The sequence below is a fragment of the Aegilops tauschii genome, chromosome 7 (genome assembly GCF_002575655.3).
Source record: "Aegilops tauschii subsp. strangulata cultivar AL8/78 chromosome 7, Aet v6.0, whole genome shotgun sequence".
In the NCBI taxonomy this organism is placed as follows: domain Eukaryota; kingdom Viridiplantae; phylum Streptophyta; class Magnoliopsida; order Poales; family Poaceae; genus Aegilops; species Aegilops tauschii.
In genome coordinates, this window is record NC_053041.3 from 491,842,322 (window position 1) to 491,914,410 (window position 72,089).

Sequence of the window (72,089 nt, forward strand, 5' to 3'; positions counted from 1 at the left end):
ACATTGAGCTCATTATGATGATGCATTACCGAGTGGGCCCAGAGATACCTCTCCGTAATACGGAGTGACAAATCCCAGTCTCGATTCGTGCCAACCCAACAGACACTTTCGGAGATACCTGTAGTGCACCTTTATAGCCACCCAGTTACGTTGTGACGTTTGGTACACCCAAAGCACTCCTACGGTATCCGGGAGTTGCACAATCTCATGGTCTAAGGAAACGATACTTGACATTAGAAAAGCTCTTAGCAAACGAACTACACGATCTTGTGCTATGCTTAGGATTGGGTCTTGTCCATCACATCATTCTCCTAATGATGTGATCCCGTTATCAATGACATCCAATGTCCATGGTCAGGAAACCATAACCATCTATTGATCAACGAGCTAGTCAACTAGAGGCTTACTAAAGACATGTTGTGGTCTATGTATTCACACATGTATTACGGTTTCCAGTTAATACAATTATAGCATGAACAATAGACAATTATCATGAACAAGGAAATATAATAATAACCATTTTATTATTGCCTCTAGGGCATATTTCCAACAGTCTCCCACTTGCACTAGAGTCAATAATCTAGTTCACATCACTATGTGATTGTAATGAATCCAACACCCATGGGGTTTGTTCATATCTCGCTTGTGAGAGAGGTTATTAGTCTACGGGTCTGAACCTTTCAGATCCGTGTGTGCTTTACAAATCTCTATGTCATCTTGTAGATGCAGCTACCACGCGCTACTTGGAGCTATTTCAAATAACTGCTCTACTATACGAATCCGGTTTACTACTCAGAGTCATCCGGATTAGTGTCAAAGTCTGCATCGACGTAACCCTTTACAACGAACTCTTTTACCACCTCCATAATCGAGAAAATTCCTTAGTCCACTAGATACTAAGGATAAGTTCGACCGCTGTCATGTGATCCATTCCCGGATCACTATTGTACCCCTTGACTAACTCATGGCAAGGCACACTTCAGGTGTGGTACACAGCATAGCATACTGTAGAGCCTACGTCTAAAGCATAGGGGACGACCTTCGTCCTTTCTCTTTGTTCTGCCGTGGTCAGGTCTTGAGTCTTACTGAATACTCACACCTTGTAACACAGCCAAGAACTCCTTCTTTGCTGATCTATTTTGAACTCCTTCAAAATCTTGTCACGGTATGTATTCATTTGAAAGTACTATTAAGCATTTTTGATCTATCCTTATAGATCTTGATGCTCAATGTTCAAGTAGCTTAATCCAGGTTTTCCATTGAAAAACACTTTTCAAATAACCGTGTATGATTTCCAGAAATTCTACATCATTTCTGATCAATAATATGTCAACAACATATACTCATCAGAAATTCTATAGTGCTCCCACTCACTTCTTTGGAAATACAAGTTTCTCATAAACTTTGTAAAAACCCAAAATCTTTGATCATCTCATCAAAGCGTACATTCCAACTCCGAGATGCTTACTCCAATACTTAGAAGGATTGCTGGAGCTTTGCATACTTGTTAGCATCATTCAGGATTGACAAAACCTTCTGGTTGTATCACATACAACCTTTCCTCAAGAAAATCGTCGAGGAAACAATGTTTTTTGACATCCTATCTGCAAGATTTCATAAATAATGCAGTAACTGCTAATATAATTCCAACAGACTCTTAGCATCGCTATGAGTGAGAAAATCTCATCGTAGTCAACTCCTTGAACTTGTCGGAAAACATCTTAACGACAAGTCGAGCTTTCTTAATGGTGACACTTACCATCATTGTCTGTCTTCCTTTTAAAAATCCATCTGCACCCAAGAGCCTTACGACCATCAAGTAGTTCTTCCAAAGTCTACACTTTGTTTTTATACATGGATCCTCTCTCGGATTTTATGGCCTCGAGCCATTCGTCGGAATCCGGGCCCACCATCGCTTCTCCATAGCTCGTAGGTTCATTGTTGTCTAGCAACATGACTTCCAAGACAGGATTACGTACCACTCTGAAGTAGTACGCATCCTTGTCGTCCTACGAGGTTTGGTAGTGACTTGATCCGAAGTTTCATGATCACTATCATAAGCTTCCACTTCAATTGGTGTAGGTGCCACAGGAACAACTTCCTGTGCCCTGCTACACACTAGTTGAAGTCATGGTTCAATAACCTCATCAAGTCTCCACCATCCTCCCACTCAATTCTTTCGAGAGAAACTTTTCCTCGAGAAAGGACCTGTTTCTAGAAACAATCACTTTTGCTTCCAGATCTGAAATAGGAGGTATACCCAACTGTTTTGGGTATTCTATGAAGATGCATTTATCCGCTTTGGGTTCGAGCTTATCAGCTCGAAAACTTTTTCACATAAGCGTCGCAGCCCCAAACTTTTAAGACACGACAGCTTAGGTTTCTCTAAACCATAGTTCATATGGTGTCGTCTCAACGGAATTGCGTGGTGCCCTATTTAAAGTGAATGCGGTTGTCTCTAATGCCTAACCCATAAACGATAGTGTAATTCGATAAGAGACATCATGGTATGCACTATATCCAATAGGGTGCAGTTATGATGTTCGGACACACCATCACACTATAGTGTTCCAGGCGGTATTAGTCGTGAAACAATTTCCACAATTTCTTAATTGTGTGCCAAACTCGTAACTCAGATATTCATCTCTATGATCATATCATAGACATTTTTTATCCTCTTGTCACGACGATCTTCAACTTCACTCTGAAATTACTTGAACCTTTCAATAATTCAGACTTGTGTTTCATCAAGTAAATATACTCAGCATCTACTCAAATCATTTGTGAAGTAAGAGCATAATGATATTCACTGCGTGCCTCAGCACTCATTGGATTGCACACATCAAATGTATTACTTCCAACAAGTTGCTCTCTTGTTCCATCTCACTGAAAACGAGGCCTTTCAGTCATCTTGCCCATGTGGCATGATTTGCATGTCTCAAGTGATTCAAAATCAAGTGAGTTCAAACGATCCATCTGTATGGAGTTTCTTCATGCATATCTACCAATAGACATGGTTCGCATGTCTCAATCTTTTCAAAAACGAGTGAGTCCAAAGATCCATCAACATGGAGCTTCTTCATGCGTTTTATACCAATATGACTCAAATGGCAGTGCCACAAGTATGTGGTACTATCATTACTATCTTACATCTTTTGGCATGAACATGTGTATCACTACGATCGAGATTCAATAAACCATTCATTTTAGGTGCAAGACCATTGAAGGTATTACTCAAATAGACAGAGTAACCATTATTCTCTTCAAATGAATAATCGTATTGCGATAAACATAATCCAATCATGTCTATGCTCAACGCAAACACCAAATAACAATTATTTAGGTTTAACACCAATCTCGATGGTAGAGGGAGCGTGCGATGTTTGATCACATCAACCTTGGAAACACTTCCAACACATATCGTCATCTCACCTTTAGTTAGTCTCCATTTATTCCGTAGCTTTTATTTCAAGTTACCAACACTTAGCAACCAAACCGGTATCTAATACCCTGGTGCTACTAGGAGTACTAGTAAAGTACACATTAATATAATGTATATCCAATATACTTTTGTCGACCTTGCCTGACTTCTCATCTACTAAGTATCTAGGGTAGTTCTGCTTCAGTGACCGTTCCCCTTATTACAGAAGCACTTAGTCTCGGGTTTGGGTTCTACCTTGGGTTTCTTCACTAGAGCAGCAACTGATTTGCCGTTTCATGAAGTATCCCTTCTTTCCCTTGCCCTTCTTGAAACTAGTGGTTTTACTAACCATCAACAATTGATGCTCCTACTTGATTTCTACTTTCGCGGTGTCAAACATCGCGAGTTGCTCAAGGATCATCATGTCTATACCTGATATGTTATAGTTCATCACGAAGCTCTAATAGTTTGGTGGCAGTGACTATGGAGAACCATCACTATCTCATCTGCAAGATTAACTCCCACTCGATTCAAGCGATTGTAGTACTTAGACAATCTGAGCACATGCTCAACGATTGAGCTTTTCTCCCTTAGTTTGCAGGCTTAAGAAACTTGTTAGAGGTCTCATACCTCTTGACATGGGCACTAGTCTGAAATCCCAATTTCAGTCTTTGGAACATCTCATATGTTCTGCGACGTTTCAAAAACGTCTTCGGTGCCTCAATTCTATACCGTTTTAACATTACGCACTGAACTATCACGTAGTCATCAAAACGTGTATGTCAGATGTTCGCAACATCCACAAACGACGCTCGAGGTTCAGCACACCGAGCGGTGCATTAAGGACATAAGCCTTCTGTGCAGCAATGAGGACAATCCTCAGTTTACGGACCCAGTCCGCATAATTGCTACTATCAACTTTCAACTAAATTTTCTCTAGGAACATATCTTAGTAGAACTAAAGCGTAAGCTACGACATAATTTGCAAATACCTTTTGACTATGTTCATGATAATTAAGTTCATCTAATCAAATTATTTAATGAACTCCCACTCAGATAGACATCCCTCTAGTCATCTAAGTGATACATGATCCGAGTCAACTAGGCCGTGTCCGATCATCACGTGAGACGGACTAGTCATCATCGGTGAACATCTCCATGTTGATCGCATCTACTATACGACTCATGTTCGACCTTTCGGTCTCTTGTGTTCCGAGGCCATGTCTGTACATGCTAGGCTCGTCAAGTCAACCTAAGTGTTTTTCTTGTGTTCCGAGGCCATGTCTGTACATGCTAGGCTCGTCAACACCCGTTGTATGCGAACGTTAGAATCTATCACACCCGATCATCACGTGGTGCTTCGAAACAACGAACCTTCGCAACGGTGCACAGTTAGGGGGAACACATCTCTTGAAATTTTAGTGAGAGATCATCTTATTTATGATACTGTCGTTCTAAGCAAATAAGATGTAAACATGACAAACATCACATGCAAATCATAAAGTGACATGATATGGCCAATATCATCTTGCGCCTTTGATCTCCATCTTTGAGGCGCGGCATGATCACCTTTGTCACCGGCATGACACCATGATCTCCATCATCGTGTCTTCATGAAGTTGTCTCGCCAACTATTAATTCTACTACTATGGCTAACGGTTAGCAATAAAGTAAAGTAATTACATGGCGTTTTCATTGACACGCAGGTCATACAATAAATTAAGACAACTCCTATGGCTCCTGCCGGTTGTCATACTCATCGACATGCAAGTCGTGATTCCTATTACAAGAACATGATCAATCTCATACATCACATATATAATTCATCACATCCTTTTGGCCATATCACATCACATAGCATACCCTGCAAAAACAAGTTAGACGTCCTCTAATTGTTGTTGCATGTTTTACGTGGCTGCTATGGGTTTCTAGCAAGAACGTTTCTTACCTACACAAAAGCCACAACGGTGATATGCCAATTGCTATTTACCCTTCATAAGGACCCTCTTCATCGAATCCGATCCGACTAAAGTGGGAGAGACAGACACCCGCTAGCCACCTTATGCATCAAGTGCATGTCAGTCGGTGGAACCTGTCTCACGTAAGTGTACGTGTAAGGTCGGTCCGGGCCGCTTCATCCCACAATGCCGCCGAATCAAGATAAGACTAGTAACGGTAAGCAAATTGAACAAATCATCGCCCACAACTACTTTGTGTTCTACTCGTGCATAGAATCTACGCATAGACCTAGCTCATGATGCCACTGTTGGGGAACGTAGAAATAATTCAAAATTTTCCTACGTGTCACCAAGATCAATCTAGGAGATGCTAGCAACGAGAGAGAGGGAGTGCATCTTCATACCCTTGAAGATCGCTAAGCGGAAGCGTTCAAGAGAACGGGGTTGATGGAGTCGTACTCGTCGTGATCCAAATCACCGATGATCCTAGCGCCGAACGGACGGCACCTCCGCGTTCAACACACGTACGGAGCAGCGACGTCTCCTCCTTCTTGATCCAGCAAGGGGGGGGAGAGGTTGATGGAGATCCAGCAGCACGACGGCGTGGTGGTGGAAGTAGCGGGATTCCAACAGGGCTTCGCCAAGCGCTGCGGGAGGAGGGAGATGTGTCACGGGAGGGAGATGGAGGCGCCAGGGCTTGGGTGCGGCTGCCCTCCCTCCACCCACTATATATAGGGCCAAGGGAGGGGGGGCGCAGCCTTGGCCCTTCCTCCAAGGAAGGGTGCGGCCAGGGGGAGTCCATCCTCCCCAAGGCACCTAGGAGGTGCCTTCCCCCTTTAGGACTCTCCCTTTCCCTTATCTCTTGGCGCATGGGCCTCTTGGGGCTGGTTCCCTTGGCCCATATAGGCCGAGGCGCACACCCCTACAGCCCATGTGGCCCCCCGGGGCAGGTGGACCCCTCTGGTGGACCCCCGGACCCCTTTCGGCACTCCCGGTACAATACCGATAATGCGCGAAACTTTTCCGGCGACCAAAACAAGACTTCCCATATATAAATCTTTACCTCCGGACCATTCCGGAACTCCTCGTGACGTCCGGGATCTCATCCGGGACTCCGAACAGCTTTTGGGTTACCGCATACTAATATCTCTACAACCCTAGCGTCACCGAACCTTAAGTGTGTAGACCCTACGGGTTCAGGAGACACGTAGACATGACCGAGACAACTCTCCGGTCAATAACCAACAGCGGGATCTGGATACCCATGTTGGCTCCCACATGCTCCTCGATGATCTCATCGGATGAACCACGATGTCGAAGATTCAATCAATCCCGTATACAATTTCCTTTGTCTATCGGTATGTTACTTGCCCGAGATTCGATCGTTGGTATCCCCATACCTCGTTCAATCTTGTTACCGGCAAGTCTCTTTACTCGTTCCGTAACGCATGATCCCGTGGCTAACTCCTTAGTCACATTGAGCTCATTATGATGATGCATTACCGAGTGGGCCCAGAGATACCTCTCCGTCATACGGAGTGACAAATCCCAGTCTCGATTCGTGCCAACCCAACAGACACTTTCGGAGATACCTGTAGTGCACCTTTATAGCCACCCAGTTACGTTGTGACGTTTGGTACATCCAAAGCACTCCTACGGTATCCGGGAGTTGCACAATCTCATGGTCTAAGGAAACGATACTTGACATTAGAAAAGCTCTTAGCAAACGAACTACACGATCTTGTGCTATGCTTAGGATTGGGTCTTGTCTATCACATCATTCTCCTAATGATGTGATCCCGTTATCAATGACATCCAATGTCCATGGTCAGGAAACCATAACCATCTATTGATCAACGAGCTAGTCAACTAGAGGCTTACTAAAGACATGTTGTGGTCTATGTATTCACACATGTATTACGGTTTCCAGTTAATACAATTATAGCATGAACAATAGACAATTATCATGAACAAGGAAATATAATAATAACCATTTTATTATTGCCTCTAGGGCATATTTCCAACACCGGGCACCCGGGGCATAGGAGGCCGGGCACCCGGGGTGGTCCGAGGTCTCCAGTGCTTCGCGTCTTGGGGTCCCTCTTCCTCCTCCTTCTCCCTTCTTGGATGGTGTAGATGTTTTCTTGCGCTTGAACTCCTCTTCGTCGTCGATGAAGCTTCGGTAATACCTATGCATGCACACGAGAGGAATGTCAAGTAGTATACCATCCTCGAAGGGTCAAGTGAACACGTGTAAAAGAGATGATTAACCTTTATGTATGTGAAGTAGATGTCACACGTGTCACTTGCCAAACGGACTCTTGACATGGTGATGTCCGTAGGATGCTCCGCATCAGAAGCACTAGGACCGGAACTTGGTTTTCAATACTACACTTTTTACCAGCCATGATGGAACACTTCAAAGGGTAACCAATGCTTGATCGAGGATTGGAATTGTTATCCAATAGCCGGTTCATAATTTTCTATAGCCTTCTTGGTAACCAACGCTTGATCCAAAGTTGCTTTAAAGAACGACATTGTCGTATATCTGAAGTTATGCAATACTATGAGATCGACTCAATTTCCCAACTCAAAGCTTGCTACTCTTTCTATCCGAGTTTGCAAAGCATGGATGGGTTCTTGGCGACACATAATACACATTTCGTTAGTCATATTGAGAATCTACTCGTGCACGCCTTATGGATCCGGATAGAGGGAGTACATGTCTTAACCAACACGCTCGATATATGTACTAATAGTCTCAATACCTTTCATTTATCTAACTTTTGTTGGCATGTCCTAAGTTCAACACACCCAACCCCTAAATCTTAAACCCTCGACACACTCGATCTATGCACTAATAGCCTCAACCAGGTTGAGGCCCTAGTGTGTCTCACTATGTTGATTTTGAGTGATAATGTTGCTTTGTGCACTCGCCTAGTGGGTGTCTCAAGATCACTACACACAAAATGCACATACTATTGAAGACGTAATAACATGTTTCCCATTTCTCTTACAAATGTGGTTAACTGTGGTTTTGGTTGTTGCAATAATAAACCTTTAAGATTGTTCAAATTTTGTTAAAGGGTTTCCAAAACTGAAATATCATAAGATGGTGATGACCAGTGGAGGGGAGAGAGAGAGAGAGAGTATGATGTGTCTATTGTTCAAGAAACATAGTGTTTTTTCATTCAAAGGGCTTTCTTAAAAAATAATATAGGAATTTTCCTAAGGATTTCTTCGTACTATAAGTTTTTTTTCCATGTATTACATCTGTTTGAAAAGTTCTTTGTTTTCTTATATTACAAACTTTTACACAAGTACAATATTAATCCCTCGGTAAGAAAATATAAGAGTGTTTAGTTATCTAAACGCTCTTTTTTATGGAGGGAGTATAATATTCAAGGGCATCTCTAGTGGAGAAGCCTGTTTCCCCCAATGTGTTGGCGCGAACGTTCGAATGCAAAAACACATGCCAAACTATCTCCCCTAAAGCTGGGCTAAAAGATCAGACTATCTCAAACCTAGCCATACGTGGGTGAAAAATAAGGTTGTTCGTGCATGTCCGCCGCGTTGGCCTGACACATCGACCCTATCGCAAACCCAACAAAAAGATTCGTTTGGTTCCCACTCTCTCACCTATATTCTATCCTCTCCTCCCCCGAACCCTAGCCCAATGCACCCCAAACCCGCTTCGTCTCTGCTCGGTTGATTGGAGCAGAGGGGAGATGATAGAATAGAAAGAGAGCATGGACCAAACTAAGGTTTGGGATGGGCCCGGTGTCGGGCTGATATGGCAGACATGTTCAAACAACTCCACTTCTCTCATCCACGCGTGACCATTGAAAAATGTTCAGACATTTTGCTTAATTTTAGGAAACCCGTTGGGTGCACGTTTTTTTTTATTGGGACTGTCCGCGCGGACATAACGGGAGATGGGCTTCGCCCTCGGAAACATTACATTACATTGCGGTCCTGCATTTTGTTGCCCATTGAAAAACGTTATTTTTCATAATAAGAAGGAAAAAAATCACAATTCCTTTTTTCTGGAACGGAAAACCTACCATCTTTGAGACCCCTCCATACTCGATCGGAAAAGCCCTAGCACGACCTTTCTAGTATTTCAGTTCCATTCCATCCCGAGAAAACAAAACAAAAAGAAATACTTTCTCGGAGAGCAACAAGAGTCCACTAGTCCTGCTCCGGTCCGGCCCTCCCCGCAGCCGCCGCGCGCACAGGCACAGCCCCACAGCCCCAAACCAGAGCGAGCGGTCGGCGGCGCGGCGGAAGGGGGAATGATGGATGCGCGGCGGTGGCAGTCCCCGGCGGCGGCCGCCGCGGCGGCCGAGGCGGCGGCGGAGGACGCGTCCGGCGGCGGGGGCGGGCCCTCGAGGCGGCCGCCGCGCCGCGGCCTGCACCGCGCGTCGCCCTACGGGCTGGGCCCCCGGCGCTGGCTCCCGAAGCCCCCGGTGGCCTCCAGCGTCTTCCCCGCCGCGTCCCGTGACCACGCCGCCGCAGGCATATCCTCTCCCCCACCATTGTTATGTTCCGCGATTGACACCAATCTAGGGTTGTATAAGCACCGCAATAGCCTGCCGATCCGGTCCATTTTAGCTGATTTATTCATGCCTGAGAACTTCATTTTGTTTTATCTATTTGATTGATGTGGTTTGGTACCGTTACCATTGTCCTCCTTGGAACGTGCATAATATGGTTGGTTTGCCGAGTCAGCATGAGGTCAAGCTTGTGAGCTGAATCCTTGCCGTAGGTACAAGTTTGTGCAAGCGTCCAGCCAGCATTGTAGATTTGTAGTAGAATTTCTGCAGTAAGCGGAGTAGTTTCCACGAGTTCAGTTCACTATTGGATACTAATTCATCCTGTGTTCACTGATGAAGCGATTCCTTACTTGATCTGGGTATTGGATAATATGCTCCTCTCTGCACCATTTATTATTGTTTTAATTTAATCTATGATGTGATCTAAAATTTGGATTGTCTCATATGGTTGCTGCCTCGTTGGTTAATCTAGAGTTATTGTTCGAATAAATTAATGCAAAAGTAGCTCCTTCTTTTTCTTGCAAAACATGTCTAAGGTGGATCCCTTGTTGCTGCTTGTAATGTTTGCAGACGATAATAGGATGGGTCAATATGAATCAATGGATGTTGCGCATGAAGCGAGCAGAGTAACACATGAAGTAAGCAGGGTACATTTTAATTATGCATTGAATGCATTAGCTTGCCTTCCTATGATTTGTATAACTTAATGAATCTGCTATATATAGAGCTTCTTTGCGTACTTCTTTACGTTGTCTCAAATGCCATGCTGCCACAGTTACAATGAACTGTAGGCCATGTCAAGTATTGTGCAGAGTGATCTATTCAATGAGTGGCACAAAGATGTTTCACGGCAAAGAAATTAATATAACAATGCATACCGTAGAAGTTCTGCTCTGTTCATAGTAAAAGAATCCGATGTTCAAATGGTTTTCCTTCATCTGTCCAGATCACTAGAAAATAGTCCATTTGACATTTCCCTCATCAGGTTAATGCCCGAATCGGTTAATCTTTTTAAGTGCATGTACTGGTGGAACTGAAAGATGATAACCATATATGTAATTCTGAGCTGATATATTGTTTGAGAGCTGCAAGGTCAATTGTTCACTTTGTGATTTTACTCTGTTAGCATGGTTGGGGACTAGTATTACATTCAACTTCCAGTTATGATGTATCTGCTGGTGATTTTTTGTAACTTCTGATCTGCCTGAAACTGCAGAATAAGTCTATGGAACCAAATACCAATGCTATAACCAATGTGGCCCTAACGTTTTCAAACGAAGCCAACCTGCTGCCTGAAGGTGATTACATAAATCGAAGCAGTGGACTTGCTGAAATCGAGAAGATCATCAAGCAGAAGCAATTTTCTAGGTAGGTTTTGTGGTGCGTACTTTTAGACTCTGTTTTAATTCAATCTTCAAATATATTTCGCTGGATCTTTTGTAAGTGTGGAAATGTGGGAAACCAAAACCATATTTCCTTTTTGTCCAGAACTAAAAATACCCCCTTACTTAACTGTAAGATGGGGAAAACAATAGAAACACTGTTATGTGAGGAACCACATATGGTCGGAGGACCCTAGCCCCGGTCGCATCACCCCCTGGTCCATCCCAAAGTGGTTAGGATTTCTGTACTGCTACAAGTTAATTATTAAGGTTCAGATTCGTATTAGGTGCAGAGTCCAGATTAGTTATTAGGTTCAGAGTAGAACCTGTTTCAGAGTCCAGATTGTATTTCCTTTGAGTTGGCTTGTCAGCCAAGCTATTCCTGTTATGTATGGGGCTTCTTCCACGTCAATAAAGCATCAGAATTCAAAGTATTACTATCTATTAGGCCTAGAGTAATTAGTGTTTGTTGCACACACAAGTTAGAAGTTCAGAGCCATTCTTTGCAATGGGTTGTTTGCATGTGTCAATAAAGTTGAGAAAAGCAAGAATACATTAATAACTCTATTTTTACAACTAATCTGATAGATGAAATGCTTGGGTAATTGATTCTGGGTAATAAAGATCTAATTTTACTACTGGTCTAATACTAGATTACATCTTTGGGTAATCTACGTAATATAGGTAATTTGATTGTGGCCTTTAAGATTGTACTCATAATTATTTTCCCAATTGTCAGATTAGTATACTGCTGTTCTTTCTTATATGGAGTCTTTTGCTCGCTGTAGTGGCGTAGTCTTCTGAATTCTGTTGTGCCTATAAGAGTGTTTAATGGAGTGTTCCCTCTCATTATTCTTTTCATCTTGCCAGGGGTTTCTTAACTGGAGTAAACACACATCATTCAAAATTTAAAAAATATGTCTCTTACCCTCTTTAGCTCTCCACTAGCTCCATAGCATATACCAATTGGTTATCTAGTCTCCGCCTTAATTCTTATTGACTGAAAGCACTCAAGTTTTACTTTTGACCAAAAGCACTCAGCTGTTGCGTTTTGTTCATTGAAATTTGAAATCTCAGCTGAATCGATTTATTTATTTTGCCTTACAGGGATGAAACAGAACGTTTGATAGAGATCATGCGTTCGAGGACTCCTGATCTCCATGACGATCATCAGAGAGCTACGCAGTCTTTTGCGAAAGAAACTGAAACTACACCATTTTCAAACAAACTGGTGATACCTGCAAAGCCAGATGAACGAAATTGGGGGACTGATATGTTTGCACAGTCAAATGTAAGATCATCATATCTCTACAATTTCATCTCCTAATTATTTCTGTACAAACGGCCCTTAAACAAATGCTGAGACTATTATCCCTGTTATTTCTTATCTGTATGGAATACAATTTCCAGGTTCCTTCTGTTTCGTTTGTGAAATTCAAATGTGTATGCCTGTATAATACTAGTTTCCTGACTACTCTGCCAATATGAAAATCTTTATAGTTTTCTTCATCTACAATATTTTGAATTGATTTTTTTTGTCTACTAGTAAATTTCTATGGTGTGCAGGAGCAAAATTTATGCAAATTATTTAAAAAATATCATAATATACCCGCTTTTCCTGCCTGATTTCTTGTTCATCTGATCTTATGATTTTCATTGGCTTTCTAGGTGCATGATGCTACTTCTCCCATTGAACTTGCTAGAGCTTATATGGAAGCACAGACCTCAGCAAGTGTACATGAATCTCAAAAGAGAAAATTCAGAGCTTTGAGTCATGGAGTTGAAATTGAGAATTCAGCATCAAAAATATTCCCTAAAGTGGCCATGGACTCTCCTGTGCGCTGGCCAGGTTCAGTTGTCCGAGACCATACAAACCACTACCTTACACCACAAAGTAATAAACGAAGAGCTCTTCCTCCTGCATCCTTTCGCTCACCATATACTGGCTCAGTTTTCCGAAGATCTGTCAAGGTCTGTCCGGTTATGATTTTTATGTGATTCCTGCCATGTGTCACATTTCTGGTGCTGTAATTGTGTGTTTATTGGTATGTGCTTACAGAGAACAGGACATCTTGATACCTATAGTAACTCATCTGGGCGGCCTCAACTTTCAACACCTTTTTCCGTTGGAAGTAAGGTATTGCTTAATTACTCATGGTTTTTTTTTCTCACCATGATGTATCACTTTTTTCTTTTGCTTCATTAGTTTGTTGATATTCAGTTTTGAGTAATAAGCTCATTTAGGATGGATATGTCCATCATGGGATCATCCATCATTTTGTGGCATGGCTTGACATTTTCTTTATCTTCTGTTGTCACTTTAGCCATGAAATAGCCATTGGCAGACCAACTGATACCTCATACCAAACAAGAAGGCTAGGTTGAGTTAGGATCATACACTCCTAGAACAATCCACTCTTCGAACCAATCACTCCAAATCGTATAGTTCCAGATTGCAATATTCATTGTTGGCAATACTGTGACCCAGTTGATCATTTAAGATTGGAACTATTGTGATAACTACTGAAGCTAAGATGACTGCATTGAGTACATTTGCATTCCTGTAGTTCATTCAGTATATCCTCATAAGTTTTGGACTACGATCCGCAACTGAAAGTGGGTTACAACATTGTCGCTATCTTTAAAACCTTCAGTGCTGACTGCTGACTTCCTACTTTAAAACTTCAGCGCTGACTGCTGAGGTCTGAAGGCATTAACTGTTTGGATTATCTTACAACTCATAATTTGCATACATAATTCATCTGTTCTGACCCCTTTTCTGAAAATATAGGCAATGCTAGAGGATAAAATGACATCAACTGATGATGTTCTTGGAGTGCAACCATCAACCTCTTCCGAAAGAGTACATGCAGATGCCGTTGGCACTGATACTCCACGTACATTCACCCTAGAAAGACCTCACGGCAAAGGCACCATAGAAAGTGGCTCGACTACTGGACGTATACCAGTGGCAGACAATATTTCCAAGCATGCTGCTGTATCTGTTCACCCCAAGTCAAGCCAGACAGCTCAGAAAATACTCCAGCATCTTGAGAGGACAATTCCATCCCCTACAGTAAAGCCAGAGCTAAGGCGAACTGCAAAGAGAACTATTCCCCCTGTTGTCATCAGCAGCCCGTATAAAATGCCTGACTCCGTCACTAATAATGCTCCCAGACAGAACAGCCTCAATGAGCATGCCAGTGCTTATCAGGCAATTTCAAATGTGAAGAAGGTATATATCTCAATGTATTTTTCCAGCGCAATAATCTCCTTACTATTTGTGAAATGCATCTAGTGAAGTTTACAATTCGGGATTCATATATCACCAGCCATTGGCTAATGTTTGTGTATAGCCAATGGCTATTTAAACTAGGCTGAAACACTTGAAGAATTATGTTAGTGCAATGCAGCTGAATAGTGTTTCCTTGCAACGTTTTCTTCAGACTACAGGCTACTCGTTTAAGTTTTATGTAGTATTGGTACTGTTTGTTACTCCCTCCGTCCCATAATATAAGAGCGTTTTTGACACTACACTAGTGTCAAAAACGCTCTTATATTATGGGACGGAGGGAGTAGTCATTTAGCATTGATTGATTCAGTTTATATAGGCGATGCCTGGCAGAACCATACTATGAACATTTATTTACTCAGATAGCTGTGTTTACATCTGTGCAGGTTCAGGAACCTCCAAGTAGCTCCAATTGTGAGGAGCCGGCTCTGAAGATTCAGAGCCCAGTGGCCACCCTAGAAGTTGCTGAAATGACCAGCTCGCAGCATCCTTCAAAGCCCGACGTGGCAACTGCACCAGCTGCAGCAGTCTCGGATAAAAGCGCGACCAATGGTTTCATGTTCTCATTCCCTGTCACCAAAACCTCAGTTTCGCTTCCAGAACCGCCACCCACGCCTACTTTCTTCTCACCGCCGAAAAGGAGCCTGCCAGCTGACATCCAAGATATCCCCAAGTTCAACTTTGGCTCATCAAGCTCTACGGATAATCTTGTTTTCTCCGTCGATTCGGCGAGCAGCTCTGCTGGTGCAGATGAAGTGGTTCCAACCTTCAAGTTTGGGTCGGACAAGCGAGAGCTTTCCTTCGATGTGGCTGGGAAAGACGCAGTTGTCTCTTAGAGATGGGCATCCTCTGCTATCTGAACCCGCTCGCACTTGTTATTTGCTGGGATGACGGCACCATTTATAACAAACAATACGTGACTTATACAAGAAAACATGGGCCTCGCATACCCCAGTATTTTCTACATATTATTTTTGTGGATGCTCCTGTCCTGAGTTGTGTGCCATTTGCAGGATCTCCCTCCTGTGGGTCTCTCAACCGGGCCTGGAGCTGGAGTCAGTTGGGCATCAGCCGATTTGGTGTCCACACGGCTTTCGTATGCCTGAATAAAACTTCATAAAGCAATACCTTTTTGGTCCAAGGTATGCCTCTGATTACGTGTGTCTAAATCTGTTGGAAAGGACCTCCTTTTCTCAGTGGAAGCGCGTCTGATCCCGCGCATTTCGACGTATCATCCGACTTGGAAAAACCAAAACCAACAAGGGGGACGATCTGGTTCCCAAAGACCCAAAGACAGGAGTCGAGTCCGAGTCATGAGAGTGACCGGCTGATGCAGAAAGGCATTGACTGATTGCGTTTTCGCGCTGGCCTGATGGTACCTTTGAACAAAGCATGGCCAAAATATAGGGTGTCACGCTCATTACAGGAGTATTATTAGTAGTGATAGTCTACCTCATGCATGCATGGTGCTAAATAAAAGTTAACCTTGACGCGCTGGGACGAGCTGATTGGGGGTAGGGCAGGGAGACGGCGTCGCCTTCGTGACAGCGTTCGTGGCCTGGAGAAAGGGGAATCTTGTCCGTGCCATTATTGTAGACTTGAAGTTATATATCTGCCCGGCACGGCGGGTGTGATTTGAGCGGTGGATCGTCCGATTATGGGGTCGATGATGTTCAAGTCTCAACGGCCAATCACAGTGTGTGCAGTAGTGTTCCCAAGAGAGCTGGTGTAGTGGGGCGTCCAACGCGGATGGAGGAGCTTGGAAGCTTCAAGAAGCTGAAAAGTAGGACTAGAAAAGGATTCTACAGAATGTGTATCTACGAAAAATACTTGACAATGAAATCCACACACCCGCATGAATCCCAAAAGAAATACAAGACACGACCATTTCTCCGTCACCACGGAGAGGATGGAAGCCCCGTCAGGCTAGATTTCTTGTTCGAGATCTGATCCTGCTTTGCAAAAAATTCGGGATCTGATCCTTTCTTACCGTCAAGGCCCCTGGTGGTAGGAAACACCTCTACCGCCAAACAGATTGATGGTAGCCTGTACACCCTTACCGCCGAGGTACCCGGCGGTAGGTGCGAGCATGCACTGCGTTTCATACTTAGAAAAAAATGCAACCCTACCGTCAGGGGCTTTGGAGGTAGGCTGTTATACCCTACCGCAAGGGGCCTTGGCGGTAAGAAAAGGGTCGGATCCTGAAATTTTTGCAAAGCAGGGTCAGTTCTCGAACAAGTTTCGTAAAAGGGTGAAAAACACAAATTTTGCCGCCCCCTCATCTTGACGATCACGCCGTGATGATTGATTCCCTACTGCTACTGTACCTTCCTCCATGACCGCGGAGGACGACCCAGAATCCCTTTCTCTGGCACAAAGGGCGCGCCCCATGCCACTGCTGATTCCAACGTGATCGTGTCGACGTCACGTCCGGGTCCTCCCTCCGTGACCGTGTGGGCGTGGCGAAAGCTTTATTTGCGTTGCGGTACGGTGCAAATGCAAAGGCAGAATATGGTCGCTGTCAAGGCATCAAACAAAACAGCCGGCCTGTGCCGGTCGACTAGCTAGCTAGCTAGGGTTTCTACGACTGCTTACGTACGCAGCCACACTACACTGGTCGGCCTGCAGCTGCAGCTGATACGCAGGATGAGCGGAGGACCAAACGCGTGGTGCTTCTCGTCTTTTCAGTTCCGCCCCCGAGCTCTCCTGATATTCTGTTTTATGTTTTCGCACAAAAAGGTACTCGTAGGAGAGGTTGTTTTGTTTCGAAACATGATAAAAGAAAAAACCTGTCATTTTTATTACCGAAGAGAAGAATTGACCAGTTAATTAGCAAAAGGAAAGCCGGTCCACAAGGCTACGATCATCAAGCACGATTGTACACAGGGCCCAAGATGACCTGGCTACCCACGTAGACATCACAGTCACGCACACGAACTACCCTAGAGAAAAAAGTACTCCCTCCGTCTCAAAATTCTTATCTTAGATTTGTCTAGATACGAATGTATCTAATACTAAAATGTGACTTGATACATCCGTATCTAGACAAATATAAGACAAGAATTTTGGGACGAAGGGAGTAACACATACAAACGAGAAGAGGGCATCCGCTACCGAGGTCTCGAGAGGTTGTGATTTTGGTTGCTCACCAAAGAGCTCAGCCGGCAAGATGCATGTCCACCCCACAGTTTGACGATTGGCATCCCGGTTTAACTTGCATCGATGAGCTCCTCAAATTGGATTGTAAGCATATCTTCAATGGATAAAGCTTTCGCTTCAAAGAAAAAAAAGAACACTATACTCTATGGCCGTATCTGTAATATACAAATCGACATTTTACGATACTCCTTGAAACGATAAAATAAAATAAATTCCCATCCTACTAGGAAAAGACGTTTTAAGACGAACTCTTGGGGTTCAATAGACACTGGAGAAAGTGTCCTGTATTGGTGAATGGGAAAGGACGGGAATATTCATATATTTTTTCTCATTTGTATCCTTTTCAATGTTAAGCCAATCAGCAAGTCTTTAGTTGCAAAGCCACTTGTTGAGAAGGAACTTTAGGTGTGTGAATGTGATGACCACAGCCCACAGCTTAAAAGCACCACCTCACCACGGGATGGCAACTTACATCTAAAAAGAAGGCCTTGCAAAAAAAGGTGAGCATATAGCACAAAGTAGAAACACCAAAGAAACAGAAAAAAAGGTGGTACTGGCCACACGATCACTGACCTTTAATTAGTTGATCAACACGTCATCGAGTTGGTTACCTATGTACTTTATTTTTTGACAGAAGCATTACAAAAAAAGTCGCTGTTTCTCTTCGAACTGTAAGCTCTAGTTGCATCCGCGTTGCAACTTTATTTTTTTATGTAAAATGCTGTTAGACAAAAAATATATAATGAAATGATCAACTAGCTCCACATGTCGCAGCAATGGACCCCATCGGGGATTATATATGCATCTTACAACTTTCTGTAAGTACACATAACAATACCGATCACGGTAATATTCCCCGCAAAAATACATCGTGTTCTTGGTGAAGTTTGAACCCACGTCCTCTTCATAAGCGCACACATTTCATAAGACATTTCACCTAAAAGGCTAAAACCATGCCAACATTATACAGGTGAAGCGGGCTTATGAGTATATGTGCATGCATGGAGCATCTGTGATTGTACTGTGTTTAGGAAATTACAGAAAAATCAGATTCTAAAAGAGGAGAGAAATAAAAATAACGCATAATTCCCCAAGAAAAGAAAAGGGAAAACCGCATGACTGACCGATCCTCAGAAATGTGAGGCGACCACAGATGAGAAATGCGACGCGCGGCACACTCGAAGGGGCAATCTGCAAAAGACCCGCAAAAGGACTAGTAGACGCGTCCACCACCGTCCACGACAGACGCGCACGCACAGAGCACCACACCACACCACCACCGCCGCCGGCCCCGGTTAACCCCCCTCTGGCCTCCTCCCCTTCCGTTTCAAAAATCAAACACCCCGGACGGAAACCCTCTTTCCTCTCCCCCCTCCCTCCCGGCCGTTGCGGTGGCGAATCCGGGCTGCGACGCGGGGCCGGCGGCGTGACCCTCCGTCCCCTCCTCCGCCGCGTCCCCTTCGTCGGGTCGCCAATCCACCTCGTCCCACCCCGCCCCGCCTCGCCTCGTCTCGTCTCCCAACTTTTTCCGATCTCCTCGTCGCTAAGCAAACAAACCCTTATTAACCCCCCGCCGAAGCAGATGTTCGCCTGGAGAAAAGGGCGCCACTTGCACTGGGCTAGGCACTCTGCTCCCCGGTGCGACTAGAGTAGAGTAGAGCCGGAGCGCCTGGTACGTGCCACTGGGTGCAGCCGAGATTCCTTCTTGCCCTCGACTGGGTTCCGGCGGATTGGTTGGTGTTGTTCTTGCGGATTCTTTCTCCGTTCTTGGCAAGTTCGCCGTCCTGCTCCTGTGCTACTGCGGCGCCGGTGCCGGTGAGGAGGAAGGCTGCCAAGATTGCTCGGGGGCCAGGGGGGAGCAGCCGCCGGTGCCCGGCCTCGGAGTGGCCGCCCCAGCCCGTCTATGGAAGTTGCCGCCCCGACTCCATGCCACGGCCTGGAACCAAATTGCCGAGCACGGCACGGCTTGCCTGCCCTTCTGACGCTGCTTGTCACTCTGGTGCCCGTCTTCTGCTTCGTTCTTGCTCCGGATCGGCCAATTGCGGCGGGCCTGCTATGACGGTGGTCATGGGTCGGCGCCGGTGCGCTCACTGGATGCTGCTGCTCTTCTGTTGCCTCCTCCTCACGTCCCCCTCACATGGTACGCCGTGTTTTTTTATCCAATTCAATTCAGTGTTGTTTTGTCTAGATCATAGAATTCATACATCAAGTTTATTGTCTACTTGAGCAAGGCTTTTGCAACAAAATTACCACCGGCTCTGGTGTCACAAACTGAGATTTGACTGTTGGTGCTTGCTGTTTACCAGGTCATCGTCACAATCGACCCGCTGACGCGTTTGTCGGGGGATACGGGATAAACTACGGGAGAATAGCGAACAACCTCCCGTCTCCGGACAAGGTGGTGGAGCTCCTCAGGAGGTCCAAGATAAGGAATGTCAAGATATATAATGAAGATCACACTGTGCTCGACGCGTTCAAAGGGACAGGGCTCAACCTGGTCATTGCTGTCCACAATGGGTTGCTGAATGCTTTTGCTGCAAATGAGAGCGTCGCGATTGACTGGCTGAATGAGAACGTGCAGCCTTACATTTCTCAGACACGCATTGTTGGAATCACTGTGGGGAATGAGGTGCTGGGAGGCGATCCGAGCTTGGCCGCTCCGCTCGTTGGAGCTGTTAAGAATATGTACGATGGTCTCAAGAAACTGCATCTGGATGACAAAATTGAGCTTTTCACACCTCACTCTGAAGCTGTTTTCGCTACTTCCTATCCGCCCTCTGCATGTGTTTTCAAGGAAGAAATCATGGTGTATATGAAACCGCTGCTGGACTTGTTTTCACGGATCGGCTCACCTTTCTATGTCAATGCATATCCCTTTTTGGCGTACTTAACTGATCCGGGGCAGATCGACATTAATTATGCTCTCTTTCAGCCCAACCCTGGAGTAGTTGATCCGAATACTAGTCTGCACTATGACAACATGTTTGATGCTCAGATAGATGCAGCTTACGCTGCTCTGCAGGCTGCTGGTTATAATGACATGGAAGTCCGGGTGGCAGAGACTGGCTGGGCTTCTAGTGGAGATCAAAATCAAGCAGGACCATCAGTTGAGAATGCAAGGACTTACAATTACAACCTCCGTAAGAGGCTCTTTTTGAGGAAGGGAACTCCTCTCAAGCCAAAGATACCAGTCAAAGCATACATCTTTGCCTTGTTTAATGAGAACTTGAAGAATGGAGATCCTACTGAGAAGCACTATGGGCTCTTCAATCCAGATGGAAGGATTTCATATGATATCGGTTACTCAGGTCTATTACCTTCATCAGCACCCGCATCCTTGCTGTCAATTAAGGTAAGCATTTACTTCTCGCCCATCTACTTGTTTGCCCACTAGTCTTTGTTTTCATTGTATTGTCTCGTTTATATTATAGTAAGGTCTTTGCTCCAGTAATCCACTTTCTCAACATTTATGAACTTCAAAGCAGATTAGAGGTGGATATCAAAAGTTCCAAAGTCATCAATTGCCACTCAAAAGGGTACAGTAGTCAATCAGACATAGCTTTCAAGTCCAAACCTCATATGATGTCTTTAACAAAAGGGGCCCTATCAATTTAATTTCTCCCATGCATCATGGATCATGGCACTTTCAGCTGTCCAGCATCTGTATCACAGTATCAGTATTACAATTCGATACTTAGCTAAGAAAATCAATTAAAAAAACACCATCCCTGTCTTGGGCGGAAGGATTCAAGGCCGTGACGCCCCGAGGTCTGCTGGGGTTCCATCATTCACACATGGGATGAATGTGGCGGTCAATTGTTTGCCGTCCTTATCCAGGTTGTGAATATTGGAATATATGTTTGTTAACAACCAAGGCCTGTCAGTGTTGTGGACGAACATGTTCTTCGGCAAACAGGATTGATACTAATGTTGTCCAGAGAAGAACTTCCATTGCACTAAATAGAGACAACAGATGCTGAGCAGTAAATACTGAGATCCTCCATAAAGTAGACACTAGACAATGACAAGAAATTAACTTGCATGCTTTCAAAACAATTTAAATGCCAGTAGGTTTCTCTTCCGTTTATATTATTATGGAACCTCTTTACCCAGTTGGGATAAGCCAATTTCATTGCACTAATAAATGCCTAGCAAAAAAATTGGATGACCGTCAATTCCTTTCTTCGAAGGTAATTTGTTGTTATGAGTGCAGTGCATAATTGAACGAGGTATTGATCTGCAAGTTCATGTTCTGAACTCTGTAACACTTCCCCTGCAAATAATTTATGGGATTTTTTTGACCAAACATCCTAGATTAATTGGCTTCCGGTACTTTAGCCTACTAGAACAGTTGGCCACTTATACTCATTAAAATCACCTCGGTTCCGGGTATTGTGTAGAAAAAATTATCCCCAATTTGATGTACTGTATTTGTTATACATCTAGTCCCTCCGTTCCTAAATATAAGTCTTTGTAGAGATTTTACTATGAGTCACATACGGATGTATATAGATGCATTTTAGAGTGTAGATTCATTCATTTTGCTTCGTATGTGGTCTATAGTGAAATCTCTCCAAAGACTTATATTTAGGAACGGAGGGAGTATTAGTCAATTTTTCTATTGGATTCTGGTACTGCCTATTTCTTCCTTACCTTTGGTGTATGATGATAGCACATCATTACGGTGGAAGGTAACCTGATTTGACATTGTGATTTATGCTTGCAGGAGATGCGAGCCTGGGGTTGGATTGCACACTATTCGGCTGCGGTTATCCTAGCTATTTTCTTGTCTTAGGCTTAGTGACTTGATGATTATAGAATAGCACATCTGTTAAGGGTACAATGAAGATGAGGAGTTAGAATGCCTGCTTGTACTGGGAAACTCAGAATGGAAATTCAAATAATGGTTCCCTGCACACCAGTTTCGTTTGTGTTCCCCTCACCCCTTTTACCTGTGAAAAGAACATGGTTTTGAATTTTTACTGTATATATATTTATTTTAGCGTTAGAAATGCAGTATGAAGCTTATCATCCTCTGCAACCTATCAAAATTTTACCATGCCAAGTGCCAAGAAAAAATGGACTTGGACACGTGAGATGCTTTTATCTTTTCTTTTTCTGACGGCCTGGTGGACGTGGTGTCCATTGAACTGCCAGGCTGACAGGATTAAGAAACCATTGTTCGTCGTTTCTTCCCCAGTAAGTAGTGGATCTCAGACATAATTACATGTTGCACTCAAGGCACCTGCTTTTCTACCCCCTCCGGAGCCTCTGTACAATGTTTCCTCATAAATTGTATAGGAGCTGCGTCAATTAATTCGTATCGAAGGGAGCACTAGACTTCAGAACCACTAGAATTCTCTAGTCTGAATTTTGAAATCATGGATATGAACTCGAGGCTGTTCTTAAAATCATGGAAACCACAAAACCATACTCTGAATAATACTGAGACTTTCAATGCCTTTCATACTGCTAAGCTGCCATGTACTCTCTCCGTAAAGTAAAGTAGTGGTCTAAACACTCTTATATTTCTTTAAAGAGGGAGTACCAATTATTATATGAACTAGGGGACTGCAAAAGGTTAATGGACCAGCATGGTCAGATGATTTTACCTCCAATAATTGTTGTACTTGTGTCCTTTTGGATCCACGTGTAATAAGCATGATGAGTCGTGATTTTTTTTTTACAAAAGCATGATGTGTCGTTGCTGAAGCAATCGTATCTTAAACAATCGTTCATCTCATCATCATCTCTGTAAGAAGAAAAGAGAACAGGCCTAGGCCTGCTTCAGTAGTGGGCAGCCCTTTATTCTCTCGCCGTCCTTTCTCCCCTTGCAACTTTTGATCCATCTTTTCTGCAAAGAGTATAATATCAGGGAGTAAAAGGAGAAGTAGGACTTTCAGGATGTGCCAACTCTTCTTTTGAATTATGTTTTTCTTTTCCTCGGAGGGGATGCCAGTGAGTGAGTGAGGCAGTGGTGAGCATTGGATCCCACTGCAGTATCATGTGATGACTGATCGGAAAGTATCAGATGATATCAGTCCTTATATGCTACCATGACACCAACTTTAAAAATTCACATTTAAACTTGTCAAAAAATTCTGAAAAAATCATGGATGTTCATGACATATATGTCGACAACCCCTAAAAAAATCAGATCAAAATTCAAAATATACATGAAGAAACAAAAAAGACAAATTCATCATGAATAGTGTCATTCACATCTGAATTTGTCTTTTTTGTTTCTCTTTGTGTATGTCGAATTTTGATCTGATTTTTTTAGGGGTTGTCGACATATATGTCATCAACATCCATGATTTCTTTCAGAATTTTTTGACAAATTTAAATTTGAATTTTTAAAGTTGATATCATGGTAGCATATAAGGGCTGGTATCACCTGATACCTATGTGAAGTTCACAGTATATATTAGTATTGTTATTGCAGGACTATGTACTGGCTGGCCTCTCGGCTTTTGGCATGATATAGATACGCGTTAGACGTACAGTGTTTGGTGGGGTTTAAAAAAATATGTACCATGGCGTGGTTATTAATACCAATACTGTCGAAAGTGCTGTTCTAATCCCGAGCTTGGGTGAACAGTAAAATAAAAAAGGTTCTGATTTTTGTGTGCGCGCACAGACATTTTTTTTTGATAGCTTGTAAAATTTCATCGTCGGGAGACATTCGTGAAAAACGTGGCAAAAAATAAACAAAATGATGCTGCAAAATGCGTTTGAAAGTAACATTTTGGAGCATTGGTTTTTTTGCCACATTTTCCACGAATGTTATATGATGATGAAATTTTACAAGCTATGAAAACATTTGTTAATGTTTCACACAATCATTTTATTTTGGTTTTACTGTTCATCCAAGCTCATATGAGCTCGGTATCATAAGAGCTGTGTCCATAATACTATTTAACTTGACAGCAAATAATCCAAAACCTGAGTGAGCAGAGGAGCTATTCCTGAACCAACAACTGACGATCCAAACAACTAAAGAGGACATAATACTCCAAATCACAATCTGAAAGACTATAGGTTACAGTAATATTGTGTCATATGTACTCAGCCAAAAACTAGCAACATTTTCTTTTCGAGTTATCACACTAAGCGGGCATTTTGAGGCCACATAGGTTTTGAGTAGGGCACAATGGAAATCAAGGTACGGATGAGATGCCGGCAACAATTCAGGGACACAAGTTCGTATAAAAAGATTGAACATCGTAATGGCCATAACCATGCATCTTTTGAGCTTCTGTTCCTTTGGGGCCTTAGTACGATGATTGTTTGACTGTCTACTGCAACAAGGTTTGTTCGGCTCCGGTGATGCAAGAGCGATGATGGCGGCGTGTCTTCGGCTTGCTCCAATGTTCGTAGTCATCACTAGATGGTCCATGGACCTGGTTAGGATTTTTATTACATCTAGTCTTCTTCGTACCGCCATAATTGATTATGAATAGATCGGAAAGTTCTCACGCAAAAAAAGAAGTGCTCCCTCTATTCACAAGTATTAAGATGTTTTGGATATTTTAATATGGACTACATACAAATTGAAATGAGTGAACAAACACACTCAATATGTGTCTATATACGTTTGATTCACAAAAAAGTTAGAACATCTCATATTTGTGAAGGGGGGAGAGAATACAACACAAGAGAAAATGCAGGCAATCTGGAAAAGATCATGCCTTTCTTGCCCTCCTCTTGCAAAGCTAAGCTTCAGCTGAAAACATGAGCCTTACGATCCTCAGTCGTGTTGGCAAGCTACTTTTGATGTTTAATAAAGGCCATATTTTTTCTCTCGTTAAAAAAACATGTACATCTACACATCTCAATATATTTCTTTTATACTCCCTCCGTTCCAAATTACTTGTCATGGTTTTAGTTCAAATTTGAACTAAAACCACGACAAGTAATTTGGAACTCGAACTAAAACCACGACAAGTAATTTGGAACACAGGGAGTATAATATAATGGAATATCTTGTGAGAAGTAAACATTCAGCCTCTGCCTTGAGGGAATCAGAGAACTGAGAAGCCTTATGCATGCAGGATAAAATCACTAGCCCTGGCACAGAGGATGGGAGATACAGCAACCATCACAACCATAACTTTCTTATTGTTCAGATGGGACAAAACCAACTTTACACACACACAATATATGTTTGTATACAACAGCATGGCAACTTCAATATTTACTACAACCAAATGTTCCATAGGCGAACCAACTGATGGGAGGAACCTCACACATGACTAATTTCTTCATGCATAACTGTAACAGACCACTGTACTACACACACAACTTTTTTTTTGGAACAGAAGAAGGATCCAGAAGGTCACCTTCTTCAACACAAGACCTAACATTAATTAACACTTCCACACCCAACCCCTTTTTATTTATATCTATCTTACAGAGGGGTAGTTAATACATACAAATCCATAAGTAAGACAACACTTCACACAATCATACCGCAGCCTTCTTCACACCATAGGACAGGAGCAGGAGATACTTGCCAGACGAAACGAACCGTGTCGAAACGGATGTCGGGCAGGAGGAAAGCCTTGGGCGCTAGAGCCAGCTGCTGCGACCAGAGGCGCTGAATTCCTTGGCAGGTTTGGAGCTGCGAGGCGCCGAGGTACTGGCCTCAGCGTTGTTGCTGGAGTCCTCCCCGAAGCTCAGACCATTAGCAAACATTGACACGATGTTACCGCCGTGCACCCGGCCCTCGGGAAGAGGCGCACGACCGGGAGCCTCCACTGGAAGCATGGAGATGCTGCGCCTGCTGGTTTCGGAGTTTGCAGGGTGGCTCCGACGATCAAGGGAAGCAGCGCTGCTTGTAATGCTGAAAGCGGCCAGCGTTCGGCCACCGTGGATACGGTCATCATCCAGCAGCGGGTTGTGATGAACGCACATGCCTTTCTTGCCTCTTGCAAGGCGGTCACAGGGAGGACTGCCAGCTCCGAGGTCGGACCCTGGGTGGCCCCACGTGCAGCGTTTGCCCCCGCCGTGTGCCTTGCAGAAGTCGGTGCTTCCCTGTGCGCTCTTATCACACCCAGCAGATATGCACCTCTTGCCCCCACCATGACCAACGCAGCGATCGGTACGACCTCGAGCGCTCTTGGTGCATCCTTCCACCACACACCTCTTGCCACCTCCATGCGCAACGCAGAACTGTGTACCTCCGTGCACACATTTTGTGCAGCCTTGAGCCGAACAACGTTTGCCTCCTCCATGCCCTTTGCAGAATGGCGTGCTTCCCTCAGCACCCTTTGTACAGTCAGGGTGCGTGCATCTTCTGCCACCACCATGCGATTTGCAGAAATCAGTACTTCCCTGGGCGCCCTTCGTGCAACCAGCATGCTGACAGCGAGGTCCGCCTCCATGGGCAATGCATAAGCCTGAACGCCCTTCCGCGCTCTTTGTGCAGTTCTCCTGTTGACACCTTTTCCCACCACCATGTTTGATACAGCGGCCAGATTTCCCTCTTGCCGCTCTTCTGCAGCCGTCATGGATACAACGCCGACCACCACCATGGCCTATGCAGTAATCAGTGCGGCCTTCAGCGCTCTTGGTGCACCCAAGGTGCCCGCAGCGCCGTCCCCCTCCATGAGCTTTACAGAAGATGGTCTTGCCCTCGGCGCCTTTGTTGCATCCCTCTTTACGGCACCTTCTCCCCCCACCATGTGCAATGCAGCGCCCTGACGAACCTCTGGCCCCTTTTCTACATCCTGGATATGAACAAACTTTTGTGCTGCTGATGCGATGTTGTGGACTAACAGACCCGGAAGTACAGGTCGCTGGACTTTCTTGTAGTTGGAGCAATGTTGGCATTGAAGCTGGACCCTGACTCTGGTTAGAGCTGCCTGATAAAACTTGCCTCAGAGAAAACCCAGTCATCATTGCAGTCTTATTAAGGAAAGAAAGGAACTGACCACCAGACGGTCGACGAAGAGATGTAGAACCTTCGTCAACTCTTGGGACTAAGTCCATAATGTATGGCTGCAGAAATGTGCTGTTCTGTTTGGTTGCTGAAGTTAGGTCTTGTCCAGTAATAGCAGATTGACATGGTCCAACAGACAAAGATAACTCAAGATCCAGCCCAGCTTTCGCCGAAGTTCTCTTAAAATCACTAGCCTGCTTATCCAGCCTGGAAGTACCTTCACTGCCCAGCGTAAGATAATTTAAGCCCAAATCAACAGAAGAACCTTCATCACTACCCTTAGGAGAAGATATGGTGCAGCCAGCACGCATACTTTGCTTGCTGGAATCTGAGTTTGATGAGTTGCCCAGACCAAGCGACAAGCCATCAAACTTCCTCTTGGTTCCTCTTGGTTGGTTGTACAGATAACCGTGAGCTTGCCCATCAAGTTGACTATTACTGTCTGTGGGGTGACTGGCTACTGGGACGACAGGGAACTTGCTCACAATGGCCCTTGGATTTGAGAAACTTATAGTAAATGCTGACTGCCCAGGCCTGGGATCCATTGTTATCAGTGACCAAGCTTGCCTCACTTCCGGGTTAAATAATGGTCAACGAACTACCAAGTTAGAAAACCTAAGGCATTTAGCAGTACATGTTATCTTTGCAACCACCGCTGACAAACCCTGAAGTATCTCTACGATCCATCTTCCAGTGCTCTACGTAGAGATGAAGTTATTTCTTCTCAAAGCAGAGACAATGCTAAACTTCAGAGGAATCACACCAGGGTTTTATCTGGCCAAGTGAATCACAGCTGCAGAGAAGGAAAGGAAAATGGTCAATCAATGCTCATGAGTCGACATAATGCACAAACTCAATTGATATACAGCTGAAATAAAATTACCAAATTAGTCTGGGAAGTACTGTAGGGTACTGTTCAATCATGTAACGCTACCACCTGAGACATAATGCCAACTTTTGTTATAAGATAGGGACAAGACAACAATTTGAATTGCATGTCATTTCGAAAAGAAAGAGAACTCGAATCGTAGGTCTATGAAATCTGGTCTAAACTTAAGGAATCGAAAGTATTACCCCTCTTACTGAATAGCAAGCATTTCAATTACTCCCTCCAGTTCTAAATGTCTTTTTAGAGATTTCAATACAAACTACATACGGATGTATATAGACATATTTTAGAGTGTATATTCATTCATTTTGCTCCGTATGTAGTCCCTTATTGGAGTCTCTAAAAAGACTTATATTTAGCAACGGAGGGAGTATTAAGTACATAGAGAAAAATTCCGGCTGTGTATTAAAAAGAATAGAATTCCAAAACTGATTTTCATCGACCAAAGTGAAATGGTACTATATAAAACGATTAAATGAAACAGCAAGAATCTAGTCATCTAATAGCACAATAGAAAAACACAAATCAATTTGCCTAGTATGGGGAGTAGTCACTGCTGGCAGTTACTTAACAACAGAAGAAGAATATCAGTACCATGTCGTAATGACTGGAAAAAGGCGAGAAAAGAAACAGCATATATCTGCAAGAGATGACTTGATGCAACTGCACTGTTGTAGTACTACATAGGGACACTTTACACCTAAGGCACCTGCAAAACGCATAGGACAGGAATATTCTACTTTCTTCTCAACCCAACAAGCAAAATGGAATCTGGTTTCAGCTAATAGTCAAACTGAAGAAATTCTGCACACTTAAACATGAAACAGAGATGCCTAATGACCTAATCACTTTGGAAGCTCAAATTGAGGATCATTCGAAGATTCACCCAACAGGAACGGTCAAATGGGATGTTAGTTACTACTTGCAACTCCAAACAGAAAAGGCGGTGCAAACAGGATAACTGTAAATGCAAAAGCTTGATTTTAATCTCTTTACACAGATGTTCTTATTCCAAGAATATCGTTTACACCTATGGTTTTTCTGCCCTACGGATGGTATGTCACCAGCAAAACATTGCAGAGATATTCCCAACACACACACACAAAAACTAGGAATCCAAAACGCGAATTCCATTTCCACGCAAAACCTATGCAGCTCAACAAAGGTGATCTGTGAACAGTATCTCACCATAAAATAATAATAACAGACCGAACAACTACACGACACACCGAACCGTGTAACCGGCAGCAAGGATCAATTCACGGCCCTCGCCAGCCCAGGGCCGGATCTAGGTGGTGCGCACACGGCGTACCGAAAATTCGCAGAGGTCATCACTGGATGGCGAAAAAGCTCATACCTCGAAGACGAATGTCCGAGATTGCTGACGAGGGGGCGGCGGCCAAGAACGGGAGCGGCGGCGGCGGCGGGAGAATCGGATGCGTCCGGCGGCGGCGGCGCCGCGGCAGCGGGAGGGGGGGCAAAGGCGGCGGCCAGGAGGGGGAGGCGGAAGAGGAAAGGAAGGGGATGGTGGAGGGGAGCCGCTTATGTAGAGGATCGAGTGCTTGCCCAGATTGGCGTTGTGGACGACGCCGCAGGCGCACGAGAGCAAATCAAAATCCCTTCTTTTTCTGTGCTCTGTTTTCCTTGGAAATGGAGCGTGTGATGGGAAGAAGCGAGGGAGGGGATGGGGAGTGGCTCAATATTCTTTTCGAAGCTTTGTCATGTAGGTCCCTGTGGTTACTTATAATTGCTGAGGGTATCTTTGGATTGTCAGAATTTCAAAGATTTTTTGTACTCCCTCCATTTTTATTTACTCCGCATATTAGCTTTGACCTAAGTCAAACTTTATAAAGTTTGACCAAATTTATCGATAACAATCTAAACTTTCACAACAAAAAATATATATGGTATGAAAATATATTGAATGATGATTCTAATGGTATTGACTTGGTATCGTGGATGTTAATTGTTTTCTGTATGAACTTGGTCAAAATTTAGAAAGTTTGACCAGAGACAAAGCTAATATGCGAAGTAAATAAAAACAGAGGGAGTACGTACTTTGAATCTAAGGCCTCTTTAGTACGGATGTAAATGGTACGCATAATTTCCATTCCGATTCCGTATCCGCATCCGTCTCAAAAGATATGGTATGCACTTGCACGAATCCACCGGATATGGATGTGGATATGGAATTTGGTCAACCAGATATTCGGTTGATATGGTATCGGTAATATCCGGCGGATATGGATTACCCGATATTTTTTGTGGAATATCCGAGGCTATCAAATAGGATTATCCGACAAATTTAGGCCAATCAACAAGCCCAAATATCGAACTAGCCCACTAATTAGAATCGTCACATATAAATTGTTGCCGTATTGGTGTGAGTTGTGTCTATAAATCCTTGTCACTCTCTGTGTTATGCGGTTGTATAAAAAGTTGTGTTCATATTGTTTGCAGAGTAGAAATGAAATCATGTCTCATTGCACGTATGACCCATTACGTTTTTGTCCGTTTTCGCTCAGTCCTATAAAATCCACATTCAAATCCGTATCCGGTCATTAACCGCTCCGCTACAAATCCGACAAAACATATGATAAAGATATGAGGAAGGCATTATCCGATCCGTTTACATAACTATCTTTTGGTTCATATGATAGGAATGTTGCTCAATTCCTACAGGGAAGAGATGTCATTTGAAGTATATGATAGGAATGGTTTCATTGAGTCTTGGTTAATGTTTTTCCCTTTGAAATGTGAAGGACTAGTTCTTATCCTACATAGGAATAGGAATCTATTCCTAGAAACCAAAGAGCTCCAAAAGATTTTTTCCGCAAAAATCTTATTCACAATTTCTACAAAAATCCTACAAACGAAAGGAGCCTAAAGAATGGTGATGTCTAAATTTCTATGCCTCCGTTCCATAGGAATTCTCACTCGAACCTCTATTTAGTTAAACTTGTTTGTGTAAGAGTATTATCAAGCGGTAATCCACATGTAGGCCCAGGCTCATCCGCACAAGGTGAGCACCCAATTAAAAAATAGTAAAAACTTATTCTTTTGACGTTGAAGATGCTCAAGTGAACCAGGCGTGTGCCAAATTTTCCTATGTGTTATATTCAGACAACTATTCTTGAAGTCCCCCCCCCCCCAAAAAAACTATTCTTGCAATTGTTTCTTGTGGTTTGTGGTCCACTATTTTGCACCTACATTTCTATCAAATTGTTGTTTCTTTCCCCTATTTCTATGTCTCTTGACCCTACGAGTCAAAGAACTAAAGTGTTTATACTCTATTTATCATGCTAGGGGCAGCCAAAGATATTTGGGCTTCAAGTAAAAAAAAGTGAAACAATCATCATGTTTCCTCCCTTTTTGAAGAGCCCACTTCTTATGTCATTACCTATTATATAGGATCACCTTGGAAACATTGTCTGTTGGGATCTCATTTCCTCGGGTAAATCTAATTCTAAGAGCACTTATAAGCTTTGCTTGCAGAAAATTCAAACCCCACCACACCAATCACCATAGGCATAAATCTTGTTGGTAAAAGAAAATTTCTCAAGTAGTTTTGGAAACATAAGTAGATGGCGTCAAGAGTTAATTTTTTTTGCCATGGGGCTCCTTCTAAAAGCACCATCCACAGGTATAAGAGCTTGTAGATTCTCTATCCATACAACAATGTTGCATGTGTAATCAGCAGGAGGAGAAATGTTTTTTCTTTCTTCGTCCTTTGCTGGAGCTGCATGGTTCAACCACCCATGGCATATAGATCTAATCTTCTTACCAAAAATCATGTCTTCTTACAAATCATCGTCTAGAGTCTACTATCCATGAATCACCCACATGCCACCATTGAAATAAAAAAATTGCCTTCTTGTGGCGCCTGTGGAAAATGGGTCTTCCTCACCAGGCACACCAAGTTGAGAGGGCCATTTCATCATGCCAAGCCCTCTTGAAAGATGTACATGATCATAGGGATGTGCCAGTTCAAGCGCAACACTCTCTTCCATTGCAGGGACATGCAATTTCCTTCGATCATCGTATTGAAGGGAAAAAGTCTTCTCGAATGTTGCATTCAATAACACTAGGATTCCATGTTTGCTTGTGTTATAGGTACATGAATCCACAATTTTATCATGTCAACCAGTGGCTCGCGATCCCGCAAGATCAAGGTCCAGGCTCCTTTTGCTGCCACCCTTTCGCCCCTCTAGCCTAAAGCATCAACTCTACCTTTTGGAGCCAAGATTGCAACCTCATTTCCCTGTAACAGGCCACCTTCCTGTCAGATTCCCTCAATCTAACTAAGGTGTCTGCTAGCATGAATATCACTTAAAATGTGTGAGGCGGGAGATTAGGGCTTTATCGATAGAATTCATCTAGGTTGCACAGACAGATCCCTCGATTTACCATATATCTAGGAATTTGAATGGGGATGCCCACAACTATACTCACCAGACTCTCCACTCTTCAAATGAACCCGTTTCTTGCTATACAAATTCAAATCATAATTATAGCCATTGTCAGGTTGTCCAAACTATCTGGAATGCCAACACCGATGGCTATGTAATTAACATTGTAATATGCTCTTGAAATGAATGGAAGTTTGGCGCCTATCCATGTTAAAAAAAGGTAAAGTGTTGTTTTTCCACAAAACAACAAGATTTGTGTATCTTTGGACTGTCATAGAAAATACGGTTATAGGAATAACACTGGAATAAAAATTCACATAGTATGAAATTTCCATAATATATCAAAGTCATATATTTTAAACACGATGCATCTGGATGGTACAGTGGGGGGTGGCGGGTGGGGAGGAAGGAACCGTGGACCGGATTGTATGAAGAAGAGATAGATAGGGGCCAAAAGGCATCAAGGTGAATCCATGTGATGGTTGCTTCCCTTGGATGGGGAAAATTTAGGTCCTATGTGGTTGAGAGAAATTCCTTGGGAATTTTACTGGTCCATAGTTTTCATAGGGATATTTTCTGCGTTGGTGGTCCCATTTTCGTAGGAATTTGCGTTGCGCATTCCATTAGGAAATTTGCCAACTTGTACTTACTTTCCAGGGGAAAAACAATACCTGCGTTTTTCTCGGCCTGGATCAATGGGCACGTGTTGCAATATGGGCTTTCTTCCTCTTCTTCCAAAAAGTAATGTTTTTCTTGTGTTGCGTACGTAGGGCATCGCAAGGGAGCTCTGTTGGCCGGTTGTTTCCTTGTTGCTAAAAGGAGACGGTGACCGGTTGAGCCGTGACAAAGTTTCTCCATCATCTGTGGAAACGAAGCGGCGTCACCTTCTAATTGCGAGGAACGATGAACCTAACCGCGATCATTGACCAGATCCAACAGCAAACAAAACAAAATGGCGCTTAGTTTTCCCATCAACTTGTGTTACAAATACAAATGTTTAGTTTGCACCGAGCTGAATCTTATATTCGGTCGTTGTAGCTAGCCTCGTAGGCTTGGATTGCTTGCTTGTTCAACTTCTCGGCGTCTTTTCTATACTGCGTATCCTAGGCAAAACCATGTTGGGCACCCATTATAAATTAGCGGCGTGGACGACTGGCCAGCTAGCTTTGGCGCCAAGTTAGTGTTTTTAATCCAGGGCTCGAAGCCGCGGGGTGGCCCTTGCGGTCGATCGTCAGGTATTTGGTTGGCCTTGATTTGGACATTTGCGATAGTGCCGCGCAAATGCGCATGGCGTCAGTTCCATCGATGGGTCGCGGACAAAGGTGGTGGCACTGTTTTTCCTTGTCGCCAGGGAAGTTGCGTGGTATAGCTAGCTAGGCAAAAAGATTATATAATTAGTAGTGAAAAGATCGAGTTGAGTTCAGGGGGATCGAACAATGCCTGCGCCCTGCGCCATTGGAGGGATGGTGATTGGCTTAGAGGAAAGAAAAGGCGCGGAAAATAAAAGAGAACGATGTACGTGCAAATCAGGAAGCACCAGTGTGATTTTACACAGGAGATCGCCCTCAAGACACCGCGGCTCTCGGAGATTCCGAACCTTGTGCACGTCGTTCTCTTGCTCGACGTGGAATCTACTCATTACGCAGCTACCACCTCCATCTTTCGAATATTGCGTGTGTTGATTTTTTTTAATTTTTTTTGACCTTAATAGGATTATAGAAAAAACTATCAACATCTATCCCACAAAAAAAGAAACTATCAACATTTAGAATACGAAACACGGGATGTCTGATCAGGCTATGTCGGCGCGCGCCTAAGTCGTGTCCTTGCTGAAGGTGGCGGATCGGAGCTTGGCTTTGGGAAATCCCGAGATGAACCTTGGGTTGGACTCGTCATCATCTATGTACGTGCGGCGATTTCTTTTTGAAGGCGTAGCCTAGGAGTTGCATGTTTTTCATTTTGAGTTTGCCTTTTATCATAGGGTTAGTGGTTATCTAGTGGAATAACTGTCGCGAGGCATGCGGCCTTGAGTTTCGTTTCTGCCTGTTTCTTTTTCAACTCGATATTGTTTGGCTGCTGGATTTTTGAATTATTAATAATATATATGGTTGTGTGCATCGCTCGATGCAAAGGCCGGAAATTATCCACTTTTTTTTTTAAAAAAGTATATGAAATCATTATCATTAATTAGATTCATCATGAAATGTATATTCATGTAGTATAAGTTGAGTTGCAGTTATAAATAATTTCTCTATAAATTTAATAACGGGATCACATCATTAAAAGAATGATGCGATGAACAGACCCAATCATAAGATTAGCATCTAATTGTGTCACTAAGTTTAAATTGTCATAGCTTTCTTAATGTCAAGTATCTATTCCTTAGACCATGCGATCATGCCACTCCCACAAGAGTGCTTTTGTGGGTATCAACCATCACTTCGTAACCGGGTGATCATAAAGGTGCTCTTTAGGTATCTCGGAAGGTACTAGTTGGGTTGCATGGATCAATACTGGAATTTGTCACTCCATGTGACAGAGAGATATCTCTGGGCCCTCTCGGTAATACAACATCCAAAGTAGCTTGCAACCATGTGACTAACGCGTTCAGTCACGGGGATATTGTATTACAGAACGAGTAAAAAGAACTTGCCAGGTAACGAGATTGAACTAGGCATGGTGATACCGACGATCGAATCTCGGGCCAGTAAAATATCGCAAGACAAAGGTGTAACGCCCACGATGCGGCTATATCTCCCACGTGTCGAGGCACGACTTAGAGGCATAACCGCATAGTGGTTTTGTCGCAAGAAGGGTCATCTTCACACAATCCCATGTAATGAACAACAATGGGATAAAGAGTTGGCTTACAATCGCCACTTCACACAATACATAAATATAATTCATACAACATCCAAAATACAAACACATAGACCGACTACGGTCAAAATCCAGATGAAAATAAGATAACCCCAAATGCTAGATCCCCGATCGTCCCAACTGGGCTCCACTACTGATCATCAGGAAAAGACACATAGTAACGGCCACGTTCCTCGTCGAACTCCCACTTGAGATCAACCCCATCATCTGCACTGGCATCGTCGGCACCTGCAACTGTTTTGGTAGAATCTGTGAGTCACGAGGACTCAGCAATCTCACACCCGCGAGATCAAGACTATTTAAGCTTATAGGGAAGAATGGTGTAATGAGGTGGAGCTGCAGCGGCAATAAGCATATATGGTGGCTAACATACGCAAAAGAGAGCGAGAAGAGAAGCAACGGAGCGGTCGTCAGCTAGCAATGACCAAGAAGTGATCCTGAACACCTACTTACGTCATTCATAACTCAAACCGTGTTCACTTCCCGGACTCCGCCGAGAAGAGACATCACGGTTACACACGCAGTTGATGTATTTTAACTGGGTCAAGTGACAAGTTCTCTACAACCGGACATTAACAAATTCCCATCTGCCTCATAACCGCGGGCACGGCTTTCGAAAGATAATACCCTGCAGGGGTGTCCCAACTTAGCCCATCATAAGCTCTCACGGTCAACGAAGGATAAACCTTCTCCCGGAAAAACCTGATCAGTCTCGGAATCCCGGTTTACAAGACATTTCGACAATGGTAAAACAAGACCAGCAAAGCCACCCGAATGTGCCGACAAATCCCGATAGGAGCTGCACATATCTCGTTCTCAGGGCACACCGGATGAGACATCCTACGAGTAAAACCAGACCTCGAGTTTCCAAGAGGGGGCCCCGCAGTCTACTCAGTTCGGACCAACACTCGAAGGAGCACTGGCCCGGGGGGGGGGGTTAAAATAAGATGACCCTCGGGCTCGCGAAAACCCGGGGGAAAAGGCTTAGGTGGCAAATGGTAAAACCAAGGTTGGGCCTTGCTGGAGGAGTTTTATTCAAGGCGAACTGTCAAGGGGGTCCCGTTAATCACCCGACCGCGTAAGGAACGCAAACTCAAGGAACATAATCCCGGTATATCAGTAACTAGGGCGGCAAGAGTGGAACAAAACACCAGGCATAAGGCCGAGCCTTCCACCCTTTACCAAATATATAGATGCATTAATTAAATAAGAGATATTGTGATATCCCAACATATCCATGTTCCCACATGGAACAAACTTCAACTTCACCTGCAACTAGCAACGCTATAAGAATGGCTGAGCAAAAGCGGCAACTTAGCCAAACAACGGTTTGCTAGGAAAGGATGGTTAGAGGCTGACATGGCAATATGGGAGACATGATATAGCAAGTGATAGGTAGCGTAGCATGGCAATAGAGCGAACAACTAGCAAAGCAAAGATAGAAGTGATTTCGAGGGGTGGTCATCTTGCCTGCAAGGTTCTCAGAGTTGTCGAAAGCTTGATCCTCGTAAGCGTACTCAACAGGTTCCTCGTTCACGAACTCGTCTCCCGGCTCTACCCAAGACAAGAACACAAACCAACGGAACCACAATCAATCACGAGGAATGCACAAGCAACATGATGCAACACATGTATGATATGCAAGATATGGTATGCGATGCATATGCGTGCTCCGGAAGGAAAATGATGAATAAGGCAGTAGCTTGGCAAACCAAGCATGCCACTGGAAAGATGAGATGATTTCGGTCGAAATCGATATAAAAATCACCGGAAACGGATGCACGGTTTGCAAATGGCAAGCAAAACAAGAATGACACGAATCTGCGATTAACAGCATGATAGCACTTAAAATGCAACAAGCAATAATGCTACATCACTCCAACATAGCAACAAAGCATATGACAGTAATCTACAGGAGATTCTTGACAAAAGATGAACACTGAGCTACGGCTAGATCACAACATATCAAGCTCAAACAAGCATGACAAAAGTGCAAAAGTTAACAGGATCACAGACTTGGTGAAAAACTGGACATGGCAGAAAACAGCATCAGGTAGCAAAGTTCAGAGCATGAAATCAACATGCTACAGGAACTTAACATAGAAAAACAAGGCATGAAAGTGTTCTACTAAATGCATATGACAAAAGTCCCTTACTGACCATAAGCCAAAAAGGACCAGAAAATATGATGGGAAGCATGTAAACATAGCAAGTTTCGTTGTTAGGTTTCAGACTTGGCAGAAAACAGAGCATGACAGAAACAATAATATGAAGGCATGTTGGTGAGCTTGATGCACTCACCAAAGAGCAATTCATGACAAAAAAAAGCACACCTATAGCAAGATGGCATGTGTATGAAGCTAACCATGGCAAGAACAAAAGCATAGCATGTATGGATCAACTACAATAAGCTTGGCAAAAATGAATATCATGTTAAGAATCTGCCAAAAATATTTTGTATCAAAAGTAGAGCAAGATTGAGTCATACTATGGCACCACATAATTGCAAACAAGGGCAGGAATGGATCAATTACAACAATAGATACAAAACATCCTTACTGAACATCTCCAAAATATGCATGGATCTCTCTGTAGCATCAAGTTTACATGGCAACAAAATAACAGCAGACACAGACTTAGATAATTCACTAAGTCCCTGAAATCAGAAACATTACGGAGCCTACTTTGCATGCTTGTGCTAGTCACCACAGAGATCACAAAAATACATGGCATACACTCTTGGAAAGATGGCATGGCATACAACAAAACACATGTAGAGCTCATGCCCATAAGATGCACAGATTTAAAGATACAAAAATAACAAATCTCCAAGTTCTGATAAGAACCAGAGGATAACAGCAACTAGCCCTCTTTCAACAGAGATTTGGGCATCAAGATGACCTCTAATGAACATGGTGCAATTGAAAAAAATGTAGAGCGTCACGAGACGAACAATTTGACATATTACACGCGCGAAACGGAGCTATATGTAGAGAGTTATGCACTGTTGAACATGGGTACTTGCTGTAACAGAAAAAGACTTGGAAGATTTTTCGGGCTTCGGGAAAAAGTCAACGTACAGCGATTTGGATCGAGATCTCGCTCGATGGAGCTCGAGCTCGTCGCCGACGATGGAAGAGAAGAAGGAGACGGCGGGGCACGGGGGAAGAGGAGGAAGGAGACGGCGAGGGAGACCGGAGGGCGGGGCGCGGCGGAGGAGGAGGCGCCGGCGGCACGGCGCTCACCGGCGATGGCGGCGCGGCCGGCCGGCGAGGCGACGGCGGCGGCGGCGCGAGGCTCGGGCCGCGGGCGCCGGCGCGGGCCGGGAGGGCCCCGTGCGGGCTCGCGGGCCGGCGTCGGCGACGAGCGGTGGCGCGACACGTGGCGGCGGCGGTGGAGTCGGACGTGTCCGTCGGTGGCGATTTTGTCCGGCGGCGCGCGGTGGAGAATTTTAGGGTTTCGTCTGCGATTCGTTTTTCGGGAGGGTCACATATAAATAGGTAGAGGGAGCTAGGAGAGTCCAAATAAGGTGCGGTTTTCGCCCACACGATCGCGATCGAACGACCTAGAGCATGGAAGAGAGTTTGGTGGGTTTTGGGCTGGTTTTGAGGGGGGTTTTGCTGCAACACACAAATGGACTTTGCGGATGCCCGGTTAACCGTTGGAGTACCAAACGACCTCCAAATGGAACGAAACTTGACCGGTGGTCTCCGGGTGGCTTATTAAGGCCACTTGACAAGCCTCGGTCCATTCCGAGAAAGTTTGACACCCGCACACGAAAGAAAACAAGAGGGGTGCACCGGAGGAGATAGGAGCGCCGGATTGCAAAACGGACAACGGGGAAAATGCTCGGATGCATGAGACGAACACGTATGAAAATGCAATGCACATGATGACATGATATGAAAATGCATGACAAAACAAAATGCAAAACGAAAGACAAAACCCGACCACGGAGGGAATATCATATCACATAGCCGAAAATGGCAAGAGTCGGAGTTACAAATATGGCAAGTTACATCCGGGGTGTTACAACACTCCACCACTACGAGAGGTTCTCGTCCCGAGATCTAGGACTGAAAGAACTCCGGATATTCGGAATGGAGATGGTCCTCGCGTTCCCAGGTGGCTTCCCGGTCGGAATGGTGCGACCACTTCACTTTCAGGAATTTGATTGACTTGTTGCGAGTCTTGCGCTCAGTTTCTTCAAGAATAGCAACGGGGTGCTCGTGATAAGACAAATCTTCTTGGAGGTCAATCTCTTCAAAGTTGATAGTGCGCTCAGGCGTCTTGAAGCACTTGCGGAGCTGTGACACGTGGAACGCATCGTGCACGTTCGCGAAGTTGGAAGGAAGCTCAAGTTGATAGGCGAGGTCGCCTCTTTTGCCAATGATCTTGAAAGGACCCACGTATCTAGGGGCAAGCTTCCCTTTGATACCAAAGCGACGAGTGCCTTTCATTGGAGAGACGCGGGGGTAGACATGGTCTCCGATCTCGAAAGCCAAATCACGGTGCTTACTATCATAGTAACTCTTCTGGCGCGATTGCGCGGCTTTGAGATTATCACGGATGACTTTACACATTTCTTCAGCTTCAGTGATTAAGTCATTGCCAAGAAGTTGGCGTTCACCAGTCTCTGACCAATTAAGAGGAGTACGGCACTTTCTGCCATAGAGAATCTCGAATGGGGCCTTGCCCGAACTCGCTTGGAAGATGTTGTTGTAGGAGAATTCAGCAGATGGAAGACAATCTTCCCATTTCATGCCAAAGGAAATGACACAAGCCCTGAGCATATCTTCAAGAATTTGATTGACTCGCTCGACTTGGCCACTAGTTTGAGGATGGAAAGCTGTGCTGAAGCGAATGTTTGTGCCCATGGCCTTCTGGAAGGAGCCCCAGAACTTAGAGGTGAAGATGCTTCCACGATCTGAAGAAATCAATTGTGGAATGCCGTGCAAGGAGACAATTCTGGAGGTGTAAAGCTCTGCCAACTGAGCTGCTGTGATGGATTCTTTGATTGGAAGGAAATGAGCCACTTTAGAGAGCTTGTCGATGACAACGAAGATAGCATCATTTCCGCGCTTGGACTTTGGAAAACCAGTCACGAAGTCCATTTCGATATGATCAAACTTCCATTCTGGGATAGCAAGAGGTTGGAGGAGACTAGCTGGTCGTTGGTGTTCTGCTTTCACTCTTTGACAGACATCACATTCATTCATGAATTGAGCAATTTCTCGCTTCATTCGAGTCCACCAATACGACTGCTTGAGGTCATGGTACATCTTCGTACTTCCAGGATGAATGGAAAGGAGAGAATTGTCTGCCTCGTTCATAATGACTTTCCTTAGATCACCTTTAGGAACCACAATCCGGTCCTCGAAGAATAAAGTGTCTCTGTCATCAATGCGGTAGCACTTGTATTTGGAAAGACCCTTGTCGATACCACGTTTCACCTTCTTCACCATGGCATCCAGGAGTTGTGCCTCACGAATTTGATCTTCCAAAGTAGGAGATACTAAGAGGTTGGCAAGAAAGCCTTGAGGAACAACTTGGAGATTCAGCTTGCGGAAAGATTCACAAAGATCCGGTTGGAAAGGCTTGAGAATTAAGCTGTTGCAATAAGCCTTCCTGCTCAAAGCATCTGCAATGACATTTGCTTTGCCTGGAGTATATTCGATACTCGGATTGTACTCTTGAATTATTTCGACCCATCGAGTCTGCCTGAGGTTGAGGTTGGGCTGAGTGAAGATGTACTTGAGACTCTTGTGATCCGTGAAAATGTCCACTTGTCTTCCCAACAAGAGATGTCTCCACGTTATTAATGCATGGACAACTGCCGCCAACTCAAGATCGTGAGTGGGGTAGTTCTTCTCGTTGGGCTTCAACTGACGAGAGGTATGGGCCACAACTTTCTTCTCTTGCATTAACACAGCACCGAGACCTTGGAGAGAAGCATCACAGAAAACTTCAAACGGCTTGGATTCATCAGGAGGAGTCAAGACAGGAGCGGTGACTAGTTTCTCTTTGAGAGTGTTGAAAGCAACATCACACTCAGGAGACCAGACATACTTCACATGCTTCTAGAGGAGGTTGGAAAGAGGCTTCGCAATCTTGGAGAAATTCTCAACGAATCTTCGGCAATAGCTTGCAAGACCAAGAAAACTGCGGAGCTGCTTGACATTCTGAGGAGGTTCCCAATTCACAATTGCGGACACCTTCTCGGGGTTAACAGCGATGCCCTTGGCAGAGATGATGTGACCAAGGAAAAGAACTTCATCAAGCCAAAACTCACATTTAGAGAACTTCGCATAGAATTGATACTCTCTGAGCTTGTCGAGCACCAATCGCAAATGTTTGGCATGGTCCTTCTTATTCTTGGAGAAGACCAAGATATCATCGAGATACACCAGGACGAATTCATTGGTATAGGGGTTGAAGATGAAATTCATCATCCGAGAGAATACTGGAGGAGCATTGACAAGGCCGAAAGACACGACAGTATATTCATAAGAACCAAAGCTCGTTCTGAATGCTGTCTTGGGAATATCTTCTTCACGAATGCGAATCTGATGATAAACCATACGAAGGTCAAGCTTGGAGAATACTTCAGCACCTTTGAGTTGCTCAAATAGCTCGTTGATGTTGGGAAGTGGGTACTTGTTCTTGATTGTCTTCTTGTTCAATGGACGGTAATCGACACAAAGTCGGTCCGTGCCATCCTTCTTCTTGACAAAAAGAACACCACAACCCCATGGAGAAGAACTCGGTCTGATCAAACCCAGACGCTCTTGTTCATCGAGCTGTTTCTTCAATTCCTTCAGCTCGTTGGGTCCAAGCTTGTATGTACGCTTGCAAACGGGTTCAGTGCCAGGCTCTAGTTCGATAACGAACTCAACTGGCCGGTGAGGAGGCATACCCGGAAGCTCTTCTGGAAAGACATCTTGATACTCACAAACGACTGGAATTTGAGAGATGGCATTCAATTCGCCCTTCTCATTGAGAGAGAAAAACCGAATGGTTTCATCACGAGCGGCATAAATAATCACATCCTCATAAGAGTGTGTCAATTGAATTTCCCTGGCAGCACAATCAAGTTGAGCTTTGTGCTTAGAAAGCCAGTCCATCCCGAGAAATAGATCAATATCCGAGTCACCAAGAACAACTGGAGAAGACACAAATTTATAGTTGCCCATCTTGATGGAAATATCGGGAGCAACCAAACTAGAAGTCAAAAGCTTTCCCGGAGAAACAACTTGCATAACTTTGGATAAAATCTCTGTGTCAACATTGTGCTTCGATGCAAAAGGGCATGACAAGAAAGAATGCGATGCACCAGTATCAAATAAGACTTTTGCAGGAATATCATTAACTGAGAGATTACCCATTATCACATCAGTAGATTCCTCCGCTTGAGCTGTATTCATCATGTTCACCTTAGCAGACTTTGGATTATGCTTGACCACTGCATTGCTGGAAGATCTGACAGGAGGAGGAGGAGGAAGACGCCTTTGGTTGAAGCACTTGTTAGCATAGTGACCTTTCTGCTGACACTTGTTGCAAGTCACCTCTGAGAGTGGACGGTGATAAGGAGCATTGGACTTTGGAGCTTGATTCTGAGACTTGTTCTGATAACCAGAGTTGGAAGAGTTGGAAGAACCATGGCCACCTTTGTTCTTCTGCTGGTAAGGCTGACGAAACGGAGGAGGAGGAGGCAACCAGAACTTCTGTTGCTTAGCTGCCACAAGTGAGGAAGAAGAAGACTGAACTGCGTCTCTGACTCTTTTCTTAGAAGCCTCACACTTGAGCTGAGCAGCCTCTTGCTTCAGTGCCATATTGTAGAATTGATCAAACTGAGTAGGCTCAACAAGAACGAGAGCTAACTGCAGATCCTCTTTAAGGCCACCTCTGAAGTGATAGATCATGCTCTTTTCATCAGGAACGTCTTGTTTAGCGAAGCGAGCAAGTTTCTGAAACTGAATGTTGTATTGATACACAGACATGTTGCCTTGCTTGAGATTGCAGAACTCCTCACGCTTGCTCTCAACAACACTTTGTAGAATGTGGTGTGCTTTGAAGTCCCGACAGAAGTCAGTCCAAGTGATCACACGACCTCCTCTGGAATCTTTGTATTGCTGAAACCAATCAGCAGCTTGGTCCTTGAGCTGAAAAGAAGCGAACTTGACATAGTCCTCAGGCCTGACATTGCTACATTCAAAATGCTTGTTGATGTCCACGAGCCAATCATCGGCATCCGTGGCCTCGGCACAGTAGCTGAAAGACTTGGGCTGATTTGCGAGAAACTGGTTGAGTGTAGCGAAGTTAGGCTGATTGTTGCCTTGACCTTGATTGCCTTGATTGCCTTGCCCTTGAGTACGTTCTTGCAAGAGTTGCAGAATCATCTGAGCATTGGCGTTGGTGGCTGCCATGATTGCTTGCCATGCCTCCGGAGGCGGAGGTGGTGGCGGAGGGTTCGCTTGACTCCCTTCATTGCGATCCGGATTCTGACGCGTTGACGGAGCCATCCTGAAGAGGGTGACATCCGTTAGCATCTTGATAGACAAATAGATAAGTAGAATCAACAGATAGAAATTGCAACATATAGTCTTCACAATAAACATTCGAACGAAGATGAACGAATGAATTCCGTAGTAAATCATCACACTTCCATAAGTTGAGAAGCCACTTGAAAAAGATATGGAATCAACATATGACTTCGAAGCAACTCGAATACCACAATTCAAAACAAAACAAAGTATTGGCTTGCAGAATAAGCCGGAACAAACATATGATAGAGATTTCGTCCGAAGTTTTCGTGGTGGGGCCCACACGGGCTCAATCGTACAGCACCATCATGTACAAGGCTGTGCACATGACATACGAAGCGTCCCCGAGTCGGCATAGCCAAGGACTCTTTAAGACACTACGAGACCACTGTAAAACCAACCGTGTACAGGCGGACCACTAGACGTCGAACCCCAATCTCATATCATGCGTCTGTCGGAAAGATATCCTAAGGCTACTAGAATTCCCACTTATAAACTCCCGAAACTTTCTGGTTATGCAATCTGGTGTTGGGGATACAGGGGACACAAAATATATCACCCAAACTAACAATCCCTAGATCCAGCTGTATCCATCCGTCAACACATAACCAAGAAACCTTCGGAAATCGTTTACCTCAACCTTCGAAAAATATCTATCGTGGAATTGTCACGGCAGATGTCCTTGGGCTAGGACTTAGTCGTGGAGCCATCGCAACTAGGAAGCTTGAAGGGGTTATGCGGGACAAGGAACACGAGGGTTTATACTGGTTCGGCCCCTTACGGTGAAGGTAAAAGCCTACGTCCAGTTCGAGGTGTTACTGATTAGGGTTACGATCACCAGGGAGCTAAACCGCTATCCCGGCTCTCGGAGAGATTGTTGTCACCCTTGAACCGCTGCCGGGTCCTCCCTTTATATAGGGAGGCTGACGCCCAGCAGCCCTTAGAGTCCCGGCCGGCTCATAAGAGCGTCCGACTCGGACTCTAATCAATACTTGCCTTACACTACAAGTCTACTATAACAATGATTATAACTACGGGCTTTAAGCCATATCCGGGTCTCAGCCCATCTCTGGCCCATTATCTTGAAACTTAGCTCCGGGCTTCTGGTAATGACCCTTAGGGTAACCCGGCCATCCTGGCGGGTGACTCCAAGGTCTATATCCTCAACATTAGGCCCCAGATTGACTTGAGCCGGCTCGGGTCAATCTTCAGCTCTGCAGAAAAAAAATCCCCGGCTTCTATTCATGTAAAGGTCATAACCCGGAGTGACGTCATCCTCTGGACTCCGGGTAATCCGCCGTGACGTCATCCTCCATTAAGTCAGTTTTTTACTCCGCCAGATCCGCAACGGATCTTTGCTTTTACTGTCCTTCCGAGAATCGAGGCGCCGTGAGGGGGAGATAACCACGCCGTGGCCTCCTTGAACCCCGCGCCTACTTATGATTCACCTTATAAATAGGCCGGCCCGGCACTCTCTTCTCACACTCTCCTTCTTCTTCCTTGCGCTGTCGTTCCTCTGCCCGAGCTTCTGCCGCCGCCGTCGCCGTCGCGCCCCTGATCTTCATCGACCCGGCTGCTGCATCACCCTGACCCGGACCAGATAACGCCGGCGACCTCCTCTCTTCCTCAACTCCGGTGAGTCTTCTCTGCCTTGCTAGAATAGATCTACGGTAGGGTTCCTTCAGTTCTTCGTGTTCGTCACCCTTGCCCACAAACTCGGTAGTTCTTGTTGCCACCGTAGCTGGTTGATCCTTAACCTCGCGTAGAACCACTGCGGTAGAGGTTTGAGACCCATTTCATCTGTAAGAAACCCTCTTTTTACTGCATAAGAACTGTGTTCAACCTCAAAAACTTTTCCTGCCTCTGCTTTTTAGGTCTAGAAAACTTTCTCTGCTCCGACTACTTTGATCCAAAAAAGTTGCTGTAATATGTGAAATCTGTTTACCACACTTAGTAAAAACTGCAGTCCTTGAATCTTGGCGGCTTATATTTCCGACTTAGAGAAAACACGCGCCGTAGAACTTTCCGGTTTAAAGAGAATCATGCTCTGTAGTATCTTCCGACTTAACCGCAGTAAGCCGTAGACGACCAACTTATCCTGAAAGCCCCGACGGCTTAGATAACCCACCGTATCAATGCATACCATTAGTCCCCTTCATAAGCCGTCATTGTAATTTGAATGATAAACTCCGGCTTATAATTAACCCGGACACCTTTCTCTTCCTCGTAGACCACCAACCGTCACCATGCCTCCCAAGGCTCCCATCACTTGCAACTGGATGAAATCCAGCGTCACCGAAGAGACCCTGGCCAACTTCGTTAAGTCCGGATATCTGCCTAAGAAGGAAGTGATGTCCTACCGTGCCCCTGACCCGTCCGAAGAAAGGCCACAGCCGAGAGATGGGGAGGTAGTGATCTTTGCCGACCATATGAGCCGGGGCTTCGCACCGCCCGGCTCAAAATTCTTCCGGGACGTGCTCAACTCCTTTGATCTTCGGCCTCAGGATATAGGACCCAATTCCATATCCAACATCTGCAACTTCCAAGTTTTTTGTGAAGTATATCTTGGAGAAGAGCCGAGTCTGCTGCTCTTCAGAGAGCTGTTCTATTTGAACCGCCAAACCGAGTGCGCAAACGGTCCAAGTCTAGAATTAGGCGGCATCTCCATCCAACGGCGCAGGGATTGTCTGTTCCCTTACGCAGAACCGCCAAGTCACCCCAAGGACTGGAACATGACTTGGTTCTACTGCCAAGACACGTCCCCGGCTGATGAGAGCCCGCTGCCCGGCTTTCGCCCAACGCGCCTGGAGCCAACTCATCCATTATCCGACAAGCTGACTGCCGCAGAACGCCAGCCTCTGCTTCCAACGATCAACAAGATCAAAGCCCTGCTAGGCAATGGTCTGAACGGAATTGACCTGGTCTGGGTCTGGATCTCATGGCGGGTGATCCCATTGAGCCGCCGCCCCGGCTTAATGTGTGAGTACACCGGGCGAAAGGATGACCCGCAGAGGCACAGTCGCAATGATCTTCCAGAAGACGTTGCTGAAGAAGAGACCAAGGCTCTTTTAAACGAGAGCCTGGCAGACTGTGGAAGAACCGGGCTAGCCCCGTTCTGCAAGACCAATCCAGCCCCAGCGGTAAGCCGCTGACTTTAACCTTTCCATTTTGTTTTACCTGTCATCTTACTAAGAACTCATTACTGTATTTCTCAGGCTGATGATAAATTCTGGCGGGTCAAGTATGACCACGAGGCGGCCAAGAAGGCCAGGAAGGCGAAGAAAGCCGCCAAGAGAGCCGCCCCTCGCAAAAAGGGAAACAGACCCACTGCTTCGGAGCTGTTGCAATTAAGCGATAGCTCCGAGTCAGAGGTAACCCTTAAATCTTTTAAATTCTTGCAGTATATGTTGTCTGATGCTGTCCGCCTTATCAACACTTGCTTATTGACAGGATGACACCGGCGCCAGTAACCCGGTGGTCGAAGAGGTAACATCACTTTCCTCCGGCTCGGAGCCTTTACCACAGCTGAAAGTCCGAAGGGTAACCCGGAAAGTAAGCTTTTCCCATCCATTAGCTCACCGAGACCCTCAATTTCTTTTGAAGCAGCAGGTTCACGAGAACCGGCGTCACACCCGGGCCCGCAAGGACACCGACCTCTCCACTGGGTTACCTGACGCAACGAGGAAACGCCGCACTGAGGTTTTTTCTCACCTGTACCCTTTTCATCCGTTGGCGGGTGTCATCCGTCAGCCACTCAACTCTTCTGACTCCAATTACCAGGAGACCTCCCCCTCCTCGGGTGACTCCATGCAGTCAAGTCTGCCGGCCTTCAAGACTGCCCCCGGGTAATAACAATCTCCTTACATTATCTGTCTGTACTTACACTTTGTATGCTTAACACTTCTGCCTTTTCAGTGCCCAGGCAAAGCTCACCAAAAGAGCAAAGAAGACCAGGTCAGCCGGAGTGCCCGACTTGCCTGAGCCGGAGACGACGGCTCAAGAGCCGCCAGTCGCCTCCGCCCCTGAAGCCACCATTCCCATGGATACGGCGCCTGAAGCCCCTGCCCCGACCACCAAGACAACGACCGAAGCATTAGCTAACCCGGAGGCCTCCGGCTCAGCCCCACCAGCTAACGACCCGGACGTGGTAATTACCCGGACGGAGTTTGTTGAGCCGGGGAGGCCGACCGCGCTGGCTAAATGCTCCGCGAGGGGGGAGTTGCTGCAATCCCACCGGGTGAATCTGGATCTCTCCAGCTACACCGACTTAAGTATTGGAGAACTCGTCTCAGGCTACATCAGCCAGGTTCACAAGAGCCGGGACGCCGAGATCGCCATGGTCAACCAGATCCAACAAAAATCTGAGGTAACCTTCTGCTGTTCTCTTACTTTCCGCATAGTGATCCTTGCCATTCTAGCCCCCAAGTCTAGGACTTATACTTGAATATGTTGTAGACTTTAGATTCCGGCTTACTGAACTGAGCCGGCCGTACATAGATAGATACGTTCAATATGCATTAGCCCCCAAGTGCCAAGTGTCTTTGCTTGGAAAGCGCTTGGGACTTTATAGAATGACTGTTAATAACCCGGAAATATATGCAGGCTGTTGGCAAGAAATTAGAGTCGGACCTGGCGGATCTCAAGAGCCGGCTGAAGGCACAAGAAATGGAGACCCGGAAGGCAAATGCCAAGTTTGTCTCCAGCATCGCCGCTCAGGAGAAATTGAAGACTGAATTCGACGCTGGGCGGAAGGCCTGGGCTGAGGAGAAAGCTGCACTGGTGACCCGGGCAGAACAGGCGGAGAAGGCCCTCACTGAGAAGACCGCTGAGCTCTCCGGTCTAAAGCGCCAAGTGTCCCAAATGGTAGCTGCCATCTTCGGTAAGTTGCCTCACCGGTTTTCATTCAAGTTGGAATGTTTACATCTCTTAACTCATCCTTATCACCGGGTCATCTGATGTTGTTTAAACAGGTTCCAGAAGCGCCAACTTGAACCAGAGCGTGGTCACCAAGTTAAAGGCCGTGTACACCCTGGTGGAACAGCTCTACACCGGGTCACAGCGGGCCTTAGCTGTGGTGGCCCTGTCAAATGAAGTGCCGACTCATCTGGCCGAAGTCCTGCGCCGGCTCGCAGTTCTGCCGCAGCGGATCCAGGAGCTACGACGAGCATCCGCGAGATCCGGAGCAATCGCCGCACTGAGCCGGGCCAAAGCCTTCTTGCCGGAGCTAGACCCGGCAGATATCGCCCTGGGTTACCCCAGCCTGAAAGAAGACGGCTCGGCGTTCGACCAGAAGGACTTCGCGGCTTGTGTGAAGGCTGTGCGCCCGGTGGCCACCATCATCGGGAACGACACCGATTTAACCAAGTATCAGCCGGGATACAACTCGGAGAATCAGAGGATTCCAACCCCTCGCTATGAAGCTATCAATCTGATTCCCCCGGCTCGCCAGCACACCTTCGCCCCGGAGATTAACCCGGCCGGGTTAATTGACGAAGAAGCTCAGTTCGAAGCTCTCAGCAGCATCAACTGGAAGTCGTCGACCTTCGAAGCCTTGGGATCAGCCGGAGCAGAAGATGAGCCGGGGACTTCAACTCAGCGGGCGTCATAAACCGGCTAGCGGTTCACCAAACAACGCCCCATCCTTGAAACTTTGAAAGATTTTTGTAATAGAGTAGGTGCAACAATTTATCTCTGCCGTGCCATCGTGCACGTAATGAATGCTGAAATCCTTTGAAGTCATTCTTTTGATGCTCCTCCGGGTCGTAATTATCCCTTTGTCCTTCTCAACCTTAAAAAGTGCCTTTAAATATCTGCATAGAAAGGCAAATTACAAGTCGCAAGGCGGCTTACCGCCCTGAGAATCAGGTGTTTGAGATGGATAACCCGGGATACGAACCAAAAAGATTGGTCCTTAACTATACTCGAACATAGCTGTGATGACACACTTAACAGCCTGTAAGCATACTTCCGGGTTAAATAACCCGGGTAGCACGGTTGGTACCTTAACTCGAATTTATTTGTCTTGATGACATCCATGATGCTCAACTAACAAGATAAACCAAAATTAAGCCAGTAAGTGAAACCCGGCAGTACATACTTTGACATGATCAAAGCAAGTTTGTGGTAAAATATAAAAACTTGAGGGCTTCCGGTTTGAATACGACCAGAAACTCGGTCCAAAGGGGTTAAGCTAAGATTCGGATACGATCATATAGCCCCCAGTGGGTTTGGCGATGCCAATCAAGAGGGTATCGACAACTATGTTCTCTTTGGTTCGAATACGACCCATGTTTGAACAGGAAGCCCCCAAGTGATTCTGAAAATTTGTTTAACGACGCTGATTCGAATACGATCCACGTCGGTTCCCAGAGGGGTTACACTATGATTCAAATATGACCAGAGGCAACTTCCCAATGAGCTCGGCACTTTGCCAATCAAATGGGTATCGACAACTATGTTCTCTTTGGTTCGAATACGACCCATGTGTGAACAGGAAGCCCCCAAGCGACTTTACTGCCTACAGCTAGATTCGAAGATGACCATAAGTCGGATCTTCTGTAAGTCAGCATGTAACAACACACATTTTTGGAAGAGAGCAAAGGACAGAGGTCCTGCTTTATTGCTTTATCATAATATATACATGGCTGAGATAAATATGTACATCACAAGAGTCGGAAGCTCAAGCGTAGTAAGGCCGAAGCTGAGCTATGTTCCACGGCCGACGGGTCTCCTCCTCAGATTTACGCGAGTCCTTATGCTCCCGGATATCAATGAGGTAATATGACCCATTGTGCAAGTTCTTACTGACCACAAAAGGCCCTTCCCAAGGTGGGGATAACTTGTGTGCATCTGTTTGATCCTGGATGAGCCGGAGCACCAGGTCGCCCTCCTGGAAGACCCGGGATTTGACCCGGCGGCTATGATAACGGCGCAGGTCTTGTTGGTAAATCGCTGAACGGGCGGCTGCCACATCACGCTGTTCGTCCAGCAAGTCCAGAGCATCTTGGCGCGCCTGTTCATTATCCGTCTCAACATAAGCCGCCACACGAGGTGAATCATGACGGATGTCGCTGGGGAGAACTGCTTCTGCTCCATAAACCATGAAGAAAGGCGTGAAGCCTGTAGACCTGTTAGGAGTAGTGTTGATGCTCCATAAAACAGAGGGCAACTCCTCCACCCAACAACCTGGCGTCCGTTGCAAAGGGACCAAGAGCCGGGGTTTAATGCCCTTCAGAATCTCCTGGTTAGCTCTCTCAGCTTGACCATTGGATTGGGGGTGTGCCACTGAAGAGACATCAAGCCGGATATGCTCTCTTTGACAAAACTCCTCCATAGCGCCTTTGGACAGATTAGTGCCATTGTCTGTTATGATGCTGTGTGGAAAGCCGAAGCGGAAGATCACCTTTTTCATAAATTGAACCGCCGTGGCTGCATCACACTTGCTAACTGGCTCAGCTTCCACCCACTTCGTGAATTTGTCCACTGCCACCAAGAGGTGGGTCTTCTTATCCTTGGACCGTTTAAAAGGCCCGACCATATCAAGCCCCCAGACCGCAAAGGGCCAAGTGATCGGGATCATCCTCAATTCCTGAGCCGGCACATGAGCCCGTCGGGAGAACCTTTGGCAGCCATCACATTTACTGACCAAGTCCTCTGCATCAGCGTGAGCCGTCGGCCAATAAAAACCATGACGGAAAGCCTTGGCCACCAGAGATTTTGAACCGGCATGATGGCCACAATCCCCTTCATGGACCTCGCGCAAGATCTCTTGACCTTCCTCAGGGGAGATACAACGCTGGAATGCCCCTGAAACACTGCGATGATGCAACTCGCCGTCGATAACAATCATTGACTTAGCCCGCCGGGTTATTTGCCTGGCCAGAATTTCATCCTCAGGCAACTCTCCCCGGGTTATATAAGCCAGGTATGGCATTGTCCAGTCTGGTATGATATGAAGAGCCGCCACCAGTCGTACCTCCGGGTCAGGGATAGCCAAGTCCTCCTCTGTAGGCAACTTGACCGAAGGGTTATATAGGATATCCAGGAAAGTGTTAGGCGGCACCGGCTTTCGCTGAGAGCCGAGCCGGCTTAAAGCATCAGCCGCCTCATTCTTCCTGCGGTCAATGTGCTCCACTTGATATCCCTGAAAGTGCCCGGCAATGGCACCAACCTCGCGGCGATAAGCCGCCATTAGAGGATCCTTAGAATCCCAGGTGCCTGATACTTGTTGAGCCACCAAGTCTGAGTCACCGAAACACCTCAGCTGGCTTAAGCTCATCTCCTTAGCCACCCGAAGACCGTGGAGCAAAGCCTCGTACTCAGCCGCATTATTAGTGCAAGGAAACATCAACCGTAGCACATAATGGAACTTGTCACCTTTAGGGGAAGCCAAGACCACACCAGCCCCCGAGCCCTCCAGCTGCCTGGACCCATCAAAGTGAATAGTCCAATAAGTGTTATCCGGCTTTTGCTCGGGTACTTGTGACTCTGTCCAATCATTGATGAAATCTATCAAGGCCTGAGACTTAACAGCAGTGCGTGGCACATATTTGAGGTCATGAGGTCCAAGTTCTATAGCCCACTTAGCAATTCTCCCTGTAGCCTCTATGTTCTGGATAATATCACCGAGAGGGGAGGAACTGACCACAGTGATGGGATGACCTTGAAAGTAATGCTTAAGCTTCCGGCTCGCCATAAACACCCCATATACGAGCTTCTGCCAATGCGGATACCGCTGCTTGGACTCAATGAGCACCTCACTGACATAATAAACCGGCCGCTGAACCGGATGCTCCTTATCCGCCTCCTTGCGCTCCACCACAATAGCCACGCTGACGGCTCGTGCGTTTGCCGCTACATACAGTAGCAAGGGCTCCTTATCAACCGGAGCAGCAAGGACGGGGGGCTCTGCCAGTTGCTTTTTCAAATCCTCGAAGGCGGTATTAGCTGCATCATTCCAGACAAAGTTATCAGTTTTCTTCATCAATTGATATAAGGGCATAGCCTTCTCACCCAAACGGCTTATAAACCGGCTTAACGCAGCGATGCGACCCGCCAAACGCTGAACGTCATTTATACATGCCGGCTTAGCTAGAGAAGTGATAGCTTTGATCTTCTCTGGGTTAGCCTCAATGCCCCTGTCAGAAACCAAGAAGCCCAATAGTTTGCCTGCAGGAACACCAAAAACACATTTGGCCGGGTTAAGCATCATCTTATAGACCCGGAGATTGTCGAAGGTTTCCCTTAAGTCATCTATCAGGGTTTCCTCCTTGATGGATTTAACCACAATGTCGTCCACGTAAACGTGAACATTGCGCCCGATCTGCTTATGAAGGCAATTCTGCACACAACGCTGGTAAGTCGCCTGTGCACACTTGAGTCCAAAGGGCATAGACACATAGCAGAAGGCTCCAAAGGGAGTGATGAACGCCGTCTTCTCCTGGTCCTTAACTGCCATCTTAATCTGATGATACCCGGAATAAGCATCCAAGAAACTTAAGCGTGCACAACCTGCCGTGGCGTCAATGATTTGATCGATACGGGGGAGAGCAAAAGGATCAGCCGGACACGCCTTGTTCAAGTCCGTGTAGTCCACACACATCCGCCAGGTGCCGTTCTTTTTAAGTACAAGCACCGGGTTAGCCAACCACTATGGGTGAAAAACCTCAACAATGAACCCGGCCGCCAAAAGCCGGGCCACTTCTTCACCAATAGCCTTCCGCCTCTCTTCGTTAAACCGTCGAAGGAACTGCCTGACCGGCTTAAATTTTGGATCCACATTGAGAGTGTGCTCAGCGAGTTCTCTAGGTACACCTGGCATGTCAGAAGGTTTCCATGCAAAGATGTCCCTATTCTCACGGATGAACTCGATGAGCGCGCCTTCCTATTTTGGGTCCAGATTTGTACTGATGCTGAACTGCTGAGATGAGTCACCTGGAACAAAATCAACAAGTTTAGTCTCATCGGCTGATTTAAACTTCATTGCTGGTTCATTCTCCGTGGTTGGCTTTTTCAGAGAGGTCATATCTGTTGGGTCAACATTATCTTTATAAAATTTCAACTCTTCTGTGGCACAAACAGACTCTGCATAAGCCGCGTCACCTTCCTCACACTCCAGAGCCACTTTCCGGCTGCCGTGAACTGTAATGGTCCCATTGTGACCCGGCATCTTGAGCTGTAAGTACACATAACACGGCCGTGCCATGAACTTGGCGTAAGCCGGCTGTCCGAATATAGCATGGTACGGACTTCTTATCTTGACCACCTCAAAGGTCAACTTCTCCACCCTGTAGTTGTTTTCATCACCAAAAGCCACTTCCAATTCGATCTTGCCGACTGGATAAGCCGACTTACCGGGTACCACACCATGGAAGATAGTATTTGACTGGCTGAGGTTCTTATCAACTAGCCCCATACGACGGAAAGTCTCATAATAGAGGATGTTGATGCTGCTGCCTCCATCCATGAGTACCTTTGTGAACTTATAGCCTCCCACCTGAGGAGCCACTACTAAGGCTAGGTGGCCCGGGTTATCCACCCGGGGATGGTGATCCTCCCTACTCCACACTATGGGCTGCTCCGACCACCGTAAGTAGCGTGGAACCGCCGGCTCAACAGCATTAACAGCCCTCTTGTGAAGCTTCTCGTCTCGTTTGCACAAACTAGTGGTGAACACGTGATACTGTCCACTGCTAAGTTGCTTCGGGTTGGTCTGATAGCCCCCCTGTTGCTGTTGATGACCCTGACCAGACTGTTGATTGAAGCCCCCTTGACCGTTCTGAGGACCGGAATTTGACCCGCCACCCGGGCCATGAAAGCCGCCAGCGCCGGAGCCGCCTGCGCCTGGGCCGCCGCCCGGGCCATTGTAGTTTTTAAAGGCCTTCATGATAGCACAATCCTTCCACAGATGAGTCGCTGGCTTCTCTCTAGATCCGTGTCTCGGACAAGGTTCATTCAACAGCTGCTCCAGAGAAGGTCCTGACCCGCCGCCTCGGGGAGGGGGCCGCCCCTTGCGCCGCTGGTTGTTTCCTTGGGTGTTGGCTACGAACTCCAGGCTGCCGTCGGCCTTGCGCTTGCCTCCTCCTTGATTCCCCGGGTTAAACTGAGGGCCCTTGCCATTGCCGTTCTTCTTTCCCTTCCCTGTCCTTTCATCATCTGAAGGGGGATCCTTGGTACCATCGGAATCAGCGTATTTGACAAGAGCCGCCATTAGTGTACCCATATCCGTGCAGTCACGTTTAAGCCGCCCAAGCTTCATCTTTAGGGGCACAAAACGACAGTTCTGTTCTAACATCAAGACTGCAGAGCCGGCGTCCATCTTATCTGATGAATGTATGATCTCCTTGACCCGGCGAACCCAATGGGTCGTGGACTCACCCTCCTGCTGCTTACAGTTAGTCAAATCCACAATTGACATAGACTGCCTACAGGTATCCTTGAAGTTTTGAATGAACCGGGCCTTCAGCTCAGTCCAAGACCCAATGGAGTTCGGTGGCAGCCCTTTTAACCACGTGCGGGCAGTTCCATCTAACATCATGGTGAAATATTTGTCCATGGCCGCCTCGCTGACCTGTAGCAGTTCCATAGCCATCTCATAACTCTCAATCCAGGCCGCAGGCTGTAAGTCAGCTGTATAGTTAGGCACCTTCCTAGGGCCCTTGAAATCCTTAGGTAGACGTTCATTACGGATGGCCGGCACCAAACAAGGGACACCCCCGGTCCTGGTAGAAATACCCACATCAACGGACGCCGTTGGATAAGCCGGGGGGGTCTGATAAGCCGTCAATTGCGGCACCTGCTCCGCCCCTTGCCGTGCTTGGTCTGCGGCGTAGAAGGTTCCAACATGAGCCGGGCCATGGCCAGGGGGTGGGTCATGGCGTCGGACATTACTTGAGCCGGTCGCCGAGACCATGTGCCGGCTGTAACTCGGGCTCTGGCCTGGGCGAGGAGTTGAGTGGATCCTGTCCCGGCTGTAGGAGTACGCCTCTTGCTGCGCTAGGGCCGTCTGCAGGAGTTCCCTGACCCGGCGGGTTTCGACGGCTGCCGGAGAATTGCCGTCCACGGGAAGAGCCGCCAGTCGTGCTGCCGCAGCTACCATGTTCTCCAGCGGGTTATCGTAATGACCCGGGGGTATTGGCACATACTGAGGCGGGGCAGGGGGCGCCTGGGGAGGCCCCATTACTAGTGGCTGAATAAGGGGTCCCGACCCGGGCGCAATGACCCCTGGTGGGTTACTGGATCCCGCACCCGGCGTGTTGAATAGATTGCGCGGATCGTAAACCGGCGGGAGTCGAGACTGGGCCTTCTGATGCCTCCTTCTCATGACCTCGTTCGCCGCGTTCTGATCCATCGTGAGTTGGAAGGACTGTGCCTGAATCAACTAAGTCCGGGCGTCCAGAGCCGCCCGCTCCGCCGCCAGCCTGATCCCTTCTGCTGCAAGATCCTCTTTTGCTTTCCTCAGATCCAATTTTAACTGTGCCACCTCCGCGTCATGCTGGGCTTGATCTGCCGGGTCAACCGTGGCAGTTAACAGGGCCGTCATCTTATCTGTGAGATCCATCAGCACCTGAGCCGGGGAAGGCTCCGGGTTTTCTGATCCGGTAGCGGGGTTCTGAACAGGCTGCGCACCAGCCATAAAAACTCCGACCTGACTTGGCGGCTTAAAAAGGTCCGGAATACTGTTGCCATCGGAATAACTCATGAGCCTGCCCTCTTGAAGTTGGTACAACGAGTTTGACTCATCAGCGGCCGACTCGCCGTCAGAGCCGGCGGCCGCCTCATCCCCAGACCCAGATGGATCGGAGGGCCTTCCATGGATGCATCCCACAAAAGCGCGTTTTAAGGCAGGCCGGGCCCGGGCGGGTCGTGCGCGCTGAGCCGTTTCGATGAGATCGGCGCAAAGACCCGGCTCGGGGTCCGGCTCACCAATCTTGCCAATGAAGACATGAATTCCGCCAAAGGGGACCCGGTACCCGTACTCCACTGAGCCGGCGTCGGGGCCCCAGTCCGCGTCGTCGATGTAGAGCCTGCCGCGACGACTCTTGGTCATCCGGCCCACAGCGTATCCCTTGAGCCCTTCGAAGCTGCCCTTCAAGAACTCAACTCCACCGTGCGCTGGCCCCACGGTGGGCGCCAACTGTCGTGGAATTGTCACGGCAGATGTCCTTGGGCTAGGACTTAGTCGTGGAGCCATTGCAACTAGGAAGCTTGAAGGGGTTATGCGGGACAAGGAACACGAGGGTTTATACTGGTTCGGCCACTTACGGTGAAGGTAAAAGCCTACGTCCAGTTCGAGGTGTTACTGATTAGGGTTACGATCACCGGGGAGCTAAACCGCTATCCCGGCTCTCGGAGAGATTGTTGTCGCCCTTGAACCGCTGCCGGGTCCTCCCTTTATATAGGGAGGCTGACGCCCAGCAGCCCTTAGAGTCCCGGCCGGCTCATAAGAGCGTCCGGCTCGGACTCTAATCAATACTTGCCTTACACTACAAGTCTACTATAACAATGATTATAACTACGGGCTTTAAGCCATATCTAGGTCTCAGCCCATCTCTGGCCCATTATCTTGAAACTTAGCTCCGGGCTTCTGGTAATGACCCTTAGGGTAACCCGGCCATCCTGGCGGGTGACTCCAAGGTCTATATCCTCAACAACATCCGTTATACAAGTTATGGCAATACTCCCGAACTCCCGCCCCAGTACTGGGTGGCGTCGAGGTGATCTCACCAACAACTGCATAAAAGAGATTTCGATGTCGGCGAAACTCAGGTATTCCAGAACTGCAACGATAAAATTGTGACGACAACACCTCGGAGCTCAACTCCCCGGGACACTGCCACAACCCCTAAATGTCAGGAGGCACCAAGAACAATGTTCTCGTCACAAAACCATCGGAACGATTCCAAGATACCCGCGTGATCCTAAATTTTTTTTAGTGAAATTTGAGGAGAGAATAGTCAAAACTTCTACGTCAGGAGACCTCACCAGAGCGACGAAGGGACTGAGGAGTAAGAAGAATCCTACTCTCTGATATATATAATCCTAAGACTCAAAACATTTTTGTTCTAGACTCAACAACGCCAGCGATTCGATCAAGCAGGGGGCTCCTAAGTCGGGGATGGCTCTGATTACCAACTTGTAACGCCCACGATGCGGCTATATCTCCCACGTGTCGAGGCACGACTTAGAGGCATAACCGCATAGTGGTTTTGTTGCAAGAAGGGTCATCTTCACACAATCCCATGTAATGAACAAGAATGGGATAAAGAGTTGGCTTACAATCGCCACTTCACACAATACATAAATATAATTCATACAACATCCAAAATACAAACACATAGACCGACTACGGTCAAAATCCAGATGAAAATAAGATAACCCCAAATGCTAGATCCCCGATTGTCCCAACTGGGCTCCACTACTGATCATCAGGAAAAGACACATAGTAACGGCCACGTTCCTCGTCGAACTCCCACTTGAGATCAACCCCATCATCTGCACTGGCATCGTCGGCACCTGCAACTGTTTTGGTAGAATCTGTGAGTCACGAGGACTCAGCAATCTCACACCCGCGAGATCAAGACTATTTAAGCTTATAGGGAAGAATGGTGTAATGAGGTGGAGCTGCAGCGGCAATAAGCATATATGGTGGCTAACATACGCAAAAGAGAGCGAGAAGAGAAGCAACGGAGCGGTCGTCAGCTAGCAATGACCAAGAAGTGATCCTGAACACCTACTTACGTCATTCATAACTCAAACCGTGTTCACTTCCCGGACTCCGCCGAGAAGAGACATCACGGTTACACACGCAGTTGATGTATTTTAACTGGGTCAAGTGACAAGTTCTCTACAACCGGACATTAACAAATTCCCATCTGCCTCATAACCGCGGGCACGGCTTTCGAAAGATAATACCCTGCAGGGGTGTCCCAACTTAGCCCATCATAAGCTCTCACGGTCAACGAAGGATAAACCTTCTCCCGGAAAAACCTGATCAGTCTCGGAATCCCGGTTTACAAGACATTTCGACAATGGTAAAACAAGACCAGCAAAGCCACCCGAATGTGCCGACAAATCCCGATAGGAGCTGCACATATCTCGTTCTCAGGGCACACCGGATGAGACATCCTACGAGTAAAACCAGACCTCGAGTTTCCAAGAGGGGGCCCCGCAGTCTACTCAGTTCGGACCAACACTCGAAGGAGCACTGGCCCGGGGGGGGGGGGTTAAAATAAGATGACCCTCGGGCTCGCGAAAACCCGGGGGAAAAGGCTTAGGTGGCAAATGGTAAAACCAAGGTTGGGCCTTGCTGGAGGAGTTTTATTCAAGGCGAACTGTCAAGGGGGTCCCGTTAATCACCCGACCGCGTAAGGAACGCAAACTCAAGGAACATAATCCCGGTATATCAGTAACTAGGGCGGCAAGAGTGGAACAAAACACCAGGCATAAGGCCGAGCCTTCCACCCTTTACCAAATATATAGATGCATTAATTAAATAAGAGATATTGTGATATCCCAACATATCCATGTTCCCACATGGAACAAACTTCAACTTCACCTGCAACTAGCAACGCTATAAGAATGGCTGAGCAAAAGCGGCAACTTAGCCAAACAACGGTTTGCTAGGAAAGGATGGTTAGAGGCTGACATGGCAATATGGGAGACATGATATAGCAAGTGATAGGTAGCGTAGCATGGCAATAGAGCGAACAACTAGCAAAGCAAAGATAGAAGTGATTTCGAGGGGTGGTCATCTTGCCTGCAAGGTTCTCAGAGTTGTCGAAAGCTTGATCCTCGTAAGCGTACTCAACAGGTTCCTCGTTCACGAACTCGTCTCCCGGCTCTACCCAAGACAAGAACACAAACCAACGGAACCACAATCAATCACGAGGAATGCACAAGCAACATGATGCAACACATGTATGATATGCAAGATATGGTATGCGATGCATATGCGTGCTCCGGAAGGAAAATGATGAATAAGGCAGTAGCTTGGCAAACCAAGCATGCCACTGGAAAGATGAGATGATTTCGGTCGAAATCGATATAAAAATCACCGGAAACGGATGCACGGTTTGCAAATGGCAAGCAAAACAAGAATGACACGAATCTGCGATTAACAGCATGATAGCACTTAAAATGCAACAAGCAATAATGCTACATCACTCCAACATAGCAACAAAGCATATGACAGTAATCTACAGGAGATTCTTGACAAAATATGAACACTGAGCTACGGCTAGATCACAACATATCAAGCTCAAACAAGCATGACAAAAGTGCAAAAGTTAACAGGATCACAGACTTGGTGAAAAACTGGACATGGCAGAAAACAGCATCAGGTAGCAAAGTTCAGAGCATGAAATCAACATGCTACAGGAACTTAACATAGCAAAACAAGGCATGAAAGTGTTCTACTAAATGCATATGACAAAAGTCCCTTACTGACCATAAGCCAAAAAGGACCAGAAAATACGATGGCAAGCATGTAAACATAGCAAGTTTCGTTGTTAGGTTTCAGACTTGGCAGAAAACAGAGCATGACAGAAACAATAATATGAAGGCATGTTGGTGAGCTTGATGCACTCACCACAGAGCAATTCATGACAAAAAAAAGCACACCTATAGCAAGATGGCATGTGTATGAAGCTAACCATGGCAAGAACAAAAGCATAGCATGTATGGATCAACTACAATAAGCTTGGCAAAAATGAATATCATGTTAAGAATCTGCCAGAAATATTTTGTATCAAAAGTAGAGCAAGATTGAGTCATACTATGGCACCACATAATTGCAAACAAGGGCAGGAATGGATCAATTACAACAATAGATACAAAACATCCTTACTGAACATCTCCAAAATATGCATGGATCTCTCTGTAGCATCAAGTTTACATGGCAACAAAATAACAGCAGACACAGACTTAGATAATTCACTAAGTCCCTGAAATCAGAAACATTACGGAGCCTACTTTGCATGCTTGTGCTAGTCACCACAGAGATCACAAAAATACATGGCATACACTCTTGGAAAGATGGCATGGCATACAACAAAACACATGTAGAGCTCATGCCCATAAGATGCACAGATTTAAAGATACAAAAATAACAAATCTCCAAGTTCTGATAAGAACCAGAGGATAACAGCAACTAGCCCTCTTTCAACAGAGATTTGGGCATCAAGATGACCTCTAATGAACATGGTGCAATTGAAAAAAATGTAGAGCGTCACGAGACGAACAATTTGACATATTACACGCGCGAAACGGAGCTATATGTAGAGAGTTATGCACTGTTGAACATGGGTACTTGCTGTAACAGAAAAAGACTTGGAAGATTTTTCGGGCTTCGGGAAAAAGTCAACGTACAGCGATTTGGATCGAGATCTCGCTCGATGGAGCTCGAGCTCGTCGCCGACGATGGAAGAGAAGAAGGAGACGGCGGGGCACGGGGGAAGAGGAGGAAGGAGACGGCGAGGGAGACCGGAGGGCGGGGCGCGGCGGAGGAGGAGGCGCCGGCGGCACGGCGCTCACCGGCGATGGCGGCGCGGCCGGCCGGCGAGGCGACGGCGGCGGCGGCGCGAGGCTCGGGCCGCGGGCGCCGGCGCGGGCTCGCGGGCCGGCGTCGGCGACGAGCGGTGGCGCGACACGTGGCGGCGGCGGTGGAGTCGGACGTGTCCGTCGGTGGCGATTTTGTCCGGCGGCGCGCGGTGGAGAATTTTAGGGTTTCGTCTGCGATTCGTTTTTCGGGAGGGTCACATATAAATAGGTAGAGGGAGCTAGGAGAGTCCAAATAAGGTGCGGTTTTCGCCCACATGATCGCGATCGAACGACCTAGAGCATGGAAGAGAGTTTGGTGGGTTTTGGGCTGGTTTTGAGGGGGGTTTTGCTGCAACACACAAATGGACTTTGCGGATGCCCGGTTAACCGTTGGAGTACCAAACGACCTCCAAATGGAACGAAACCTGACCGGTGGTCTCCGGGTGGCTTATTAAGGCCACTTGACAAGCCTCGGTCCATTCCGAGAAAGTTTGACACCCGCACACGAAAGAAAACAAGAGGGGTGCACCGGAGGAGATAGGAGCGCCGGATTGCAAAACGGACAACGGGGAAAATGCTCGGATGCATGAGACGAACACGTATGCAAATGCAATGCACATGATGACATGATATGAAAATGCATGACAAAACAAAATGCAAAACGAAAGACAAAACCCGACCACGGAGGGAATATCATATCACATAGCCGAAAATGGCAAGAGTCGGAGTTACAAATATGGCAAGTTACATCCGAGGTGTTACAACACTCCACCACTACGAGAGGATCTCGTCCTGAGATCTAGGACTGAAAGAACTCCGGATATTCGGAATGGAGATGGTCCTCGCGTTCCCAGGTGGCTTCCCGGTCGGAATGGTGCGACCACTTCACTTTCAGGAATTTGATTGACTTGTTGCGAGTCTTGCGCTCAGTTTCTTCAAGAATAGCAACGGGGTGCTCGTGATAAGACAAATCTTCTTGGAGGTCAATCTCTTCGAAGTTGATAGTGCGCTCAGGCGTCTTGAAGCACTTGCGGAGCTGTGACACGTGGAACGCATCGTGCACGTTCGCGAAGTTGGAAGGAAGCTCAAGTTGATAGGCGAGGTCGCCTCTTTTGCCAATGATCTTGAAAGGACCCACGTATCTAGGGGCAAGCTTCCCTTTGATACCAAAGCGACGAGTGCCTTTCATTGGAGAGACGCGGAGGTAGACATGGTCTCCGATCTCGAAAGCCAAATCACGGTGCTTACTATCATAGTAACTCTTCTGGCGCGATTGCGCGGCTTTGAGATTATCACGGATGACTTTACACATTTCTTCAGCTTCAGTGATTAAGTCATTGCCAAGAAGTTGGCGTTCACCAGTCTCTGACCAATTAAGAGGAGTACGGCACTTTCTGCCATAGAGAATCTCGAATGGGGCCTTGCCCGAACTCGCTTGGAAGATGTTGTAGGAGAATTCAGCATATGGAAGACAATCTTCCCATTTCATGCCAAAGGAAATGACATAAGCCCTGAGCATATCTTCAAGAATTTGATTGACTCGCTCGACTTGGCCACTAGTTTGAGGATGGAAAGCTGTGCTGAAGCGAATGTTTGTGCCCATGGCCTTCTGGAAGGAGTCCCAGGACTTAGAGGTGAAGATGCTTCCACGATCTGAAGAAATCAATTGTGGAATGCCGTGCAAGGAGACAATTCTGGAGGTGTAAAGCTCTGACAACTGAGCTGCTGTGATGGATTCTTTGATTGGAAGGAAATGAGCCACTTTAGAGAGCTTGTTGATGACAACGAAGATAGCATCATTTCCGCGCTTGGACTTTGGAAAACCAGTCACGAAGTCCATTTCGATATGATCAAACTTCCATTCTGGGATAGCAAGAGGTTGGAGGAGACCAGCTGGTCGTTGGTGTTCTGCTTTCACTCTTCGACAGACATCACATTCATTCATGAATTGAGCAATTTCTCGCTTCATTCGAGTCCACCAATACGACTGCTTGAGGTCATGGTACATCTTCGTACTTCCAGGATGAATGGAAAGGAGAGAATTGTGTGCCTCGTTCATAATAACTTTCCTTAGATCACCTTTAGGAACCACAATCCGGTCCTCGAAGAATAAAGTGTCTCTGTCATCAATGCGGTAGCACTTGTATTTGGAAAGACCCTTGTCGATACCATGTTTCACCTTCTTCACCATGGCATCCAGGAGTTGTGCCTCACGAATTTGATCTTCCAAAGTAGGAGATACTAAGAGGTTGGCAAGAAAGCCTTGAGGAACAACTTGGAGATTCAGCTTGCGGAAAGCTTCACAAAGATCCGGTTGGAAAGGCTTGAGAATTAAGCTGTTGCAATAAGCCTTCCTGCTCAAAGCATCTGCAATGACATTTGCTTTGCCTGGAGTATATTCGATACTCGAATTGTACTCTTGATTCATTTCGACCCATCGAGTCTGCCTGAGGTTGAGGTTGGGCTGAGTGAAGATGTACTTGAGACTCTTGTGATCCGTGAAAATGTCCACTTGTCTTCCCAACAAGAGATGTCTCCACGTTATTAATGCATGGACAACTGCCGCCAACTCAAGATCGTGAGTGGGGTAGTTCTTCTTGTTGGGCTTCAACTGACGAGAGGTATAGGCCACAACTTTCTTCTCTTGCATTAACACAGCACCGAGACCTTGGAGAGAAGCATCACAGAAAACTTCAAACGGCCTGGATTCATCAGGAGGAGTCAAGACAGGAGCGGTGACTAGTTTCTCTTTGAGAGTGTTGAAAGCAACGCCACACTCAGGAGACCAGACATACTTCACATGCTTCTGGAGGAGGTTGGAAAGAGGCTTCGCAATCTTGGAGAAATTCTCAACGAATCTTCGGCAATAGCTTGCAAGACCAAGAAAACTGCGGAGCTGCTTGACATTCTGAGGAGGTTCCCAATTCACAATTGCGGACACCTTCTCGGGGTTAACAGCGATGCCCTTGGCAGAGATGATGTGACCAAGGAAAAGAACTTCATCAAGCCAAAACTCACATTTAGAGAACTTCGCATAGAATTGATACTCTCTGAGCTTGTCGAGCACCAATCGCAAATGTTTGGCATGGTCCTTCTTATTCTTGGAGAAGACCAAGATATCATCGAGATACACCAGGACGAATTCATTGGTATAGGGGTTGAAGATGAAATTCATCATCCGAGAGAATACTGGAGGAGCATTGACAAGGCCGAAAGACACGACAGTATATTCATAAGAACCAAAGCTCATTCTGAATGCTGTCTTGGGAATATCTTCTTCACGAATGCGAATCTGATGATAACCCATACGAAGGTCAAGCTTGGAGAATACTTCAGCACCTTTGAGTTGCTCAAATAGCTCGTTGATGTTGGGAAGTGGGTACTTGTTCTTGATTGTCTTCTTGTTCAATGGACGGTAATCGACACAAAGTCGGTCCGTGCCATCCTTCTTCTTGACAAAAAGAACACCACAACCCCATGGAGAAGAACTCGGTCTGATCAAACCCAGACGCTCTTGTTCATCGAGCTGTTTCTTCAATTCCTTCAGCTCGTTGGGTCCAAGCTTGTATGGACGCTTGCAAACGGGTTCAGTGCCAGGCTCTAGTTCGATAACGAACTCAACTGGCCGGTGAGGAGGCATACCCGGAAGCTCTTCTAGAAAGACATCTTGATACTCACAAACGACTGGAATTTGAGAGATGGCATTCAATTCGCCCTTCTCATTGAGAGAGAAAAACCGAATGGTTTCATCACGAGCGGCATAAATAATCACATCCTCATAAGAGTGTGTCAATTGAATTTCCCTGGCAGCACAATCAAGTTGAGCTTTGTGCTTAGAAAGCCAGTCCATCCCAAGAAATAGATCAATATCCGAGTCACCAAGAACAACTGGAGAAGACACAAATTTATAGTTGCCCATCTTGATGGAAATATCGGGAGCAACCAAACTAGAAGTCAAAAGCTTTCCCGGAGAAACAACTTGCATAACTTTGGATAAAATCTCTGTGTCAACATTGTGCTTCGATGCAAAAGGGCATGACAAGAAAGAATGTGATGCACCAGTATCAAATACGACTTTTGCAGGAATATCATTAACTGAGAGATTACCCATTATCACATCAGTAGATTCCTCCGCTTGAGCTGTATTCATCATGTTCACCTTAGCAGACTTTGGATTATGCTTGACCACTGCATTGCTGGAAGATCTGACAGGAGGAGGAGGAGGAAGACGCCTTTTGTTGAGAATATAGACCTTAGAGTCACCCGCCAGGAGGGGCCGGGTTACTCGTACGGTTGTTATCAGAAGCCCGGAGCCAAGTTTCAAGACGATGGGCCAGAGATGGGCTAAGACCCGGATATGGCTTAAGGCCCGTAGTTACAATCATTGTTATAGTAAACTTGTAGCGTAAGGCATGCATAGTTTAGAGTCCGAGCCGGACACTCTTATGAGCCGGCCGGGACTCTAAGGGCTGCTGGGCGTCAGCCTCCCTATATAAAGGGACGACCCGGCAGCGGTTTAAGGGCGACAACAATCTGATCGAGAGCCGGGGATGGTTGTTTAACTCCTGGCGATCGTAACCCTAATCAATATCACCCCAAACTGGACGTAGGCTTTACCTTCACCGTAAGGGGCCGAACCAGTATAAACCCTCGTGTTCCTTGTCCCGCATAACCCCTTCAAGCTTCCTAGTTGCGATGGCTCCACGACTAAGTCCTAGCTCAAGGACATCTGCCGTGACAATTCCACGACAGTTGGCGCCCACCGTGGGGCCAGCGCACGGTGGATTTGAGTTCTTGATGGGCAGCTTCGAAGGGCTCAAGGGATACGCCGTGGGCCGGATGACCAAAAGTCGTCGCGGCAAGCTCTACATCGACGATGCGGACTGGGGCCCCGACGCCGGCTCAATTGAGTACGGGTACCGGGTCCCCTTTGGCGGGATTCATGTCTTCATTGGCAAGATTGGTGAGCCGGGCCCCGAGCCGGATTTCTGCGCCGATCTCATCGAAACGGCTCAGCGCGCACTACCCGCCCGGGCCCGGTCCGCCTTAAGGCGCGCTTTTGTGGGATGCATCCATGGAGGGCCCTCTGATCCATCTGGGTCTGGAGATGAGGCGGCCACCGGCTCTGACGGCGAGTCGGCCACCGATGAATCAAACTCGTTGTACCGACTTCAAGATGGCAGGCTCATGGGTTGTTCCGATGGCGACAGTATTCCGGACCTTTTTGAGCCGCCAAGTCAGGTTGGAGTTTTTATGGCTGGTGCGCAGCCTGTTCAGAACCCCGCTGCTGGATCGGGAAACCCGGTGCCTTCTCCGGCTCAGGTGCTGATGGATCTCACAGACAAGATGACGGCCTTGTTAACCGCCGCGGTTGACCCGGCGAATCAAGCTCAGCATGATGCGGAGGTGATACAGTTAAAATTGGATTTGATAAAAGCTAAGGAGGATCTTGCAGCGGAGGGGATCAGGCTGGCTGCGGAGCGGGTGGCCCTCGACGCCCGGACTCAGCTGATTCAGGCGCAGTCCTTCCAACTCACAATGGATCAGAACGCGGCCAACGAGGTCATGAGAAGGAGGCATCAGAAGGCCCAGTATCGACTCCCACCGGTTTACGATCCACGCAATCTCTTCAACACACCGGGTGCAGGGTCTAGTAACCCGCCAGGGGTCATTGCACCCGGGTCTGGACCCCTTATTCAGCCACGAGTGATGGGGCCTCCCCAGGTGCCCCCTGCCCCGCCTCAGTATGTGCCAATACCCCCGGGTCATTATGATAACCCGCTGGAGAACATGGTGGCTGCGGCAGCACGACTGGCGGCCCTCCCCGTTGACGGCGACTCTCCGGCGGCCATCGAAACCCGCCGGGTCAGGGAACTCCTACAGACGGCACTAGCGCAGCAAGAGGCGTACTCTTACAGCCGGGACAGGATCCACTTGACCCCTCGTCCAGGCCAGAGCCCGAGTTACAGCCGGGACATGGTCTCAGCAACCGGCTCAAGTAATGTCCGACGCCGTGACCCGCCCCCTGGCCATGGCCCAGCTCATAATGGAGCCTTCTACGCAGCAGACCAAGCGCGGCAAGAGGCGGAGCAGGTGCCTCAATTGACGGCTTACCAGACCCCCCGGCTTATCCGACGACGTCCGTTGATGTGGGTATTTCTACCAGGACCGGTGGTGTCCCTTGTTTGGTGCCGGCCATCCGTAATGAACGTCTACCTAAGGACTTCAAAGGCCCTAGGAAGGTGCCTAACTATACAGCGGACTTACAGCCTGCAGCCTGGATTGAGAGTTATGAGATGGCTATGGAATTGCTGGAGGTCAGTGAGGCGGCCATGGCCAAATATTTCACCATGATGTTAGATGGAACTGCCCGCACGTGGTTGAAAGGGCTACCACCGAACTCCATTGGGTCTTGGGCTGAGCTGAAAGCCCGGTTCATTCAAAACTTCAAAGATACCTGCAGGCAGTCTATGTCAATTGTGGATCTGACTAACTGTAAGCAGCAGGAGGGTGAATCCATGACCCATTGGGTTCGCCGGGTCAAGGAGATCATACATTCATCAGATAAGATGGATGCCGGCTCTGCAGTCTTAATGTTGGAACAGAACTGTCGCTTTGTGCCCCTTAAGATGAAACTCGGGCGGCTTAAACGCGACTGCAGCGATATGGGTACCCTAATGGCGGCTCTTGTCAAGTACGCCGATTCTGATGGTACCAAGGATCCCCCTTCAGACGATGAAAGGACAGGGAAGGGAAAGAAGAACTGCCATGGCAAGGGTCCTCAGTTTAACCCGGGGAGCCAAGGAGGAGGCAAGCGTAAGGCCGATGGCAGCCTAGAGTTTGTAGCCAACGCCAACTCCCAAGGTAGTAACCCGCGACGCAAGGGGAGGCCCCCTCCCCGAGGCGGCGGGTCAGGTCCAACGCTGGAGCAGCTGTTGAATGAACCTTGTCCAAGGCATGGCTCTAGAGAGAACCAGCGACTCATCTGTGGAAGGATTGCGCGATCATGAAGGCCTTTAAGAGCTACAATGGCCCGGGCGGCGGCTCAGGCGCCGGCGGTTTTCATGGCCCGGGCGGCGGCTCAAATTCCGGTCCTCAGAACGGTCAAGGGGGCTTTAATCAACAGTCTAGTCAGGGTCATCAACAGCAACAGGGGGGTTATCAGACCAACCCAAAGCAGCTTAGCGGTGGACAGTATCATGTGTTCACCACTAGTTTGTGCAAACGAGATCAAAAGCTTCACAAGAGGGCTGTGAATGCTGTTGAGCCGGCGGTTCCACGCTACTTGTGGTGGTCTGAGCAGCCTATAGTGTGGAGTAGGGAGGATCACCCTCCACGGGTGGATAACCCGGGCCACTTGGCCTTAGTGGTGGCTCCTCAGGTGGGAGGTTATAAGTTCACAAAGGTACTCAGGGATGGGGGCAGCAGCATCAACATCCTCTATTATGAGACTTTTCGCCGTATGGGGCTGGTTGATAAGAACCTCAGCCAGTCAAACACTATCTTCCACGGTGTGGTACCTGGTAAGTCGGCTTATCCAGTCGGCAAGATCGAGTTAGATGTGGCTTTTGGTAATGAGAACAACTACAGGGTGGAGAAGTTGACCTTTGAGGTGGTCAAGATAAGAAGTCCATACCATGCTATATTTGGACGGCCGGCTTACGCCAAGTTCATGGCACGGCCGTGTTATGTGTACTTACAGCTCAAGATGCCGGGTCACAATGGGACCATCACGGTTCACGGCTGCCGGAAAGTGGCTCTCGAGTGTGAGGAAGGTGATGCAGCTTACGCAGAGTCTGTTTGTGCAACAGAGGAGTTGAAGTTTTACAAAGACAATGTTGACCCAACAGACATGACCTCTCTAAAGAAGCCGACTACGGAGACTGAGCCGGCGATGAAATTTAAGTCGGCAGATGAAACTAAGCTTGTTGACTTCATTCCAGGAGATTCATCTCAGCAGTTTAGCATCAGTGCCAATCTGGATCCAAAATAGGAAAGCGCGCTCATCGAGTTCATCCATGAGAATAGGGACATCTTTGCATGGAAGCCTTCTGACATGCCAGGTGTACCTAGAGAACTCGCTGAGCATACTCTCAATGTTGATCCAAAATTTAAGCCGGTCAGATAGCTCCTTCGACGGTTTAACGAGGAGAGGCGGAAAGCCATTGGTGAAGAAGTGGCCCGGCTCTTGGCGGCCGGGTTTATTGTTGAAGTTTTTCTCCCAGAATGGTTGGCTAACCCAGTGCTCATACTCAAGAAGAACGGCACCTGGCGGATGTGTGTGGACTACACGGACTTGAACAAGGCATGTCCGGCTGATCCTTTTGCTCTCCCCCGTATTGATCAAATCATTGATGCTACGGCAGGTTGTGCATGCTTAAGTTTCTTGGATGCCTATTCCGGGTATCATCAGATTAAGATGGCAGTTAAGGACCAGGAGAAGACGGCGTTCATCACTCCCTTTGGAGCCTTCTGCTATGTGTCTATGCCCTTTGGACTCAAGTGTGCACATGCGACTTACCAGCGTTGTGTACAGAATTGTCTTCATAAACAGATCGGGCGCAATGTTCACGCTTACGTGGATGATATTGTGGTGAAATCCATCAAGGAGGAAACCCTGATGGATGACTTAAGGGAAACCTTCGATAATCTCCGGGTCTATAAGATGATGCTTAACCCGGCCAAGTGTGTTTTTGGTGTTCCTGCAGGCAAACTATTGGGCTTCTTGGTTTCTGACAGAGGCATTGAGGCTAACCCGGAGAAGATCAAGGCCATCACCTCCCTAGCCAAACCAGCGTGTATAAATGACGTTCAGCGTTTGGCGGGTCGCATCGCTGCTTTAAGCCGGTTTATAAGCCGTTTGGGTGAGAAGGCTATGCCCTTATATCAGTTGATGAAGAAAACTGATAACTTTGTCTGGAATGATGCAGCTAATACCGCTTTTGAGGATTTGAAAAAGCAGCTGGCAGAGCCCCCAGTCCTTGCTGCTCCGGTTGATAAGGAACCCTTGCTACTGTATGTGGCGGCAAACGCGCGAGCTGTCAGCGTGGCTATTGTGGTGGAGCGCAAGGAAGTGGGTAAGGAGCATCCAGTTCAGCGGCCGGTTTATTATGTCAGCGAGGTGCTCATTGAGTGCAAACAGCGGTACCCGCATTGGCAGAAGCTCGTATATGGTGTGTTCATGGCGAGCCGGAAGCTTAAGCATTATTTTCAGGGTCATCCCATCACTGTGGTCAGTTCTGCCCCTCTTGGCGATATTATTCAAAACAGAGAGGCCACAGGGAGAATTGCTAAGTGGGCTATAGAACTTGGACCTCATGGCCTCAGATATGTGCCACGCACTGCTGTTAAATCTCAGGCTTTGGTGGATTTCATCAACGATTGGACAGAGTCACAAGTGCCTGAGCAAAAACCGGATAACACTTATTGGACTATCCACTTTGATGGGTCCAGACAGCTGGAGGGCTCGGGGGCTGGTGTTGTATTGGCTTCCCCTAAAGGTGACAAGTTCCATTATGTGCTACGGTTGATGTTTCCTTGCACTAACAATGCGGCTGAATATGAGGCTTTGCTCCATGGTCTTCGGGTGGCTAAGGAGATGAGCTTAAGCCGGGTAAGGTGCTTTGGTGACTCAGACTTGGTGGCTCAACAAGTATCAGGCACCTGGGATTCTAAGGATCCTCTCATGGCGGGTTATCGCCGTGAGGTTGATGCCATTGCCGGGCACTTTCAGGGATACCAAGTGGAGCACATTGATCGCAGGAAGAACGAGGCGGCTGATGCTTTAAGCCGGCTAGGCTCTCAGCGAAAACCGGTGCCGCCTAACACTTTCTTGGATGTCCTGTATAACCCTTCGGTTAGGTTGCCTACAGAGGAGGATTTGGCTATCCCTGACCCAGAGGCACGATTGGTGGCGGCTCTTCATGTCATACCAGACTGGACAATGCCATATCTAGCTTATATAACCCGGGGAGAGTTGCCTGAGGATGAAACTCTGGCCAGGCAAATAACCCGGCGGGCTAAGTCAATGATTGTTATCGACGGCGAGTTGCATCATCGCAGTATTTCAGGGGCATTTCAGCGTTGTATCTCCCCTGAGGAAGGTCAAGAGATCTTGCG

At 46.7% G+C, this 72,089-nt stretch overlaps 3 protein-coding genes across 4 annotated transcripts; 2 read left to right on the forward strand and 1 right to left on the reverse strand.

Moving 5' to 3' along the window:
* The first annotated feature begins 9,547 nt into the window (after nt 1-9,547).
* On the forward strand, nt 9,548-15,596 carry LOC109752723 (uncharacterized). The gene is made up of 8 exons (XM_020311623.4): nt 9,548-9,897; nt 10,506-10,573; nt 11,152-11,303; nt 12,425-12,608; nt 12,986-13,288; nt 13,377-13,454; nt 14,109-14,552; nt 14,996-15,596. Exons 1-8 carry the CDS (start codon nt 9,675-9,677, stop codon nt 15,443-15,445), a joined length of 1,902 nt encoding a protein of 633 aa, XP_020167212.1. The 5' UTR covers nt 9,548-9,674; the 3' UTR covers nt 15,446-15,596.
* Nucleotides 15,597-18,992: 3,396 nt separating this feature from the next.
* LOC109752717 (glucan endo-1,3-beta-glucosidase 14) lies at nt 18,993-22,780 on the forward strand. 2 transcript variants are annotated; one of them, XR_012189336.1, is made up of 3 exons: nt 18,993-19,908; nt 20,075-21,850; nt 22,348-22,780. XR_012189336.1 is itself a non-coding variant. In XM_020311616.4 (3 exons), exons 1-3 carry the CDS (start codon nt 19,695-19,697, stop codon nt 22,561-22,563), a joined length of 1,329 nt encoding a protein of 442 aa, XP_020167205.1. In that variant the 5' UTR covers nt 18,993-19,694; the 3' UTR covers nt 22,564-22,780. The 2 variants fall into 2 exon arrangements, 1 of the variants encoding a protein (XP_020167205.1); XM_020311616.4 differs by having other exon boundaries at nt 20,075-21,120; nt 22,495-22,780.
* Nucleotides 22,781-25,858: 3,078 nt separating this feature from the next.
* On the reverse strand, nt 25,859-30,256 carry LOC109752728 (uncharacterized). The gene is made up of 3 exons (XM_020311625.3): nt 29,958-30,256; nt 28,595-28,648; nt 25,859-28,504 (listed from the first exon to the last, which is right to left on the reverse strand). Exon 3 carries the CDS (start codon nt 28,254-28,256, stop codon nt 26,340-26,342), a length of 1,917 nt encoding a protein of 638 aa, XP_020167214.1. The 5' UTR covers nt 28,257-28,504; nt 28,595-28,648; nt 29,958-30,256; the 3' UTR covers nt 25,859-26,339.
* Nucleotides 30,257-72,089: the final 41,833 nt, after the last annotated feature.

What these genes read in the sequence shown, in the direction of transcription:
- LOC109752728 (XM_020311625.3), bottom strand. Translation starts at nt 28,256, where the DNA reads ATGGATCCCAGGCCTGGGCAGTCAGCATTTACTATAAGTTTCTCAAAT.
- LOC109752723 (XM_020311623.4), top strand. Translation starts at nt 9,675, where the DNA reads ATGATGGATGCGCGGCGGTGGCAGTCCCCGGCGGCGGCCGCCGCGGCG. An exon ending in CGAGCAGAGTAACACATGAA is followed by an intron (nt 10,574 to 11,151) that starts GTAAGCAGGGTA and finishes CTGAAACTGCAG; the next exon opens with AATAAGTCTATGGAACCAAA. An exon ending in AAGCAGAAGCAATTTTCTAG is followed by an intron (nt 11,304 to 12,424) that starts GTAGGTTTTGTG and finishes TTTGCCTTACAG; the next exon opens with GGATGAAACAGAACGTTTGA.
- LOC109752717 (XM_020311616.4), top strand. Translation starts at nt 19,695, where the DNA reads ATGCCACGGCCTGGAACCAAATTGCCGAGCACGGCACGGCTTGCCTGC. An exon ending in CCTCACGTCCCCCTCACATG is followed by an intron (nt 19,909 to 20,074) that starts GTACGCCGTGTT and finishes GCTGTTTACCAG; the next exon opens with GTCATCGTCACAATCGACCC. An exon ending in CATCCTTGCTGTCAATTAAG is followed by an intron (nt 21,121 to 22,494) that starts GTAAGCATTTAC and finishes TTATGCTTGCAG; the next exon opens with GAGATGCGAGCCTGGGGTTG.